Below are 72,089 nucleotides of genomic sequence, written 5' to 3'. Positions count from 1 at the left end.
AGGAGTAATTTATCCAGCTGCATGATTGTACTTACAAACAGAACATACTTAATACATACCTCCTTGAGGAATAAAAAGTGTACATACTTAAATGAGAGTATGATTGAATATATGTTATCTGACCTGAGGGTAATCCATTGAATAAACTTCCAGGGCTTGAGTTCAGAGGCAGGAGAATATTTACTGTAAATAAGGACCAGGTAGGAACTGATGATTGGAAAAGACATTTAGGAGAAAAAAGAAAGGCAGTGGGACAGGGGAATGTTTGACTGAGGAGATTTGAACTGACAACAGATTAAGGGCTAGGCTTTGACTGACTGATGATTTATTGATAGTTCTTAGAAGAAGAATGGCCTTACCTCAGAGAGGAATTAAATATCACCTTCTTTGTTGGAAATAAAGTATACATGGCAAGAACAGAAATAGCAGCGCTAGTTGCAATGCCTTACAACAAGTCAAATATGATGGTGTTGTGTGGTTTGATGGAAGCTATGGTGGCAAACAGAAGTGGGAATATAAATGTATCTTGTAGTGAATCCTGGAGGATTTCAGGTAGATTCTGTATGGCATACTGGAGGAAGAAAATAAGTGTATTTCAAATTCCTGTTTTATTTTGAGCTATGAGATATCCTGTATTTACATCAACTATGTCGAGGAACACATTGTTCAAGTCATTGTTGATCTTGTTTAGTTGATATTTCCATTACTATCTGTATATTCACATTTGATTTAATGATTTAGTATGACAGATTGGCCATATGTATTTGAGTATATTAAAATTATGAATTCCATGTATCTGAGAATAGATCAGGCAGAGAAAAATCAAATCTTAAATCTAAGTTAATTCATCATTTAGTCAGTAAAAATAATAAGGTAAAGTCAAATATGGTGACATTTCTGGAAATCCAGGAAAAGGAATCAAAGAGAGAATAATGATCAAAGTAGGCAAGTATTTATGACAGCTATAGGAAGTTGGGATAAAATTTTGTCTTTGTTTTGTATCAAGGTTTAGAAATATAGTTAGTGAATAAGCTTTATTACAATAAGATGTAAAGTGTTTTGCGAGTTTATCTTACCTGATGTCAATATGGTTGTTTAATTTGTATTAGTTTTATTGTTATATAAATCAACTAGATAATGTTGAATTAGTTCAACTATTGAAATTTAAGAATGACATAGTCAAAATTATATTAAAGGAATATGATTATGTAGGCAAAAGTATGTCTGAAATATCTATTCAATCTCTTATTCCTCTGTGAGACACTGCTTCTCAGAATATTCATCATTCCCCATATCAAACAGGGTTCATCTGTTCACCTGTTATACTCAGCATAAATTATTTGATAATATACAGCATACATTTCATTGCTCAGCCTGAGATTTTTATGAATTTTCACTTTAGCATTATTTATTTTTTTAAAAAAAGAAAAGAGGAAATAAAAGAAAGACAAGTGTAATCTATAAATCCAATTTAGAATTGTGAAATTTTGAGAATCTATAGTGTAACAAAAATTTTATTTTTTCAAAGTATACAATGACAACTTTAGAAAAGAAAAAAAGTGAATTTCATTATTTCTGATTTTGCCAATTTTATAGCAACATGAAGAAGACAAATGCATAGCAAAGTGAGAGTCCTGGAATGGTAGTAACATCTTGAGTCAGATTGATATTATTTTATGATATCAGATATTTATTTTTACTATGGCAGATTTTATCAACTTATAAATGTTGAAGCCTATATAAAAAGTGCAATTTGTATGAAGGATCTCAAGCTACAATTGCCGCAAGATACAAACATGCTTAAGGGATCTTGACAAATCAATTAATTGGAAAATTATATGCAATGGTCTTCTTATAAAAAGCAGTTAGTATGCATGTTTTGCAATTAAGCAATCAGCGCAACTTACATCAAAATGACTATGAGATACCATCTTACTCCAGCCAGAATGGCTAAGATCAAAAATACCAATGATAGCTTATGCTGGAGAGGATGCAGAGATAGGGGAACACTACTACATTGCTGGTGGGAATGCAAACTTGCAAAATTACTTTGGAAATTAATATGGTGTTTTCTCGGAAACTGGGAATCAACTTACATCAAAACCCAGCAAAACCACTCATGGGCATCACCCAAAGGCTGCTCAATCATGCTACTAGGGCATTTGTTCAACTATGTTCATTATTTGTAAATAGCCTTGCTCCTTCCTCCCTCCACCCCATGATTCCAATTTTTTTCAAGAGTTCTTGTCTATTTCCCCTTCTAAGGTCTATTTATATGTTACTCTTAGGATTCACCTTTTTACTTAGCTTCCCTAGGGTCATAGACAATAGGCTCTTTATTCTTTGTTTGACAACAAGTATCTACTTATGAGTGAGTACATACCATGCTTTCTGTGTCTGTGTTACCTCAGTCAGGATGCTTTTTTCTAGTTCCATCCATTTGCGTGAAAATTTCAAGATATCATTTTTTTTAATCACTGAATTGTACTACATTGTGTAGATGTACTACATTTTCTTTATGTATTCTTTGGCTGATTGGGCATCTAGGTTGTTTCTAGGTTCTGGCTATTACAAATAATGCTACTATGAACATACTTGAACAAATGCCCTTGTAGTATGATTGAGTACCCTTTGCATATATGGTCAAGAATAATATTGCCAGGTCCTGAGATAGATTGATTTCAAATTTTCTGAGAAAATGGCATACTAATTTCCAGAGTGGTTGTACAAGTTTGCATTCCCACCAGCAATGAAGAAGTGTTCCCCTTGCTCTGCATCCTCTCCAGCATAAGCTATCATTGGTGGTTTTGATCTTAGTAATTCTTTCTGGTAAAAGATGGTATCTCAGAGTCATTTTGATTTGTATTTCCCTTATGGCTATGGATGTTGATCATTTCCTTAAAAGTGTTTTGACCTCTTGAGATTCTTCTGTTGAGAATTCTCTGTTTAGACCTGTACCCCATTTTTAATTGGATTATTTGGAATTTTGATGTTTGATATCTTGATTTCTTTATATATTATGGAGATCAGTCCTCTGTCTAATGTCGGGTTGGTGAAGATCTTTTCCCATTGAATAGGCTGTCGTTTTGTCTTATTGACTGTGTCCTTTGCTCCACAGAAGCTTCTCATTTCAGAAGTTCACATTTATTTGTTGTTGCTCTCACTGTCTTTGCTATTGATATTACAATAGCAAGTGGTCTTCTGTGCCCATGGATTAAAGGCTACTTCTCACTTTCACTTCTATCAGGTTCCATGTGGTCAGTTTTATATTAAGGTCTTTAATCCATATGGACTTGAGTTTTGTTCATGGGGATAGATTGGGACCTATTTGAATTCTTCTACATGTTGACATCCAGTTATGCCAGTACCATTTTTGAAGATGTTCTCTGTTTTTCATTGTATAATTTTAGCTTCTTTGTCAAAAATCAAGTGTTCATAGGTGTGCGTGCAGAATTCTACAAAAACTTCAAAGAAGCGCTATCAGCTATACTCCTCGAAGTATTCCACATCATATAATAGATACAGAAATAACATTGCCAGACTCTTTTTATGAGGCTACAGTTACCCCGATATTTAAAACCACACAAAGATTCAACCAAGAAAAATAATTAAAGACCAATCTCCTTCATGAACATTGGTGCAAAAATACTCAATAATATACTGGGAAACCGAATCCAAGAACACATTACAATAATCATCCACCATGGTCAAGTTGGCTTTATTTGAGAGATGCAGAGATTTTTTTCAACATAAGAAAATTTATCAATGTATTCCAACATATAAATAAACTGAAATAAAAAAAGTCTGATCATCTCAATAGAGCTCAAAAAGCATTCGGTAAAATCCAACAACCCGTCATGATAAAGGTCTTGGAGAGATCCGGGATATAAGGAATATATCTGAACACAATAAAAGCAACATACAACAAGCCAAGAGCCAACATCTAATTAAATGAGGGAAATTCAAAATGATTCCACCAAAATCAGGAACAAGACAAGACTGTCCACTCTCTCCATATCTATTTGGCTTAGTTCTTGACATTCTGAGTAGAGCAATAAGGCAACAAAAGGAGGTCAAGGTGATATAAATGGAAAGAAAAGAAATCATTTTTGCAGGTAATATGACAGTACACATAAATGACCCCAAAAACTCTACCATGAAACTCCTATAACTGATAAATTCCTTCAGTAATGTGACTGTACACAAGATCAACTCAACAACAACAACCAAAAAAATTAGTAGACCTCGTAAATACAAATGAGAAAGAAACTGAGAAAGAAATCAGAGGAACATCACTATTCACCATAGCCACAAATAACATCAAATATTTTAAGGTAATACTAACCAAAGAATTAAAAGACCTGTTTGGCAAGAACTTTAAGTCTTTGAAGAAAGAAATTGAAAATGATACCAGAAAATGCAAAGAGTTCCATGCTCTTAGATATGTAGGATCTACATTATAAAAATGGCAACCCTATCAAAAGCAATCTATAGATTCAATGCAATACCCATCAAAATCCCAACACAATTCTTTGCTGAGCTTGAAAGAACAATACTCAACTTCATATGGAAAAGCAAAAAACTCAGGAAAACCAAAACAATCATGTACAATAAAGTAACTTCTGGAGGCTTCACCATCCTTGACATCAAGCTCTGTTAGGGAGCTAGAGTAATGAAGACAGTTTGGAATTGTCATAAAAACAGAGAGCTAAACCAATGCTAAACCAATGGAATCAAAGCAAAGCTATATAAAAAAATAAAGAAGAAAAAATAAAATATACCTGATTTCCTCCCCCAAAAGGGTTATTTCTAATTCATTATCCAGTAAACTAAAACTCAAGAATCATAATATGTTTATTATAAGTACTTAGCACAGCAGCTTTGAAATACCAGGTCACTGGAACAACAATTCCAATATGTGTAGGCAAGTGGTTAAATTTACAATGATTCTTAATGCACTTGTGTGGAGGATATCTAGTGTTAATCAAGTCCTGCATGTTGGTCAGCGTGAGTGAACAAGCACCAGCACCTATAGAGTCATAAAATCTGTGGATTGAAATGAGGTAAATAGGAAAGCTATACATTAGGTCTTCAGAAAGTTTCGTATGAACTTGGACCTTACAAAGGTGACTCTTTAAAATCCAACTATTAAAAAAACAGGGTGTACATGAAGACCAAAAATTCTCTTCAAAACAGTTTGTGAATCCCAACCAAGCTAGAATATGATTTCTGGTGGGGAAAAAATAAAGCAGAATTCTATATCTTTACCCTTAAACACCAGTACAAATGGTACAATAAAAGTTAATTGAAACATAAAGCAAAAGTTATGATATATTCCAAAGTTCACCCATGGATTACAGAATCCACAACTAATGAAAGCAAGTGTGGACAGGAGGGAACCATCTTTAAAATCTTCTTATTATGCTCAATGTCACATAGCTTGACTGAATCAAGATCTCAAAAAAGTACTGTCCGGTCTAAAGTGAGGACAGGATGCAAAGAAAAAGAGCCAACGAAACATCAATGAGCTAGAAAAAAAAACTATTATTTATAAAACAATATTCAATAAGAAAGGGAGAAGATTGAATATGATCAATGTCACTTTTGCAGGCAAACTAGCTGAGGTCAGATAGCAATGAGATGCAAATGAAATTGTATTTCTCCTTGCAGAAATGAGTATTCAGACAAGACTCTGAACGGCGAACTTGTGTGAAAAGAAAGTTAACATCAAAGCTTTCTCTTACTAATTTGAATTTTGAAGATATTGAATAAAATAGGAGTGCTGTTAGGTTGAAAAGTATTGAATAAGATTAAAGAGACAAGATAATGAAGAAATTCAGTTTTCTCATTAGACATAGCTTCACATTCAAGACTGAACATAAGTATGTATTTATCTTTGAAAAATGTCCTCATGTTAAAAAATTTGGATGCATTTGAATACAAAAAAAATCAAGAGTGAGAAGACTACCTCAAATCACATATGACAAATATGCTTTAATATTAATAACAAGATGTAGTTTGTAGGAATTCAGATGATAGACCTTTTATATTAGTTTTTGAGTAGGCACTTAAAAGGACACAAAACTCTAGCCATTCTTCATGAGTGGAAGATAAAATTGCTGTCATCCTTAGAGATCAGAACACTAAAATGTGTTAACTGTGAAATAAAAATGCATTTAACCCACCATATTAGAAAATAATTTCCATTATATAATTGCACCCAATAACATGGTTTAATCTTATCCTTGTTTTAGATTAGTCCTTGATCCAGAGTTATTGATTTTTCTTTCTATTTATTCTTTGATAATTTTTTCTATCTATCTATCTATCTATCTATCTATCTATCTATCTATCTATCTCTATCTATTTATCTATCTACCTATCTTTCTTTCTATTTATCTATATATCACATTTTATATAATGTGTTCTGAAAGTATCACCCTCTGACATCCCACTTCCAACTCCTGTTCTCCCAACCCATCCTTTTTCCAACTCATGTCTTCCCCCAACAAATCTACTGACTCCAATTATTGCTACTCATCTGAATTGGGATTAGAGTCTATACTCTTCCACTGGAACACAAACATCCTAATAGAAGCCATCCTCTGACAGAAAACTGATTCTCCCCAGATGTCAACAGTCCTCAGTAACTCCTCTGCTAGAAACTGGGCATCATCTGATCCCCTCCTATCCAAAAAATCTTGACTGGCTTTGGCCTTTTGCATGACTCTTATGTGAATCATCAAAGTTACTATAATATTTAATTCCATAGCTAAGATTAAAAACTTTTCCATATTTCTTAACATTCTTGTAAAAATCTCACTTGTACAAGACATTTCATACACCTAAGGATTATATCTGCAGTCATTCGTCCATTTTATGGACCCATCATCATTCGGAAGGATAATAAAAGTCTCATGTCCATTTACTTGCAGAGAGAGCCAGATAGGTCAAACAGGGATACTGTTACTAACTTAAGACTTGCAAGGTGAGTGAGGCTGAAAGCTCTCTTTAGGTAGAAGTCACTTACTTTGTAAAAAGGAATGAAGTCCCAGTTCTTTGATGTTTGTGGAGTTATGAAAAAAAACATAATCAAAACTATGAAATAAACAAACAAACAAAAGGAAAACAAAGAGGAGTCAAATCATCTAACTACTGGAAAGATTTATTACACAGCTCTATGGATATATGACTTGTAGTCTGGGGAGACCTTTATTTATTTATTTAAATATCTGAGACATCTAGACTTGTAGTGGTCTTAGAATATAGGATGAACAAGTCAAGGATATCAAGCCAGTAAACTGCACTTCTCCATGAACTCTGCATCACCTCCTGCATCCAGGTTCTTGTTTGAGTTTCTATCCTGAATTCCCTGATGATGCACAACAAGCAGTAACATGAAATACACTCTTTCTGCCTCACCTTGATTTGGGGCTTGGTATTTTATCATTAAAACACAATGTTATCCCCGGTAGATTTTTTTTTCCTTTGCCTTCAGCATACATGCTGTAGCAGCAACACACCACTACTCATACATACTCATATGTTGGCACCCACACACGACTCACACATGCAAGTACAACACACAAGTCATTCTGTCTTTCTTTTACACACTTAAAGATACAAATTATATTAACAAAACTTTAAAAATAATTCAGAGAAAAATGGATAAGCTAAATAATTCACAATTTGGTACTATGTCTAAAGTTGAAAAAGTCAGTAAATTTTACTAATTTTATTTTACATATTCAATAAAGATCGACAGAAGACCTTTTAGTGATGAAGAGATACTCATAAAACACACTTCACCTTGCCCTTGATAGTGGAGAGAATCAAGATTTGATTTCATGTTTTGTTGCTGTAAACTAACATGCCTTTTATCAGAGTAATATAAACATAGTATCTTAACTGATCGAATTAACACAACATATTAACAACTTTAATGTGTCTGATTGGAGCTATACATACATATCTGAAAATGTATATATATGGTAAAAATATTAATAATCTTTTTTCTTGTTTTTAAGTAACAAACTTGGCATGCCTACAAGTTTCCTCCAATATTGAGTAGGAAAATCTGGCTGTGTTAAAAATGTATTTGGAAATAAATGTTTATGTCAGTAATTATGCCCAATGAATGTAAAGAAATTGAAAATATTTATTCTGTCAAATTTATTTTTTCAATCAAAAATCTACTGAGAAAAATACAACTATCTCCCCCCAAAGGAATGGTTAATAAATAAATTCTAGGCTAGTGGCATGGCTCATTTAGTAAAGACTTTGAAGGCCAAAGATTTTAGTCAATTTCTAGCCTCACAAGACTATCTAAAGAATCAACTTTCCAAAGCTGTCCTCTCACAGCCAAACATGTATTTTAACTCATTCATAGGCATATACATGCAATATATACATTACAAAGCAAATATAGCACCAAAGGCCCAGGGAGCATAATGAAAGAGTAGGTGGGAAAATTATAAATTCAGAGGTCCAGGAAGTCTGCTGGGATAGCATGTTCCTTATAAATGTGAGCAAAGCTACACCCATAAAACCTTGTAAACCTGGCTACCTAAATGAGATCTGGAAAATATTTACATCAATGGAGAAAATCTCATGGGTCTTCAACCCTAGACAAAAAAGCACAGGCAAGTAAGCAAAGTTAAGAGTGGGAGAAATGGCAATCACCACGGAAAACTACCCCATGTGATTATTCAACACTAAGTAGTGAACTCTAAAATTTTGTCATATACATGCAAAATAACACTGACTGAGCAGATTGTATATAAACTTTAGGTATATGTGTGCACATGTTACAATAACAACAAAAGAAAAATATGCATGATTTTGAGAGGTATATGGGAAGGGTTAATGTAATGGGATGAAAACATAAAATGATATAATTATATCTTAATTAAACATAACATGTTGCATAAATTACACCATGAACTAAATATTAATAAAGCAATCACTTGATCTGTACTTCATTAAAGTTTTAGGAAGATATGTCACACTTGGAAAATCTTGAAAATCTTCAGTACTCACTAAATTTTATTAAACGTTAATCTGACAATGGAACTGGACATTTGTCCACAGTAATGATATCCTATTGATTTAAAGGAGAAAAATAGAAAGCCCCACAAAAGAGTCAAAAGGGATGCAGGGAAAGAATAAAAGAGGGAATAGTCTCTATTTTATTTTCTCAGTTTGTTAGAGGCTCAACCTACTAGATGCTCCACAGTCAATATGAATACAACATAATAAGCATATTTATAATTTCCATACTGGGTAATTTTAGTCAAAAGGCAAATAACAAAATTTAAAAGATCGAAACAACCAAGATGACTGTTCAGGATGATGTATTCTAAATGTGAGAGGAAGGTGCTCGCATGAAATCTCAACAACGTGGTCACCTGAAGAAGAGTTGCATAATGACAACACCAATTGATAGGCCAAGTGGATGGAGGAAACCTCACAAGCCCTGCCCCTAGACAAACAGTTATGGTCAATTAATTGCTGTGGTGAGAGGGAAATGAGTCTTCATTGTAGATGATACCTTAATACGTTATCCAATCTCAAATTGTCAGCCTGAAACACATGCACACATGAATGGACTTATATTTAATTTGTGTGTGTGTGTGTCTGTGTGTGTGTGTGTGTGTGCGTGTAAAATGATAGTAATTAAATAGGTCATGAATTTGAAATAGAGAGGGAGTAAGCTGTAAAGTGTATGGGGGGGAGTAAAATATAGAAACACAATACTCATGCATGAAAGTTTTATAAAGAAATAAATGCAAAAATATTTTTTCTGCAGCATCGCTTATCAACATACATACTGAACTTGTAGACATTGCTAATGGTTCAGAGAAGCAATAGTAAAATATTGTTATAGAGCTGCTAACCAAAATCTTGGTAGTAAACTAAAAATAGTCTCACAGGATTATTCAATAAGGACAAAGCAACACCATAGACCCCTGAATTTATTGGTTATTTCCCTTTGTTCCACTTTTAAAAGTGAAACTGCCATTACTAAAAGTTAAAAAGGTGGCTAGGTGCAATTCAGTGGTATGAACACTTATTGCCCTTAAATAGGACCCAAGTTAGTTAGACAGTACCCATTAACTTCTGTAACTCCAACTCCATGTGTTCCAATACCCTCTTCTGGCCTTCACAGAACCCTGTACTTACAGGTGCAAACCTACTCAGAGACACACACTTATACACAGAAATCTTTAATATTAAAAAAAGGAGCTACATTCCATCTTAATCTTAAATACCAAAGTGATTGGAAATGGTCTCAATCTTCCTTCATATACATTTTTACAAAAGAGAGGAATCATAGGCAACTACTCTGAGACATAAAGCCCCTACCATGCATAAGAAGGTGTGTGAAGGAGGTTTTCCCAAGACAATACTCATCTAGAAGTGTGTGATCCGCACATCATCTACCAAATAAAGCTTTTAGACCTGTCAGTCAAATAAAATTGAGCATGCAATTCATACTAATTGTCGATTTTTCATAAAATGATTCATTAATTGCATTTGTAATTAACTATAGTTCATTAACATGATGAAGCTGATCACACAAATTTTACTTAATCCACCACATATGCATATAAGGATCTTTCATTTTAGAGCTGTTCTCTATGATAAAGCAGTTTGATACAGTCACTATACTACCCATACACTGCTTGCACTGATATTTTTCAGACATAAATATCTAATAATTTTATAGTAAATATGTGTATATGAAAACCAGAAGAAAAGCCTATTATTTTGTACTCAGAAAATATAACCTCTTGAAACTTCTGTTTCTTTAGTGTCTAATGTAGTCACTTGCTAGGGCTTTCAACAAAAATCCATAAGCTAAATGTCACAATTAACAGTCTCTATGGATAAAAATATGCTATTCTACCTTTTCATAAATACATGAAACACTAGATGAATAAATCTTAGTTATGAAAACAAAACTTTTATAGTCCTTAATTTAGATGATGTTACTTTCTGAAGTACTGATAACTAGAATTACATGTGGGAATTTGGTGAATGAGATAATTTCTAACATAATATTTATCAAAGTACATTATAACAAAGTTAGACAAATGCTTATTTTAAATTTTTATGGTTTGTATGTTGGACATGTCTCTTTTTAAAAAAAAAGCCACATTCTCTCTGTGGCATGCATATAATGGATTTCTCTCGCTTCATTACATTTTATATTAGCAACCTGTAATTGCAAGTCAAATTTGTAATCTCTAACTTTAAGCTGTCTTCAGAACCAAATCATGTCAATTGAGCAACATCAGGAGTTTTCAGGAACTGCTTTAAAATAATATATTTGATCTAATCAAATAAAATAAATTTTAAAAGAGTTTTGGTGAATAATTTACCATTAATATTTGAGGCAGCACTGATACAATTAAATTCAAGAGTAGCATATGCTTTACACATGTTAAGTCCAAACACATTCATAATTTCCCCAGATATAATTTGCTTAAGCCACCATTATATATAGAGATATGAGTTAATAGCTACTCGAAGGAGCTACCTATCTACTCTGTGCAAGCATCTTCATAGCAGAGTTCTATCATCCACGGAGAGTTACTTGTATTTTTCTGCTCAGCCTTTTGCTTAGTAGATAATATGTGGCTGCCCTATAGAGGTCATCTGCTTCATTCAAACTTTTCTAATAGAGAGTGCATAAGTTTATAATTGATATGTGGTATACTGAAAATATAAAGGTCATTGTATCACTACGTACAATTACTATTTGCTGATAATGTTTTGAATGTATGATTGTTACATACACAAATGTATATACACATGCATACATTTGAAGCCGCAAAAGCACCTGGTAGTGATAACTGACCACTGAAACATGTATCACTTTATACTTTTAAGACATTAGTTCTGAATTCAGATTTTTATTCTTCCCCAGTTGTTCTTACCCATTGAGCAATCACTCAAGACTTCCAGCCCTCCCAATAATTACTTTAAATGAGAACATCATGCAAGCATTACATTCCCTAAAACTTGCTCACTGGGCTGTGTGCACTAATTTGAAATAAAATATGAACCTCACTTTCATAATACTTTGGTATCACGTTTATTTTCATCTAATGGAACTCATTAGTGCAATTAGGAGTTTCTTGGTTTTTTTTTCTTTTATAATTCAGGCCTTTTATAATTCATTTTCTCAAAAAGAATTTTCAAGAAATTAAGTTGCATACTTACTTAAAGTTTAATTAAGAATTCAATTTACTTGATAAACTTATAAATTGTGACAGAGAACATATGTTTCACAGTCTAAGATACAACAGTTTTTCATTTTTTTGTTGTACTTATTTTAAAATTAATATCTGTAAAGCTCCAAGCTAAGAAATACTGGTCTAAGAGTAAAATTTCATATCATACTCAGTACCCAATATTGCCTTAGTATTAACCCTTATGTAATTTAACGATGCTTTTCAGTGAATGCACATCTGAAATTATCATCATGCACCCCAATGTGAACATACAAATAATGTATAATTCAACTTATATATAAGCTCATGCTTCTTTATAATATATACAATGCTTACTTTCTACAAATATAGACTATATATATATATATATATATATATATATATATATATATATATATGGAGAATTGTGGAAAAGCTAAATAAAGAAAAAAATGCACTACAAGTTTTAGCATATACAGAGTATATATTAGGTAAATAATATATTATCAATTTCCATAAATTGTCAGTGTATATATACATTCTTTTCTTTAAATGCATATCAGGTTTCAGTACAACAAGGAATACTTCACTAAGAAATAGTGGATCAAACAATGACAAAAGAGATTATGTAATCCAAACTGTTAGTATTAAAGTCTTTTCTCACTCAAGGCATATTCATCTATATGTTTAAAATAACATTTCTTCACCACAATGTAATAAATAAATTTATCTTAAACTGAACTTTTTATTCAGTGGTCAATGGACATTTCTCATATGCATACAGCCCAATGTATTTTTCTACTATTTGGCAAAATCCTATTAGCTATTTTTAAAGAAATAATTAATTTATGAATGATAAAACTGAACACTAATATATTACTGTACAAATTAAGCTTGTTGGAGCATGTGTCTTTTCTTTTTGGCTTTAAGGTTCTATATTTATAAAAAGGTGATTGTATTATCCTCTGCAGATATAAGGCTTAGGTTTCTCTTTAAATACATAACACTAGACCATGCCAACCAAAGGTCCTGTGTGATTCAGATACATGCCACACCACTCAGATCAGATGAGGTGAAGCTGGCCCTTAACTACACCAATTGTGCAGAACATTGACAATTAGCAAATGGGATATCATGAATCTTAAAGCCTTCGTAAAGCAAAGGACACTGCCAATAGGACAAAACGGTCATCCACAAAACGTAAAAGATTTGCACAACCCCACATCCAACAGAGGTTTAATATCCAAAATATATTTTAAAACCTCAATAAATTAGATATCAAAAACAAAAAAAAATAACACACAAACAGAAGCCAAGTAACTCCAGTTAAAATGGAGTACAGATATAAGGAGTACAGAAATAAACAGAGAATTCTCAACAGAAGAATCTCAAATAACAGAGAATCACTTAAAGAAAGTTCAACATCTCTAGCCATCAGAGAAATGTAAATCAAAAAGGGACTGAGATTCCATCTTTCATTTTTTATTGAGAAAAGGAAAAAAAAGTTTCCCCCCCTCCCAGCCTCCCATTTCCCTGCCCCTCCTCCCAGCCTTCTCCCCCTCCCCCCACTCCTCTTCCCCTCCCTCTCCAGTCCAACAAGCAGTCAGGGTTCCCTGCCCTGTGGAATGTCCAAGGTCCTCCCCCCTCCGTCCATGTCTAGAAAGGTGAACATCCAAACTGGCTAGGCTCCCACAAAGCCAGAACATGAAGTAGGATCAAAACCCCGTGCCACTGTCCTTGGCTTCTCATCAGCCCTCATTGTTCGCCATGTTCAGAGAGTCTGGTTTTATCCTATGCTTTTTCAGTCATAGTCTAGCTGGCCTTGGTGAGCTCCCAGTAGATCAGCCCCACTGTCTCAGTGGGTGGGTGCACCCCTCGTGGTCCCGACTTCCTTGCTCATGTTCTGCCTCCTTCTGCTCCTCATTGGGACCTTGGGAGCTCAGTCCAGTGCTCCAGTGTGGGTCTCTGTCTCTATCTCCATCCATCACCAGATGAAGGTTTTATTTTGATATGCAAGATATTCGTCAGTATTGCTATAGGATAGGGTCGTTTCAGGTTCCCTATCCTCAGCTGCCCAAGGAACTAACTGGGGACATTGCCTTGGGCTCCTGGGAGCCACTCTAGGTTCAAGTCTCTTGCCAGCCTTAAGGTGGCTCCCTTAACTAAGAATTGTGCTTCCATGCTCCCCTATCCAGCCTTCCTTTATCCCAATCATGCTGTTTCCCCAAGTTACCCCCATCCTCCCCTTATCACTTTTCTCTCTCCATCTCCCCTTTCCCCCAACCCACCCCACCCCCAAAATCCCACTTTCCTCCCTGGCAATTTTGTCTACTTCTTTACTTCCCATAGGCAAGAGGATAACTATATGTTTTTCCTTGGGTTCACCTTATTTAGCTTCTTTAGGTTAACCAATTGTAGACTCCGTGACCCTTATTTATGGCTAGAAACCAATTATGAGTGTGTACATCCCATGTTCATCTTTTTTGGGTCTGGGTTACCTCACTCAGGATAGTGTTTTCTATTTCCATCCATTTTCATGCAAAATTCGAGAAGTCATTGTTTTTTACCGCAGCGTAGTACTCTAATGTGTAGATATTCCACACTTTCTTCATCCATTCTTCCATTGAAGGACATCTAGGTTGTTTCCAGGTTCTGGCTATTACAAATAATACTGCTATGAACATAGTTGAACAAATGCTTTCGTCATATGATCGGGCATCTCTTGGGTATTTTCCCAAGAGTGGTATGGCTGGGTCCAGGGGTAGGTTGATCCCGAATTTCCTGGAAAACTGAAACACTGATTTCCAAAGTGGTTGCACAAGATTGCATTCCCACCAGCAATGGATGAGTGTACCCCTTCCTCCACAGCCTCTCCAGCAAAGGTTATCATTGATGCAAAAATCCTCAACAAAATACTGGAAAACCGTATCCAAGAACACATTAGGAAAATTATCCATTATGATCAAGTAGGCTTCATCCTAGAGATGCAGGGCTGGTTCAACATACAAAAATCTATCAATGTAATCCATCATATAAATAAACTGAAAGAAAAAAAAACCATATGATCATTTTATTAGATGCTGAAAAAGCATTTGACAAAATCCAACATCCCTTTATGATAAAAGTCTTGGAGAGATTAGGGATACAAGGGTCCTACCTAAATATAATAAAAGCAATATACAGCAAGCCGACAGCTCACATCAAATTAAATGGAGAGAAACTCAAACCATCCCACTAAACTCAGGAACACGACAAGGCTGTCCACTCTCGCCATACTTCTTCAATATAGTGCTTGAAGTTCTAGCAATAGCAATAAGACAACATAAGGGGATCAAGGGGATTCGAATTGGAAAGGAAGAAGTTAAACTTTCGTTATTTGCAGATGATATGATAGTCTACATAAGCGACCCCCAAAACTCCACCAAAGAGATTCCATCTTATACGTGTAAGAAAACACGAAATCAAAACACATGTAACAGCTCATACTGTTCTCCAGCATGGAAAGAATGATCACTTCTCCTTTGTTTATAGCAGTATAAACTTGTACAACTACTTTGGAAATCAATATGGAGGTTCATAAGGAAATTAGCAATTGATCTTTGTCAAGACCCAACTATAAAACTCTTGGGCATATAACCAAAGGGTGTTCCGCCATACCACAAGGACACTTGCTCATTTATGTTTTCAGCAGCAAACAACCTAGCTGTCCTCTACCAGAAGAATGAATAAAGAAAATGCGGTATATTTACATAATGAAGTGTTAATTAGCTGACACAAGCAATGATATCTGGATATTTAAAGGCAAATAGATAGAACTAGAAAAGATGACCCTGAATGTGGTATTCTAGATCCAAAAGATAAACATTGCATATACTCATAAGTGAATATTGATGGTGATGTAAAGGAGAACCATGCTAACACCAACAGATTCAGAAACTAGTGCAAACAGATACAGATACCTACAGCCAAATACTAATAAGAGCTCTAAGGGTCCTGTGGAAGAAAGGAAGTAATGATTGTTGTTTTCAGTGGGGTCAAGGACACCACAAGAAAACCCATAGAACCAACTAACGAGGGACCAAAGGGTCTCACAGAGAATGTACTAACAACTAGGGAGCCTGCAGAGAAACAACTTAAGACCTCTGTATATATGCTACAATTCTATAACTTGGTCTTTTTGTGAGACTCCTAACACTAGAGGCAGTACAGTCTCTGATTTTATTAGCAGTTTTTGGGACCCACTCCTTCTACTATATTACCTCATCTAGCCTTAGTAAAAGGGGAGGTGCCTAGCTGTGTAACAACTAGATATATCATGGCTGGTTGATATCCTCGGGAGGCTAACCTGTATCTGAAAAAAAATAAATAAACGGGAGGAAGAGTGGGCATTTGGGTCTGAGAGGAGTGGAGGGCTGAGAAACTTTGGTTAGAAAAACGTAAAATAAAAACAAACAAAACCAAGAAATAAAGAAAAAAGAAGAGATCATAAATGACTTAGACTACTTGGTTGCAATCATGAAATTATGGAAATTGTTTTGTTTTAACTTACAACAAACAACAAAAAACTGTTGACTGTTATTTGTCTTACCTCCTTTTCAATGTGTGCATTAAAATAAAAGGAAGCTTTGTAGTTTTCAAAAACTTTTGAAATACAAATTTTCTCATAAAATGGGAATTTAAATAATCCAAGCAAAGATAACTTAGGAAAATAATATAATTCAGCTAGGTTTAATATGAATAAATACCAATTTAAATATTGATTAAAGAGTAGGAGAAAAGCTGCCTATGACTGAGGAGCCTACAGTATCAGCTGCTTAGGAAGTTGAGGCAGGAGTATTATATGAGCACTGAAGTTCAAGACTTTTCTGGAAAATATAACTCACCAACCAATATTAACAGAAAATATATAATTTTAGGAGATTCATAGGATTTATAACTTTGTTGTTAGTTCAGGAAGTGATGGAGGACTAAAATTGAAATTTCAGTCTAGACGTGGAAAATATGCTTTAGCTAGTTATTATTTATAGCACTTTATTTTTAAATAAATGTCTATTTATAAACTGACATCTCACAAGTTCTCCTACTTTAGGTTTTAAAATTACAAAAATTATTTTCACATCTGGATAAAATTCATGCATTTTTTTAACCCAGGAAATATAAGCACTGTGTAGTCTGGTATTTACATAACTGTGATTGCCAATATATATAATACATGTTAACATAGCAGTAATATAAAGTTATACAAAATGAGACAATGAGAAGAATTTAAAAGCTGTCTGATTTAATACAAATAGACTTTTCTATTTTTATCATACAATAGTGTCTTAGTTTAATTCTGTTGCAGTAATAAAATACCATGAGCAACAACAACAAAAACACCTTAGGAGACAAAGGTTCATTTGGTTATGATTCCAGCTTACAGTAAATCATAGAGGGGAATTCAAGGCAGAAACTCAGAGCATCAAGTACAGAGCGAAGACCAAAAATATACTAAACGGCACATGCTGAATGCTGTCTGTCTTGAGCACTTTCCCTTGGGTTCTTGGTTGTTCAGTGCGAAGGCAATCTCTAGCACAGTATGTTTGCATAAAAATAATGCTTTTTGAATTAGTAAATTATCTAATACCTTATCACTTCCCTCTTCACTTTAAAACTTAAAGTTAAGACACATCAAAGCCAAGCATATTAGGCAACTTCAATAACTTCTTTTTTTTTCCTGTTTTTTTTTCCATTTTTTTATTGAGAAAAGGAGAAAAAAAAAAACAAGTTTCCACCTCCTCCCAGCCTCCCATTTCCCTCCCCCTCCTCCCACCCTTCTCCCCCTCCTCCCACCCTTCTCCCCCTCCCCCCACTCCTCTCCCTCTCCCTCTCCAGTCCAAAGAGCAGTCAGGGTTCCCTGCCCTGTGGTAAGTCCTAGGTCCTCCCCTCTCCGTCCATTTCTAGGAAGGTGAACATCCAAACTGTCTAGGCTCCCACAAAGACAGCACATTACGTAGGTTCAAAACCCCGTGCCATTGTCCTTGGCTTCTCATCAGCCCTCATTGTTCGCCATGTTCAGAGAGTCCAGTTTTATCCCATGCTTTTTCAGTCACAGTTCAGCTGGCCTTGGTGAGCTCCCAATAGATCAGCTCCACTGTCTCAGTGGGTGGGTGCACCCCTCGTGGTCCCGACTTCTTTGCTCATGTTCTCCCTCCTTCTGCTCCAATGAGCTAGGTTTCATTACTACAAATGTATCAGTAGAGCAAATTACGGAAGGCTAAAATAAATTTCAATATCAAATTCCTATGAAATAGCAGAGACAGAATATTAAATCACATCGCCCAACTCCAGAAAGCATTTGTCCATCACTACTACATGTCAGAGCTCCCAGCTCACTAAGGTATCATGTATACAGAGAATGTATGAAGATAATCTAAAACTTATCATTCAAATTTCATCTCTAGAAAAACAAAACATTCTAAGTCCATTTACAGATACCCAAACTGAGGTTATGAAGGCTATTAAGGAGCAATGTCATCTCCTTAAATATTATGAGGATTATTACAAAAGTGCATGCTCAGAACGTTTTTAAATTAGGAAATGTAATTTCCACAAACTCTATGATGCTCTTTTTTAGGAGTTTTCACCCATGGTACATGGGAGTTTTCAGGGATACTGTATGTTTCAGTTTATCCGTGCTCCTGATCAGAAAAGCATTTTCTTTCCTTGATACCAACAACTTAAAACTCAAGTGAGAAGTAGGGCTATGGGGGGAGAGACAGAGAGAGAGAGAGAGAGAGAGAGAGAGAGAGAGAGAGAGAGAGAGAGAGGCAGACTGACAGAAATAACAAAGTATTTTTTCTTGCTTACTTGCTTAATCCCTGCTCAACTAGGTTACTATTTTAGTATAAAGTCCAAGTTTATAAAATGGTGCCACCTAATTTCAGGGTGGATTTTTCTACATCAACTACCACTGAATATCGTCACGCAACCAATGTCCATAGGTCAACCAGATCAATAAAATTATATTTGAATACTTTTTCCTGGGTGATACTATGTTGTGTCAACTTGAGCATTGAGATGAACTGACACAAGTTGTAAGGTGATAATAGCAAATACCAATGTGTTACTGATAAAGATAAATTTTCCTTGATATTTCAAGAAGGTGAAAATCCAGATGTCATTTGAATGTCATATTTTTCCTGGCAAAATTTTCACAGATTATCTAATTGTTTTAAGGACCAATTTAAGGAATTAAGTAAAAAAAATGGGTTTTATTCAAGCAGAATATGTAATTCTAAGTGCAATCAATTGTATTTAGTTTAATGTTATGTACATTTTCGTGAAATTTAACAAGAAATGTTATCGTTTGCTAACAATTTGGTGATGAAGTCAAGGGTAACGTCAGTAGTAGAAAGTTTACTCCAGCTTATTTTCATATAAACACACATTTCTCTGGTGAAAGCAAATATTTAAGAGGTGACTTTCATTTTGTTTTGTGTTGATGCTACATAATGGTATCTACCATCATTTAAGAATGATTATCAATGTGAAGAACAGAAAAGCAGACTGAAACAAAAGTGTCATTCTTAGAGCTTAAAGAACAATCCAGGCATGTGACCAGAATCAGCAGATGAGCATACTTGCCGCCCAGCCAGAAGCCCTGGATTTAAAGCTACATCATACATCCTGCACCTCTGGGACAGTCAAAAGTTTCCTCCCGAGTGTGGTTTTTGGATGCACACATGGACAAGTAGGAGAAAAAAGAAAGCAAGGTGATAAGGAGGAAAGGAAGGATGGAGGGAGGACAAAGAAAGAAGAAAGGAGCAGACATATAATTATAGAAGGAAGAAAAGAAAGCAAAATAAATCAAGTCTGTCGTTTTAAAGAGGATGCAAATGACAGCCACTTGGTTCTGCATATTATTTAAGACTAATACAAAATGATATTCTGCATGATGATGGCCAGTTTCATATTCTGGGGATATGACACCCACTTTCTTTAGACCTCATAAACCACAAAAATTGACAGATTATTTGCAGAACTTTTTCCCAAATCAAGTCAGTATGGACATTGGAAAATTATAGAAAATAAAACTGATGGATGTACGAGCAAAGGAAATCTTCTGGAAAGAGGTATAATTATGATACTTCATAATTATAAAAAGCATGTTTCATATCCTTATACACTTATTAATCATTAAAGTAAGTGCTAATCACATAGGGTAAATACACATTTTTGCAGAGACTTTAGTGCTTGTGATTATGTTATAGGTTATCTTGAATATTGAGAACACCTATGACAAGTTCATAGTACAATGCAGTTGATGGGAATCTTACAGACTAAGACTATCTAACCATTATGACTTCTAGAGGGAAAGAATACAGCTAGAAATATACAAACAAAACTTTTAAATCTACTATGTTGAATATCATACATGAAGCAACAGCCACTAAAACCAGGTATGACACACACTCAACAGCATAGGAAATTCTTAAATATACAAGTACCCTTAAACACATTTTAATTTTATTTGTATCGTTGTTGCTTATCCAGTAAATACATTTTAAACCTTCTCCAGAGAAAACATTGGTGGCATGTTTCACACATGCACTATGCTCATGGTTGCAAATTTGGTTGCATTTATTAAACTATAAAGTTGTGACATAAAACTCCTAACAGTATATTTCATAAAGACGAAGTGATGGATAACCATCCCTGCTTTTGACAGCACTGAGGACAAACACTGAAATTACCCCCTAGGATGCAACATGGCAGGCATATATCAGTAATGCTCAAACTTTGGGTTTTCAGGTTTTTTCTCCTGGAAAGGTAAAAGGCTAATGATATCTTAGGTCATATTCAGTAGAAATGATTATTCCATATGGAATATCAGAAAATGTCAATAGTAGTATATATTCATGCATAAATTTTCAGGAAATATCCCAATAAAAATATTAGGTACATCAATACAATCTCTCCAGAGATGGCCAGGATAGAAAGCTCTTTTGAATCTTTTTGAAGGTGATATATTTTGACTTCAGATAACCAAAGTCTAAACAAATATCAGCATTCATTAAGGTCTGATTTCTCTGATCTAGGCTGGAAAGACACTCAAAGTTGTAAAGCTGTGTCTATAAAATACAGCAGAATAATCACACTTGAAAGTTTGTCTAAGGAATATTTAGGACACTACATTCACTACATACATTTTAAATTAAGTTTCCATCCAGATAGTTTGACCCTGGGCTATGAGCCTGATTTATCAGATTGCATCATTGCATCATAACATCTATGATTTTTATTTATATCTTTATTAGGGTGGGTTCCATGATGGATTCTGTGCTGTCAAGAACAGATATATTTGCAGAGTGTCCCACATTATATCTCTGTATTTTAAGGAAGAAGATTTCAATCTTGTTGTGACACATACATTTTACTTGTTAAAATTGGCATTATATCAAAACTCATTATGACTAACAATTTGCCAATCATCAATAATAAGTAGGGGGAGAAAACAGAATAGATATCTGAGTCTCTAAATGTGTTTGTAACCGCAGCAAGATAGACCCTTTAGTAACTTCATTATCTACCGCACTTTCCAAGGAATTCTTCATATGTGAGTTAAAAATGTTCAAAAATTTCCATATTTCACAACAAAGAAATTGCCCACTGACGAGAAGTTGAAATAACGAATAAACTAATAGAATTCTTTCTCAATGTGACAGTAACTCACTATGGGTCAGCAACATAGAAAACAATCTCACTACCAAAGTTATGATAACTACAAAGGAAAGCAAAACAGATACCTGGGCATGTTTACAGGCATTATAGAAACTGAATCAGGTTGCAGAGTTCACAGGTATAAATACTTGCCTGCTCACTGGAGTGGGGATGTTTCATATATGTTTTGTTACAGTTTTGACTATGGTTTCTTCCAAGGCACTAGATATTAGGACTCGAACTGTTTAAGTGTGCTATTTTAATGACATCAATCATGGAAGATTTTAATATCAAAATTGCTCATCAATATACTCCTATTTGTTTTCATTAAGAAGGAACAGGAAATTGCATCCAGCAAAAATCCTTCCAGGTCATAAGTCAAATGCTTAGTTCAAGTCCTGTGGAGAGTTCTTATTCTTTTCCAGATTTATCAGCAAGTAGTTGAAGATGCAGTGCATAATTCTTGAACAATTTGGAAAAAGGTACTTGGAGTATTGCTGTCCCCTTGGCAGAGGGTATGGAGTAATGATAAATACAATCCTAAACTGCTACCATGAAACAAGACAACAGAACCCTTCTTTAAGTAAGTAATCAGCAGTCATCGTGGATAGCCTGAACATTTGATTGTTTTATGGATTCCTCACATTTGGTTATTATCAAGCTACTGTTAGACGTTTAGATGGAGTAAGAGTTTCACTATTTTAAAGATTCAACAAAGATCAACCTAAAAAGAGTAACATCATTAAATACTGTGTACCAATGAAGTTGGGTAAAGAGTTTTGTGAAGACGTTATTTGTCTTATAAAGAGGAATGCAATGCACCTCTAGAAGATCAGCAAGTTCTTTCCTTGAGATGGATGAAGAATTGAACATCCAGGAAGGACAGAAGTCCTGAGTAGAGGAAAAAGTTAAAAGATTTATCCTTTCACGTGGAAGAGGCCCTTTATCTATGATTCCAGGAATTCTAAAGGGAAAGGATCACCTTCAGGAACAGAGAGAAGATGCAGTCATAAGGGAAGCAATGTTATGGAGAAATGTGCTTTGGGTGGTGGTGCATTGGTCCAGATAGCACATCTCCTCCACTGAATGGAGTGAGCACTGAAGTGCTGTGTGGAAACCTAGGTCAGTGTTTGTTAGTATTGGTTTAAAGTATGTTACTTTGGTTGATGTTGTGTTTGTTTAACTCTGTGCCTGTCCAAAACACCTAATGATCTAATAAAAAGCTGATCGGACAATGGTGAGACAGGAGAGAGAAATAGGTGGGGCTGGTAGGCGGAAAGGATAAGTAGGAGAGAGATCTGGGAAAAGAAGGATCTGAAAGTGATAGAGAAAAGAATAGGGCTTCAGGGGCCAGACACCTGTCCAGTCACCCAGCTACACATCCAGACATGGAGTAAAAAGGAAAGAAAATATATACAGTACATATACAGGAATAGAGAAAGATAAAAGCCTCAAAGCCAAAGATTGATGGGATAATATAAAAAAAAAAAAAAAAAAAAAAACCTGGCAAGAAACAAGCCAAGCTAAGGTCAGGCATTCCTAACTAAGAATAAGAATCCTTGTGTGATTTATTTGGGAGGTGTGTGGTGGACTCCCCTGAATGTCAAAAGACTCAAAAGTCAAAAGAGTCAAACATCAAACAAGTGTAGCAGTAGCCTGTGTTGAAAATCAGAGTCCTTTGTGGATACAGAGGGTTAGGGAGATACCACTGGGTAGAAATCATTTCTGTAAGATTTTCTACTTTCTTTGATATTCTATTTCTGAATGTTTTTAGGGAAGATGCAATCTCTATGAAGTAATAATGCATTAGAATTATAAAATGCTGCATTTGTGGGCTCTAGGTTTTAATAATTTATTTACTACCCTGTACTAAGATATCTAACACTTAAACCCTCAATATGTTTAAATTATAAGGTATTTATAACATATGCAACTCTACCAAAACTTCAACAGGAAATAATTGCATGAGTTTTAAATTTATGCAACATAGTTATTGTATTAATAGTACATTATTGATGTGTTTCAAATCTTAATTTTATTAAATACCAAATGTTTAAATTTTTTTAAATGTAAATTAAAAATTCCAAAACCAGCTTGTCTCTAATATAAACTTATAATTAGACATTCAATTATCCATACATTAAAATATTTTATGATTCCATAAATGAGAAACTGATTACTTTTTTAATTGTACTCTATGAAGTCTGTGAAAATTGCAATATCTGCATTAAAATTAATATTAGTTCCAAACCATTTAACAAATTATTAATTAAAGAATCTGTGCTTAGCAAGCTACATACCTTATGAGAGTATTAATTAATATCTATGTGTTTATTTTCTGAAACAATGAAAACCCAAATTGAACATGCCTAGGAATACGCTGTCCTTTAATTCAACACAACTTCAGAGGTATCTTGATGTTGGATTCCCTCTGTATGCTATGAATAACATTGGTGAATAAAGAAACTGCCTTGGCCTGTTCATAGGGCAGAACTTTCTTAGGTGGGGAAAACTAAACTGAATTCTAGGAGAAAGGAGGTGGAGTCAGGGAGAGGTCATCGAGCCTACGCCGGAGACAGACAAACTTAAACTTTGCTGATAAGCCATGACCTCGTGGTGATGTACATATTTATGGAGATGGGTTAAATTTAGATATGAGTTAGCAAATAAGAAGCTAGAACTAATGGACCAAACAGTGATTTAAATAATATTGTTCCTGTGTGATTAATTTAGGAGTCTGGGCAGCTGTGTAACAAACAAACAGCCCCCTACTATAGTATCTGAATATTTATTAAATAAAATATAAATTTGAAATTCACTTTTGATTTGGAATTAGTTTATGGGCATGTTGTTGCAAATGTTTTGTGAACAGTGAGATATTAAGACATCAGAAATACTTTAAACATGTTTTGATCTAGGTTAATATCCAGTTTATATTAATACTATAAATATTTGAGTAGTAAATATAAGTGTTACTTGAAGAGGGACCAGTAGGTAATGTAAATATGAAAGCAAAATCCATAAGAAATACTTGAGTGGAAAAATGATAAGCATTCATTGTCACAGTGAAAAGTAGACAGAATCTGGGTTGATTTAGGTTGAATAAAATATAATGTCTTTTCAGCCCTTGCCTTTTGAGGGGCACTGCATGGGACGTTTCATGCACCAAGTTCTCTGTGCTATGTTGATGGTGCTTCATAGCTACTTGTGAATGTACCTGCCAGACAAAGTGATGCTTATTATTGCTAGGAACCGTTAAAGTAATTTTCCAAAGAGTTATTATGACATTTTAGCTAATTATTTTACATTTGCTCTTCATTTTTAGTTTCTAACTAATTTTCTCTTCTAGTACCGGTTCCTGTAATAATTACCATGGCCATTTTGCAAGAAACTTTAATGTTTTTTATCTAATACAAGACTAATGGGAACAGCAGGCTCTCCCGTGGATTGCCCTTTTTGTTATGTTCTCCTTTTAATTACTCTTAATAAATTCTATCTTTTGGGAGATAATAAATTAGCAGCTTTCCTACACAAATCACTTTTCAAGAAATGAATATACTGAATTTTCTTTGTGCTGTTTAATGATAAAACATATACTTTGTAGTAGCTAAATTCAGCCTTTTGAACCATTGGTTTATATTTTTTTAAAAAAATGCTATAAGAAACATAAAGCATACTCAAGTAAATGTGTAACAATCATTCACCCCCTCCCCCTCTGTCTTTCTCTCTCCCTCTCTCATTTCTCTATTACATATATATATACATATGTATACATACCTTATACATCTATACTTCATTTATATTTTCTTTATGATTTGTATTGCATTACTCCTTTTTATATTATTACATTAACATGAGTATTATTCATAAAGTACCATCCCAAACTCATCCAACTGTTTATTTCCAAATATATAAATTTGAGAATAATTTGATCATTTTGTACAAGTAAAGAAAAAGTTTCACTGTATGTTATTTATGGTTATCTCTCCCTTTAAATGCAATATCCTGGCATTTTCATTCTAACAAAAATATTTTCTCAATAACAAAAATTCTCCATTTTAATGTAGGCCAATTAATATCACTTTTCTATACATGTATATTTATAACCTTACTTTTTTAAAAAGATAATTTACTCATGTCCTGAAAATATCTTCATATAATATCTTTCAGTATTTATATTTTATTTATATTATGGTCTAGTCTTCACATAATCATGGAGTTGGTCTTGTCTAGCTGCCTTGAGGGCATGTGCCATAGTGTTTTTAAGGTTTTAAGGCTTCTGAGGCAATTTGCATGTAATTTTAGTTCCTAGGAATCCCCTTCACTCCCTTAGTCAGCGAAGCTTATAGGTTTCGAGTGTGATTCTGTGTTCCATAGAGCTTGAAGCATGAAAGCCTTGACTAAACATTTAGCATTATACATTAATTTTCTATGCCCTGCCAATCTTGCAAACTACTAGTATATCCTATTATGGTAAGCATATAAACAGTCTGATTGCTTGAAATAGACTTGTTTCAGTCTTGCTGAGATCCCTCAATTTTGATGTGATTAATTCCCAATGAACATTATCAGTGAGGTTCAATAGATAAGTTCCTGACATTTACAATGGGCAACATGATTTAGCCATCATCTATTGTATCATACATGACAGGTTGTATTCATTTACCTTTATTTTTTTGGAATCTAATTCAGACCCTTTCTTTGGAAAGATCTTTTCTTTACTTCTATATAATGAGTTCCTTTAGCTCAAAATTGATGTCCTTAAAAGAATTATTTTATTTACTTGTTGTCAATTTAGACTTTTTATAACATTTTAATAGAAATAATTTAATATGTAATTTGATATCTAAGAGCAGGAGCAGACCAGTGATATGTGTAACATGATTTTCTTTATTGTCTTTGATCATTTATCTAAGTTTTATTACAGAAACACTGTGGAAGGCTTTAGATTATATCAAGAGACACAATAGTTTTTACCATCTTTCCTTCTGAGGGCTGGCAGCCCTCACCCTGAAGATTAAGCTGTGGCATTGAGCAGACACCAGCAGCCCAAAGTCAAAGGCCAATGGGAATGATTCTCAGTTTCTTAATGCAAAATATGGGACTCTATTCCATTCCAAAAGGATCCTTGGTAGATAAACTGGAGTGCTTGCTACAGAACTAAACACACAAAAAAAGGATAGTTGGAAGAGATTCAAAGAAGAGAGCCATTGTCTAAATGGTGTCCCATGGGCCAACACTGGCACATCTCTTGTAGAGATGATGTACAAGAGGAATCCGAAACAGTGGAAGGATCAGTAGCAGCAGGCTCTCAGGAGTGCCTTAAAAGCCAAAACGTTAAGTAGGCATCAAAGAAGGCAGCAATGGCTGCTCTCAATGCCTCAGCAAAGGCAACGTCTAAGTAAAAGATTGCAAAGCTTGTGAAGGTCTCTGCCTCCTGATTCGATAGAAAACTCTAACTTTGTAGACCAGAGTTTTAAATAAAGACCCATCTCTAACTCTAAAGTATAAATAAATTGAAAAGTGAGAAATACTTTTGATTTTACAATAATGATAACTAGAGTGATATTCTCATATCTATATTTTTATGACTAATTAAATCAAAACAATTAGTACATTCCTACATTCCAGTAACAAACTGAAGCATAAAAATATATCATGGTAGCATCATAAAACATGCATGTACCAAAATGTTTTAAATTATTCAATTTAATAGTGTCCTTATATAATTTTTCACATCAGTTATTTATTATGTTTTTTTCATGTAAAACATTATTAATTTACTAATTTTGGTACATGCATGTTTGGTACATGCTGTCTTTCAAATTCAAAATATTTTTCTTTACTAGTTGTTGTTACATACATCCCAAAACGGACTACTAACAACTAAAAATTCTGAAAGTAGAAGTAATCCTAGCCAGGCAAGAGCAAACAAGTTTGCTATTCGATATCAAATATTCAGTCCTGAAAACATATATAAAAATAATATTATGCTACTCAAACAATTTTGAATTTATGGGTTTTCTTCTCTATTTTATTAAATTTAGACAATCACATAGTGGCCTGGGACCTTTTAGTAATACTCATCTACTGATAGAACACTCTAAAATACTGTTACATCACTGTTGAAAGGAATTCATTTCAAACTTCATATCAGTATTCTACTTGAAACAGTTTGTTCAGATTTATTTTCCTTATGTCAGTTTAAATAATGAATGATGTGACTTGAAAACTGAAAGAAAAAAATTGTTGTTTTACATGCTGATAATTGTGATAAATTAATAGTAAAGGAAAATACATAATAGTATCATAATAATATAACATGAAAAAACACCCATGCACACAATGTACAATAGAGACTATATATATATGTATATGTATATATTTATATATATGTACATATACTATTTATGTATATTTGTGTAAGGCATTTTATAAGTAAAATGAAGAAACCAAACATGTTAATATATACCACAAATATTTAATCCTTAACAGCTTATTTGTGTTATATATGTTTGGTATAATTTTAGTATTCATATTCATAAAAGTAATTATGAAGTTAAGGCAAATACTCCCTTAATTTTTTAAATTTTCTTAAATTTCAATAAATGTTAAAAATATATATCTTGTGGGACTGTCACAGAAAGAAATGTAACTACTGATTTAATATGAAAGATAAGAAAATGAGAGTATAGTTATCAAATATAACTCATCAAATTGCTCTTTATGGCCTCGTGTCCTCTGAATTTGTTTTTTAAATGTATCACTGTAGATGTGTTCAATGGATATAGCCCCAAATTTTCCTTTATAATCTTTTTTTCTTTATGAGACAGTGTTTTTCTGTAGCTTTGGAGGTTGTCCATGAACTAGTTCCTGTAGACCAGGCTGGCCAAAACTCACAGAGATCGGCCTACTTCTGCCTCCTGAGAGCTGTGATAATAGGCATGTGTTACCACTGCCTGGCTATTTTTAAAAAATTAAGCATTCTATTTTTACAGAAAACTAATTCCAGATATTTCTGAAGTCTTCTGCAGGAGCAAAAGCATAATTAGATATATGCAGGCTTGGCCTCAAAGCAGATGGGCTTGCAAAATTCGGAATTCTGCAATCTCAAGGGCATGTGTATTTTAATTAGTTTCTGCTTATTCAATCTTCTGAATATACTGCCTCTTCTCTTCCATACTATTCTTGCTCTCCCTTCATTTTAAAGTCAGGATTATAATTCTTACTGAATAAAAATATCCAAAAAACATAATTGATAGTTTGAAATAAAAAAATATTAATTAGAATGCCCCCCCAAAAAATATGATGACTGAAAACTCAGACTAATTGTTCAGTGACAATAAGTCACAGAGAAATCACCTCAGAGTTATAATGTATAAAAGAAAAACATAAATGAATCAAAATCCAAGAAAAATAAAAAGTTATCTATTTGGGGAAATATGTTTTTAAAATAAGTCTTCTTTATTGCAGACTCTATAAAAAGAAGTTTTAAATTAGAACAAATTTAAATAAAATATATACCATTTAAAACATCCCAACATTATCTTTTCTTCCATTTTGTCAATCCACATAAAATTATAACCATTCATCTTCCTAAACATTTTTATTGCCCACTTAAAATAATAGTTTTATACTTTTATATGGCCTGTCTTACACTGTGTAACCACTTGCCTAAAGCTTTTTACCATTTAGAGTAGCTTGTAAATGTGGGGTGACAATTTCAGTGTCTTAAGTTTGTGACCAATAGTTGCAGAAGACAACCCATTTCTTTTCAGTTAATTTTATGTCAGTCATCATGATGGATCATTCCATCGAGAAAAGCCATAGCTCACAACTTTTCTTAAAATGTATGACTGAACAATGTGACTACATTTCTGCTAATAATATATATTTAAAGTCCTATTTGGGAGGGTGTATAGATCTCTCTGACTTAATCTCATGGAATGGATGAGTACTTGAAGACAGAGAGAGTTTAGGATGAACTTAATATTTGGAAATGGAACTACCGCACCTGCGTATGAGGACACTAGTTTTCAATACTGTCCTTCGGTTCCAAATTCACTACTATTTATTTCATAGTTTTAATGGAACATAAAGTTGTTATCTGAATAAGCATTGTTCTAAAAGTGACTATACTGTAATTATTTCATTTTATTATATTTAAAAATATTTTGAAAAGTCTTTGATCTTAAGATACTTCTGAAATGTTAGTAGGAAAATTTATCAACCCTTTCAAAGTTTACAAATGTTTTATTCATGGAATTAACAGACACATATGATATGGGATTCCACTCTGTATCCTGTGAATACCATTGGTTAATAAAGAGCTGTCTTAGGCCTGTACAGGGCAGAATAGAGGTAGGTGGGGAAAACTAAACTGAGTGCTGGGAGAAAGAAGGTGGAGCCAGGAGAAGCATGGAGCCGCAGTTGGAGACAGACACAAGCTGTTAACTGAAACCTTGCTGGTAGGCCATGAACCTCATGGTAAAATATAAAATAATAGAAATGGGTTAATTTAATATGTAAGAGCTTGCTAAGAATGGGATTTGTGGGCCCGGGTTCTGGTATGCTTGCTTGGGGCTAAGAGAAAAGGGCTAAGAACATGGCTGGGGCTCAGCATTCCCCCTGCCTGGGAAGGCAATGGGGTCAGGTCTGCTAGGTTGCACAGGCAAGAGAGCAGGGTTGGATTCCTGCCACCATACACAGAGATATTTCCAGGTTGTGCCATTCTCTGCATGGGTTATTTAGCTATTATTCAGATAAACTAAAATAAATGCTGGGAGAAAGAAGATGGAGTCAGGAAAAGCCATGGAGCCGCTGCTATAGACAGTCATAAGCCACCAGTTAGAACCTTGCCAGCAGGTGAGGAGCCTCATGGTAAAATACAAAATAATAGAAATTGGTTAATTTAATGTTGAAGAGATTGCTAAGAATACACTAGAGTCATTCATCAAGCAGTGTTTGAATTAATACAGATTCTGTGTGGTTATTTTGGGGCTGAGCAGCCAGGAACAAGTGGCCTCATACAACAAATATATTCATATACATTTAGTGTAGAATTAAAAAGACAAGTTTCATAACAATCTTTCTTCTACTACAACTTTAAGAAATTATCAGTTATTCAGCTTGCAGTTACTGTATCAATATCCATAATCAATTTCTTCAAAAATACAATCATTTTGACTTACATGTTTAGAGTCATGCATGCTGAGTCAGTTCTGCTGCCTTGTAGCCTGTTGCAGGATATCACACAGCAAGTGGATATTTAAACAAAATCAGTCACTTATTGCCTACAAAGGAAAACACAAAATAAAAACCTAAGAGAATTTTTCACTATACTACCCAGTTGTATCACTGTTACCACTGTAGCATCCAGTATCAAGAGACTATCTGGCAGGCCACAGATCTTAGAGATCCAACTCCCAATATAGCTGGCCTTGGAAAAGAACTATGAACCCATAGACAGTTGGGTGATATTCAAGATCCAAATGATTACAACTATAATAAGAGACAACTACCCTTAGTACTAGATTGCAAAATTTGAAATAAAGCATGTAGTATATATTGTCACATTGTATTTGTTACTTATCTTCTTGTGGTTACACAATTTTCACAAGACAAATCTCTGAGGTGGAAATGTATTTTGGCCCACAGTTCCAAGGTTTACTCCATCCTGTTAGGAAGTCATAGCTGCAAGAGCCTCACATAATTAGTCAAATTGACATATCAGAAAGCAAGAGATTCAGCTCTGCATCTTTCTCCTATTCGTCAGCTTAGGGAATGACACCGCCAATTTTAGATTGAAACTTGTAATGTAATATGGGTCATTTCTCACAGCCATGCCCCTTAGGGTTTATTTCCTGTGTTATTCTAGATCCTACAAAGATGAAAATCAGTATGCACTACCACATATACCATGACATAAGAGCTGTTAATTGAATTGTTGTCACTAAAAGTTGTTATTTGAAGAAAATTCTTAGATAGGAAAACCAATGCTGTGTGCCTGCTTTGAGGATCCATAACTGGAAGGTTTGGGCAATCTTTGTTTTTTTTTTTTTTTTGTTTTTTGTTTTTTGTTTTTTGAGACAGGGTTTCTCTGTGGCTTTGGAGCCTGTCCTGGAACTAGCTCTGTAGACCAGGCTGGTCTCGAACTCACAGAGATCCGCCTGTCTCTGCCTCCCGAGTGCTGGGACTAAAGGCGTGCGCCACCACCGCCCGGCTGGGTTTGGGCAATCTTAGATGCCTATCTTGTTATCATAATCATTAGACACCTGGGATTTCATTTTCCTTTCCTTCTGGTATGCAAAGCTTATTTTTAATTTTATTTATTTGTTTGCTTGTTTCGAGATAGTGTTTCTCTGTAGCTTTGGAGCCTGTCCTGAAATCAGCTCTTGTAGACCAGGCTGGTCTCAAACTCATAGAGATCCACCTGCCTCTGCCTCCCAAGTGCTGGGATTAAAGGGGGTATACCACCATCACCTGGCCAAAGTTGGATTTTAAATCTTCTTTCCATTATTTCATTCTTCAAAAGAAAGGATTTTGTGCCAAAAATCCTAGCATGATTTAGCACTTGGTGAATACTATGTAAATAATAAATACAAAATCTAAATGTCCCAAATCAAAACTATACAATAAAATGTCATTATTATATGGTATCACTTGAAAAATCTATGAATAACTTTTTGAAGGGGTTTGCTGAGACATAATTTTTTTTTTTTTTTTTTTTTTTTTGGTTTTTGAGACAGGGTTTCTCTGTGGCTTTGGAGCCTGTCCTGGAACTAGCTCTGTAGACCAGGCTGGTCTCGAACTCACAGAGATCCGCCTGCCTCTGCCTCCCGAGTGCTGGGATGAAAGACGTGCGCCACCATCGCCCAGCTGACATAATGTTTTTAAATGATTCTTTTTGATATATTTTTCAAAATCATTCTCCAGTGGATACCCTTTTTAAAGATGTATTGATACTCATTACTTTAGTGAATCCAAAGAAGACAAGAACATACATTGTTATTTTTCAAACACTTTGAAAGTAAAAATTTATAAATTATTTAATATAGAATTTATCAAGGCTTGAGCAAATCATAAATTCATCATTACATGTTACCATATTTTATTGAATGCATCAACTGTTTCTTGGTCCTGTCAAAAATTTTAAATTAATAAATTACAATTTATATCTTTGTTCTCATTGACAGTATTTTCTTCTCTAAACTCTACTAATTAACTCCAGGTAATAAAGGGACTGTCCAACTATGATTTAATTTAAAAATGTAACTTTCATTGATGATATTGAATAAATGGTTTGGCTCCTTTGTTTCTTTGATCTTTTAGCATTTTCCCTTATATCTGACTGTGGGGAGTTATTATTAAAACCTAATAGAACTACATTTTGGCGCCCAACGTAAAGGTGAGAATTCAAGGAAAATTACATGATTGTGACTTTATTGCCACTAGCACAGATTGGAGCTGCCTTCAGAGATCCTGCTGAGCCTGGCTAGGCTTTCTTTTGTTTTTCACCCAAGCTTCTGAGGTAGTTTGGGATTTTCCTGTTGTAGCCTCTCTGAAACAGTCTCCAGCTGCCACCCAACTCCAGAAGCACCTGAGTTCCAAAAGCCACAAGACTTACCCACCCTAGACCAACTGGCTCTGCATTCACACATCCCCCCACCATACATGCTATTCCACACAATACCCTGTGTGCTTTTCAGACAGCTCTCTCTCTCTCTCTCTCTCCCTCTCCCTCTCTCTCTCTCTCTCTCTCTCTCTCTCTCTCTCCCTTAGATTGTGGGGCTTTCCATTCATCCCCTCTTCTTGGGCTGGCACCTACAGCTCACAGCTGCAAGTTACTAGCAATTGCATGCTAACAGCTTCAGCGATCCTCAGCCAGGCTGTTCTCTACCTGTGTTCTCCATTCATCCATGCTAGGCCTCACAGTTCACTGATGTTGTCAGCACATTTGGTAAGAAAACTGCAGTCTTAAAGGGAGCAATTAGTTAAAAGAGGTAGTTTTTCCCTCACATTCAAAATTGGGAAACATTATTACTATGGAGGATTTGGGTCTCTGTATGTTAATATGCTGGACAGTTTGAAAATGGAACAACCAAAAGAGAAGATAACTAATCTAGATTGTACTTCTATAATGTCAATGCTAAACATCAGTTTTATTATTTTTGTTTTTCATAAAAAGTTGATAAATATACCTGGGTGGTGGTGGCTCATGCCTTTAATCCCAGTACTCGGGAGGCAGAGGCAGGCAGATCTCTGTGGGTTCGAGGCCAGCCTGATCTACAAGAGCTAGTTCCAGGACAGGAACCAAAAGCTACGGAGAAACCCTGTTTCAAAAAATCAAAAAAAAAAAGTTGATTAATATGAGTAATCTAATACATGTTTTAGAAAAACGTAAGTAAAACGGATCATAGAGATTTTTAGATCCAGACAGAGGAATTTAATGTATAACCAATTTTAACATTGCATTATAAGGTTGGAGAGAAACAGCCTTATGTTTTCAAATAACTAATTTTAATTTATCTAGTCACCATACTGGAATTGCCGAATGATAGATTTGTCCAAGGGGTAAATGGATTCCCGTGGAAATGTTTGAATTAAGGAGATTCAAGGAAACAATAGTCTCGTACAAACTGACCATTTGTGAAGCAGATATTAAACTTGTGGTCAATTTGTATTAGAATTATTCCTAGAGACTGGAGAGACTTGGTTTAAAGAGTCTTGGAGTCTGGTACTCAATTACAATGGAAGGCCAGGTTGAAAGAGTCAGCTAAGTCGTTGAATAGCCCAGTAGGGCTAGAGGAATGGAAACCTCTCAAGACTAACTTCTGAGAGAGAGAGAGAGAGAGAGAGAGAGAGAGAGAGAGAGAGAGAGAGAGAGAGAGATTGTGCTAATGTGAAAAGGCAATCTCTAAATAATGACTGTGTCTTAGATTTATGACACATGGCAGCTTTGATTGCTTGTGACAAAATTGGAGAAGAATGAAAATTGAGTCATTTGCTAAGGTTATACAGGGCCCAAGGCAAACCTTTACTGATTTCTTACAAGACTGACTTCAGCAGTAACCGAATGAAACCCGATTCAGAAGCTAAACAAATAATTGAATGTCTTGCTTTAGAAAACACAATTCTCTATGCTAAAGAGAAATTAGACCTTTAAAAGTAAGAAAAAAAGAGCTTGGAGAGAAAATAAAAAGGATAGAGTAAGTCCTTTAAAATGGAAATATAGTCAAGTTTGGTAGCACATACCTTATATCCCAGCATTTGGAAGGCAAAGGCAGGCAGATCTCTGAGTTTGAGGCACAGGCATATAGGCTCAGGCCTTTAATCCTAGAAGTTGGGAAGCAGAAGCAGGTGGACCACTGTGACTTTCAGGCCAGCCTAGTCTACAGAGTGAGATTTAGGATGGCTAAGGAAAACAGAGAAACCTTGTCTCAAAAAAACTAACATTAAAAATAAAATAAAACAAAATATAACAACAACAAAATAGTAAGAATTGCTCCCAGGACTGATATTCAGAATTAATTCCTGATTTACAAGTTCATTTGCAGCAGACATCTAAATATTCATATGTGAACACACACACATGTATACACACACACACACACACACAGAGAGAGAGAGAGAGAGAGAGAGAGAGAGAGAGAGAGAGAGAGAGAGAATCATAAGAATGAGTCATTCCTGAAAGGGAAAGATGAATTCCAGCAATCATGGATTTCTGTACTGAGGTTATCTTGACCTGGGTCTCTTGCATTGTGCCTTACTCCTCTTCCGTCAAGATAAGGCCAGTTTTCTCTCTGCTTCTGTATCATGTTATATCGTAGCCAGGAAGCCCACACTAAGTTGGCAATATCTTCCTAACTGTCTGTTTTCCTGTTTCTGTGCTAACAGGTTTTCTATGAAATTTCCTTCCTGTAACATGGAGGGTCCTGTTTGTTGTTGGGGTTTTTGTCCCGCCCAGTACCCCCACAACTGTTTAGCCCCAAAGAAAATCACACATAGGTCTCCATAAATTATAAGCTGATGGACCCATTAGCTCTAGCCTCTCACTGGCTAACCCCCACATCTCTATTAACCCATTTTTCTGATCTATGTTAGTCATGTGGCTCAGTACCTTTTTCAGTGGGGCAGATCACATCATGCTGCTTTCTTGCTCTGGGCAGGAGTGGGAGGAATCAACTTCCTCCTTCCCAAAATCTCTTGTTCTCATTACATCATTTCTATTTCCTGTCTGGTTTTCCCACCTATACTTCCTGCCTGGCCAATCAGCGTTTATTTAAAACATGATAGACAGAATATAGACAATTCTCCTGCACCACCTTCCCACAGAAGATCATACAAACCAATGTTTCATTCTTTTCATGTTAATAGGATCAAAAGAGAAAAAGGTAAATCTGTAGAAGAAACCTTAAGAAGATACATGTAATTCATGAAGCAGGACATGGATATGAATTCCTTATTGGTACTAAATCTGTTTTGTAGGACTTTTGTAGGAAATAACAATTGTAGTATGAATTGGATGGCTGTCAAATTTATAACTATATTGAAAATAATATTTGCTTTCATATTACATTAAGTAACAATATTTATTTTATTTTTCTGAAGAGAAAGTCATAAGAATATGCAATATGAAAGAGTGGGTAAATATACTTACTTTTATATTAGGGGTTCCATGTAGTGTGGACCATTTTTTGCTTAAAATGAATTATATTGCTAGAGGATTATTTCCAAGTATCCAATTTGAGGTCCTGCAAGTAGAAAATTGATCACTTTATTTCTAAAGAGAGTTTGAGAGAAAATTCTTACTATCCAAACTCACAAGGATTATTGTGCAATTTTTTTTTATATCATTGGGAAAATAATGGCTTATGCAAATTTCGAACAAAAGAAACATTTCACTTCAAGAGAGGACAAATTTTAATCTAGCAGTATGTTAACATAGTTCCCACATGTGCATGCCTTTTTAAAAAAAAATTCTCACTTGATTTTCCTGACTTTCTACCTTTTGTTGTGGAGTTGAAAGTATCACTTAACGTGTCCCAACTAGCCAAAGAGAAGACAAATTGGTCGATAGCAAGGAAATGTTTCAAAATGGTGGCTAAAATCTGACAATTTTGCTTGATTGTTCACAGACTGCTTCCATCAGGATAATCATTAGCTTAATCATTGTAACTGGTACCTTTATTTAAAATGATAAAGATCAAACCTGGTTTCTGCCACATGATAGGCAACAGCTGTGTCTCTGAGCATCAGTCTCTACCTTTTTCTTTGTGATTGGGAAACAGAATGTGCCCTGAGATTCTCAGACTGGCCTTGAACTTGTAAAGTTGCTCAGGTGGGTCTTAAGCTTTTGATACCACTGCCGCAGCCTGAGACTCCCTGAGTTGGGATGATGAATCATGCCCAGTTAGGAAGACTCATCCTAATCTATAATTTCTCTGTTCTTATTATAGCCATCAACAATTTTTTTTAAATTTATTTATTTATTAAAGATTTCTGTCTCTTCCCCGGCACCGCCTCCCTAGATTATAATATATCATAAAAGTTAAAATTTTTGAATTGAAACTTCCAAATGTAAACTCATCACTTTCATACATTTCATCTCACAGGCTCATAGAGATGCATCTATATGATACATATGATATGTATATCTAATACAAATTATACATGATTTGTATCTAATTGTGTTTACTTAGTCACATTTTTGAAGTTGATTTTCAAAAGTGACATTCAATTGTACCAACCCCAGTGTACAAAGTTATAGGGTTTTATTAAATTCCAATGTAAATTGTTAATAAATTTATTTTCTATTATTCCAACCTTGAATGCTATCACAGGGGAAATGAGAAAATGTGTTTTAAGGGCGTACTATCAAATATAACTGCAGCTTCTATTGAAGAGCCAAAATAGAAACCCATTTTTTCTTTACAGTGCGCACGGTAAAAGAGAGGCACTGACAGAAAGGAGACTGAATTCAGTGACCTAATCAAGAAGGGCTTTTAATTCCTTGTAGCAGCCGCTGAATCCGCATCATTATGATGATCCCTGTGAGATAATCATATCTGATTATGTCTTATACTTACAAACACACTCACCAGCACACACACATACACACATGTATACACAGTGAGTTTAGTAAGGATAAGAATTAGCTATTGTGTTTCTCTTGAGTGCTTTTCATTTTATTCTTTACAAATCAGCATTTTTAGCTAAATTTTTTTTCATTGATGATATGAGAAAGAAATGCAGCCTCTAAATAGAATGGCTATTGATGACATACAAGCAAATGTTTTTGAAATTTGATAATTTAAAAACAAATATGCAGTCAGAGAGTAATACAGAATGAAAGCTGAAGGAAGGTGAGAATAGAATTTAAAACTTTTTTATGTTTAAAACATTGTTATAAATCACAAGGGGACAGGCAATTATGTCACAAACTTCCCATAGTGTGACCACCGTGGCCATTCTGCTGTGATTGATTGAAGATGTCAGATCTCTATCAATTGTCTATTAACTGAATTAATGAAAATGTCTTTATTTTATTTTAATCATAGCCATGAATGATGATGGATATAATTTCTTTCATTTCTATGTACCAGGAAAATTTGATAAAATAGTCAAAATGCATCTCCATATCTCAAAGATTTTTCTGTTATTTTATAAAGTGAACCCAAGAAACTAATATTATTTTCTTATATAAATATATATATATGTATATACACATGTAATTTCTCATGTATACATACATATAGACACATAATGAAAATATTTTATTATCACATATTATTTTAACAATAATAATATTATCCATATCAATATATCAATACTATATAAATTCTCAAATTGTCATACAGCTTATGAGAAATTATCTCGAAGAGAAAATTTAATTTATCTCAAATAGTAAGTTCTAGTCTGTTTTCCGGAAGATCCAATCTTTAGTTCCAAATACCCCATCCCACAATCTCCTTGAAGATCTGTTCTTCATACGCCAAGCATGCACGCATACTCCACTGGTCCCCAGAGAACATAGATATCCTACAAGTCTCCAAATACTCAAAGCACCTGAATTTTCAAATATCATCAAGACCGGGATCAGATTCTGAGGTCATATTCTAGATCCAAATTATAGTAGTTCATTTTAGTCAAGATAATTATTCTGTTTTATAGAAATATAGAATATAGAAAAAAAACTAGATAAAAACAACATGGAAGCATTTCAAATAGCTAGAGCTAATAGTAAATGTAGCGTGTGTGTGTGTGTGTGTGTGTGTGTGTGTGTGTGCAGGTGACAAAGTCAAAATCCCTATAAAATGAAAGGATTTAAATTTTGAACAGTTTATCTCATGTATTGAATTACTACAGCAAAGATTTAGGTAAGAATTTAATACATATAAAATGGAATTTTCAGTTTTACGATAGACTTTTTTTCTAAATTCAAAAGGAAAACATAAGCCTTCAAAATTGTGTGATGAATAAAATTCATATCTAATACATAGAAGATGAGCATCAAAATTTCTTTAGCCATAAAAATTATGAGTTTCTCTAATCTCCTAGATACAATTCCCCAGGTTCTTCACTAAGCACTATGGATCTCACAGACCATTTTCTCCTGGTCCTCTTTCGCTAAGTCATGGCTATGTCCCAGCCCCTATTTCAGGTCAACATCCCCTTCTCAACCACAGGCCAGGCCTGCCAAAACCAGATAGGCTGCCCGTAGACATTCTCTACTTTTTCTGTTCCCTCAGACCCAATTCCTCAGGCCTGTCCTTAGTGCTGCAACATAATACCAAATCCAAACTTCCTTCCCAACTGCCACATCTTCTGTGGACCCCAAAGGCCACCATCCTCCTAAACTCTCTCCTCTAGTCCCTACATCCAAACCGAAACCTGAGAATAAACCTCGTCCAATACAGGACATGCCAGACAAAAAATCTGACCTTTTCATTCTCACTGTTTCCTAAAAATCAATCCTGTTAGAAAGACACAAATCCGAACAAATATGGAAACAGAATCCAAACTTCTGCTGTGTCTGTGAAATACTACTCAAATATTAAAGATAGCAATTGTCTCAGTGTAAATGTTTGGAAAAAGATATTCCAAGAAAATGGATCTATAGTGAGAGCTAGTGTGGTCATTTAAATATCTTACAAAAGAAAGCTAATAAAAAGTGATGGATAAAGACACTGCATACCTGTCAAATAAAAATCCTTTTATTTTGGGAAAGAGGACATTTCAATTCTTAACATCTATGCCCCCCCCCACAGAAAGGTACACTCTTTGAGTGGGTGCACCCCTCTTGGTCCTGACTTCCTTGTTCATGTTCTCCCTCCTTCTGTTCTTCATTGGGACCTTCGGAGCTCAGTCTGATGCTCCAGTGTGGGTCTCTGTCTCTATCTCCATCCATCGCCAGATGAAATTTCTATGGTGATATGCAAGATATTCATCAGTATGGCTATAGGATAGGGTCATTTCAGGTTCCCTATCCTCATCTGCCCAAGGAGCTAACTGGGGACATTGGCCTGGGCACCTGGGAGCCCCTCTAGGTTCAAGTCTCTTGCCAACCCTAAGATGGCTCCCTTAATTAAGTTATGTGATTCCCTACTCCTCTATCCAACCTTCCTTTCTCCCAATCATCCCGTTTCCCCAAGTTCCCCCCATTCTCCCCTTCTTACTTTTTTTTCCCATCTCCCCATACCCCCATCTCACCCCACCCCCCAGTTCACAAATTTTGCCCGGCAATCTTGTTTACTTCCCATACCCAGCTGGGGCTGATCTATTGGGAGCTCACCAAGGCCAGCTGGACTGTGACTGAAAAAGCATGGGATAAAACTGGACTCTGAACATGGTGGACAATGAGGGCTGATGAGAAGCCAAAGACAATGGCACTGGGTTTTGATCCTACTTCATGTTCTGGCTTTGTGGGAGCCTAGCCAGTATGGATGTTCACCTTCCTAGACCTGGATGGAGGGGGAAAGACCTTGGACTTTCCACAGGGCAGGGAACCCTGACTGCTCTTCAGACTGGAGAGGGAGGGGGAGAGGAGTGGGGGGAGGAGGTGAAGAGTGGGAGGAGGGGGAGGGAAATGGGAGGCTGGGAGGAGGCGGGAATTTCTTTTTTTCTTTCAATAAAAAAAAAGAAAGGTACACTCTTTTGTAAAAGAAGCACTAAAAAGCTTAAATCAATTATTGACCTTCATACATTGCTCATGGAAGACTTCAGTACCTCACTTTCACCAATGGAAAGGTCATCTACACAAAAAAACTAAGCAGAAAAATTCTGGAGTTAACAGATGGTATAATACAAATTCACTTCACAGGTATTTTCAGAATATTTCATTCAGTCATAAAAGAATATACCTTGTCCTCTGCACTTATAGAACTTGTCCAAATTGACCACATATCGTGACACAAAGCAAGTCTCAACAGAAAATTGAAGAATCTCCCTCCATACCATTAGAACACCATGAATTAAAGCTGGATGTCACCAACAACAGAAGCAGAAGAAAGCTTAAAAACTCAAGGAAAATGAACAACTCTTTACTGCATGAAAAATTGACCAAGACAGACATAAAGATTATTAAAGACTTTCTAGAATTAAATTATAATTAATACACAGCATAATCCAATTTGTGGGACACAGTGAGTGTGGAGAGAGGAGTGTGGGATACAGTGAGCTAAAAGGAAAGGAAATCATTAAGAATAAAAAACTGGAGTGATCTTATACTAGCAACTAAACAGCACACCTGAAATCTCTAGAACAACAAGAAGTAAGTGCACCCCAGATGAGTAGAAAGCAAGAAACAATCAAAATGAGTGCAGAAAACAAAAGGGAAAAAAAGAGAGCAATACCAAGCATCAATGAAACAAAGAATTGGTTCTTTGAGGGTTTCAGCAAAATAGACAAGTCCTTATCCAAACTAACTGAAAGAAAGAGAAAAAATTCAAATTAGTTTAATACGAACTGAAATTTAGTTGGACTTTCCTGTCAGACTGTCAGCTCTCTGATGACACGGATACTTGGTCTCTGTCTCGCTTTCATCTCTCTCATATACCAAGATCCATCTTGAGTTCCTCTCCCTGCCTGGAACTTCCATCTAACTTCTCCTGCATACCTAGTGGCCATTCACCTCTTTATTAAACCAACTTGGCGCCTCAGTCAGGCAAGGTAGAAGAGCAATACATCTTTGAACCGTTCGCTCAACTATCCCACCACAACAAAATGTGAGGCAGCAAGATACACTGATGAAATCATTAAGAAACCATTAGGACAAACTTTTAAACCATTTATTCTCTAGGGAGTTAAGGCTACTATACCAAAAGGAGCCAAGATGGAGTTGGCCAGCATCTTTTAGAAGTCCTCATTGTACCTAGCCAATAAGAAGCTACCAAGCAGTGTTTCTTGAGCTCCTGGTAACAGGCGCTGTCAGAGGACCTGATCTTGCTTAGCCAATGAGAGACAAGCATGAAAAGTCCACTGTCAAAGGATGAGAATGCCTGGGTGCTGGGAGGACATTATGTAAGTTTTTACCCTCCGTTGCTAAATAAATGAGTCTGCTGAAACCTTCTACCTGATTCCTGGCGTTTGTGTTCATTGACACCATGTATTTTCATGTCTTCCCCCAAGGAAGACATTAGGACCCAGCAACAGTTCTCAGGACTGTTCTACATGCAGTGTACTAACTGAGGCATCTCTACAGCTTTGAGAATATATTTAGATGGTCTAATAGTGTAATGAGATAAGTTGTACACTGTTACATAAAAACAAGTGTTATTATGTAACAGCAGAAGTTTTGAAAGAAGGAGAGCCTTGGGAATCAGATAAATTCTCTCTCTCCCTGGAGTGCTTTATAAGAAGGCATAAAGAGCATTCAATGGAAAAATCTGTGTCTCTTTACTAGAACAACAGATTTTATACAATGACTTTGAGTTATCCATTCACATATGAAGAAAACACACTGATGTATTTTGGGGAAACCATTGTATAAATTGGAGACAAAAATGAATCAATTGTATTTGTAGTGATAGCTCTTGTATGTAGTCAAACTGATATATGAGAATTTTAAATTCACAAATATGCAATATACACTAATGCATTTCAAGTTACATAATTCTAAGTGTGAAGGCATTTCATAATCATAGGTCCTCGCACTTTAAACTTAGCAAGAATGGTGTATTATACAAACCTGTAACATGATAATTATCCAACATTAGTTACTTTTTGATAAATTAAGCAATAATTATATGCATTAAAATTACTGTCAAGTATGCCTGTCAAAATGGAGCAAACTTGTGTTAATTTATTTTCTATGTATCTTTAATAGTCCACTGGTAATATGTAAAGTGCACTGAAATAGAATCCTCCCACAGACTGCAATGTGTTCCTTAAAACACATGATTTAACAGTAGTTGGCTGCTTATGTAAATCCTTATGAACTTTAATTAAGATGTTGATAAGGGAAAAATAAATGATGAATTTAACATCTAGTAGCTTATGAAGTGAGCAGAAAGACACAAATGGATGGCTTAGTTTAATTCATAATATAATAAAGGCATCTCTGCACCTACCTAATATAGTTTGAAAAAAAGTGTCTCCCAAAGACTGAAAATGTTGACCATAACCTCCTCAAATACTGGAAAGTTCTGTAGCCTTTGAGAGGTCAACCTAGTATGAATAAGCTATGGAAGGATTTTAGAAGGGTTTTGGGTCTCTATTCTCTTGGTCAAGCTCTCTCCACCACGCGCTCCCACGAGGAAAGGCAACCTCAGCACAGGCCTGTTGTGTAATAGAACATGTGTTTAACTATGTAAAAAATGTGTTGTTCTTTCACCTTGCCTGCTTAAGGCACCTGATTAGTCTGAAAAAAAGAAAGAAAGAAAGAAAGAAAGAAAGAAAGAAAAGAACGAATGCCCAATAGCAAGGCAGGCAGAGAGAAAGGGGGATCCAGCCAGCGAGGGCCAGGGGCCAGACAGACAGACATAAAGGATGCAGGAAAGCAGAATAGACAATGGATAGATGAAGTCAAGGAGCCTTAGGGCAGCACGTAGATTAATAGAAATGGGTTAATTTAAGTTAAAAATTACAAAACAAAGCTACAAACTAACCTTAGTTAAGGTCAAGCATTCAAAATTAGTAATAAGTCTCCCTGTCATGATTCTGGGACCTGTCAGTCCAAGAAATCCTGCTACACAGGTCCCAAATACAGAAAACAAACTTGCATTGACAGAATTATCAGGAGACATTACCAGAATAAATCACCACTGTTTCTCTGTGGACAATCAGTGTGATTTTGTTACAGTTATGGAAGGCAGACAACACATACATACGCTTACCACCACGGGAGCTGAATTATAAGGTAAATTTTAATCCATGTTGATCCACAGTTTTCTGTGGTTAGATCTCTCCTTTAATACACAACAAGAACAACTTAGGTATTGGATCTGAAATACCAGGAATCAGTTCAAGGTGATGGCCATTGGCCAAGAAAACATTACATGTTGATGCAGGGTACTACATTATTAGGTTTGGATTATTTCCTTAGGTTGTTTTCTCCTGTGTTTGCGGCATACCATAGCAATCTCTGTGTATGGTTTTGGGAATGTAGTAAAACTTCAAAGACTAGTAAACTGAAACGAGGCTCGTGTGAGAGGAATGGGCAATGTGGACAACAAGCACATCGTTTCATTGCAAGTCACTGAAATGTTTGTGTTTATTAACACCACCTAAGAACTTTAGAGATAAAACTTGCCTCAAGACTTTCGGAAATGAAGGTTGGCTTTTGCATAGGACTGCCATTTTTCAAGTAGAAAACTGTGGGTTTTCCCTTTCCCAGTTACTTTTGGTTTCAGAGGAGTGAATACAATATATACAAGAGTGAGGCCAGGTGATTTGAGAATTTTATGACTAAATATCAAGAATACAAATTAGAGTTCAAATAAAAGTTTCAAATTCATGTCCTAATTATTTGAATAGATAACAACATAAGTTTATAGGCTGAGATGATGCAGAAGGTGACATTAATAATAAAAAAAAGAAATAAGGGATGAGCACAAGACTATTGGGAAATAATTGCTCTCACAATTACATGATTCTTGCAAAATTGTTGAGAAAGAAATGGGAAACAGTTTCCAGAGGATAAAGGAGATACATTGCATGTGTTGTAGTATTTAACCTTCACAATAATCCTGAGATTCTATTAATCCAAGTATTATTTTATACATGATAAAATGAGATGAATGGAATCACATCGGCTTTTACGGGTTTATAGTAACAGCAACAGCAGATTTTATGGACCAATCATAAGTGCTATTTAAAACCTGACACAGAGATAGCAATATTGTCTCTTTTTCTAATGTCTCTGGCAATGCCTTCTGCATAGTATAGTAGGCTTAATTCTCAAACATCTAATTTTGTAAATTATAACACAAAATAGCAAAGTATAATTATTAAAATATATGTTGCAATTATATTGCCAATAATTTCATGTTATACCTTATAACATTAGACTGTGTGAATATGTTATCATGTATATTACTAAAGCTATTATATAGTCAGTGGTCATTGGTCTGATGTTTCAAGGTTGATGGTTCATTTTCTCTTCTACCTCTCATATAGTTATTTTTCGTTCAAAATATTTTTGCTCTTAAAAGGGATGCAATAGCTGTCACTCACAGCTGTACTGCAATAATTTTAATTATTTTGAGCTCAGAAAGGATAAGACCACTACAGTTGAAGGACTATTCAAAATTTGTACACAATTCTATGCTTTTATTAAACAGGGCACTAGCTTGAAATGCTTGTGGTTCTGTGCTTCTTCATCCTCCACCCGCAATAGTCTTCTAAAGTAAAAAAAAAGAATCCAGTGATTAAATTTATATTTTCTTTGTGAATAATGGCCACATCCTTTGCAGCACACCATAGCATTTTTCAAAGTCCTATATTCTAATGTGAGGCTTGAGTATCCAGTGTCACACATGTGTCTGTCATGAGTCAGGAAACAAGCTTATTTAAAGTGAGTCCTTTGGGTCTCTCAATGTCAGGATGACCTTTTGTGGGAAGAGACCATTACAATATGGACCATTATTGACTAAGAAACTTCTGAAATCCAGTTTATTTAACTGATGATGGTACTTGTAGTAAGAAATGAAATTCAACTAATTTATGACATTTTGAGCCTTTTTATCTCCAGCAATGACAGGGATCAATAACAATTATTATTTCTGCTTACATGGTTATTGCATAGTTCAAATCATATTATAGGTGAAGACATCTTGAATGAATTAGGTAGTGACATTCAAATGCAGAAGTCATGGAGGCTGATCAGAGATACTTCTCTCTCCCTGAGATGCTGAGGTAGGAGTTAAGCATTGTTAAATACTATTCGTTAATCCTGTTAAGTTCTATTATCATAGATAGTTCTTTGTTAAAGTTTGATTGTAGGTAATTCCTCAATGTTTTATGAAAATAGCTAAACAGCCATGACAGGGGACATTTGGTGTGACCTCATTTCTTGTGCCACTTGTGGTCTCCTGAGTGAGGTTTTGTCAGAAAAGCAGCCTCTTTCTTGGAAACCAGTGAGCAATCCCCTCTGAAACCTGTCTCTTGAAAACTGTGCAAGCACTCTGTGGTGCATTCTAACAGTTGCGGATATCACTGTGACTAGAGCTGGAAACCTTTTCTAGTCAGCAACACCCCAGAGACCTTTTGCTGCACCTCGAAAGCACCGTTGCCAATGCAGTGGCTTCAGAGAACATTAGAGGACACTGCAGACTCTGTTGATTCCAGTCAGAGGGGAACTGCTTCCTCTGGTGGGGATGAAAAACGTCCATTCCCATAAAATGCTCAGTTGTGATCAGTGTTTATGTGAGCCCTATGATTGTTTTCTCTGTAATTCTGGCGATGGTAAGCCTAAAAATTGCCCCACTTGCATGCCATTCGGTGCCATAGCCCCTTCTGCCTATAAAACCAGTCTATTTTACAGATTGTGGAGCCTTGTCTGGAGCTCACCTTCCTCTCTCCAGAGTAGAATACTAACTTCTACTTCCATCCTCAGTAGTCTTCAGCTTTCATTCTATCACATTATGAAGTCGTAACAGGCAGAAGTGGTCGCTGAAGAGCCCAGGGCATGGGTAGGAATGTCACAGTCAGCTGAAGAAGCCAAAAGGAAACAGATTGAGGGGGAGAGGAGTGGGGGGAGGGGGAGAAGGGTGGGAGGAGGGGGAGAAAGGTGGGAGGAGGGGGAGAATTGTGGGAGGAGGGGAAGGGAAATGGGAGGCTGGGAGGAGGTGGAAACTTGTTTTTTGTTTATGTTTTTTTTTCTTCTTTTCGCAATAAAAAAAAATTTAAAAAAAAAAAGGAAACAGATTGAGAGAGAGATAGCTGGTTATATGGGAATACAAAGGCAGGTTGAACTATTCAGGATGAAGAGTGAAAAGCTTTGATTGAGAAGTGCTAAGCTTCCTTAACCTTATTCCCGAGGGAAAGGTGAGTGCACTATCTGCCCAGAGAATCAGATGCATTAGGGAGTCAAGTCAAAGCAGTAACTCAGTTTATTACTGTGAGTGTCAGCTTATATAGGTTAAGTGATATCAGGTGATGTGAGGGTACCTCCAGCCAATGAGAGACAGCCAAGCCCTCCCTCTGGCTAGAGGAGAGTCTATCTAGAGTTTGCTGTCTTATTTCCACTTGGTAGCTTTGGAACTATCCTTCAAGCTCACATCAGGCCTTTCTGTGTCCTACAGGCCTTGAGGTACAAGCCCTGAGATAATTTTGGCCCAACAGAGAAGTAAATGCGAGGAAAAGCTTTTGGACTTATGGACTCTGGCTCCTAGTCTCTGAAGATCCCTAAAGAACAGTACTACTTACTCAACATTTCTTTCGGTACTACCTACGGTGAGGAAACAAGTACCCAACACTCAGATGCAGTAAAGATAATCGGCTGGAAATTGCAGATGCTGGTGTAAACTGAATACTGGAAGCCAAAGATCAGAGACAAGGCTTGCTGAACAACTATAGCTGTTCCTGGTGTCTTGATCCTGGAGCCATACACCTCTAGCCTTCAATGTTAGGAGCTATGAAGTTATGCCTATTTTCCCAGCCAATAAATAATCATTGTGCTCAAATGATTTCAAGATGATGATGGCATTGAAAATAAGGCTTTTTCTAAGAACAGAAAGTTGATGATTAAAGCCATACAATCTATTAATAGGTCAATCCCATGTGGAATGGTTGAATGAGTGCCATTTCACTTATGATAATGTCTGAAAATATAAACTGATCAATATCACTTGAAAATACAAAGATAAACACCAGGATTAAAAACATCAGGCTGAATCCACTAATTGTGCTAAGTGGACTTTCCCCAATGACCACAAACATTTTACAAAGCATAAATTTTACATGAAATGTGTAGTTTATAATAAGGGTTTGCTTTGTGGATCAGGAATATCTTGATTATGTTAACATGAACTGTTGCCAGTTGAAAATCAATATTTGCATTTGCAGAAGTTGAATAATTTGGTAATATTTTACAAATTTGTAAGTCTGTGAGCCTATATTGAAATACAAATTCTTAGTGGAAGTGTAAATATTTGCAAGCTTTCTGTGTTCTGTCCCACATAGGAAAATAACAGGAAATGTATCAACTGATGAAAATAAGTCAAGACAAATAAAGAGGAGGTCCAAGAGTTTGATATTTATCAGGTTATCCCGATATCCCAGCATTGTTAAAATAACTTGAAAGCTTGAGAGCAAGCAAGATTTGAATGATAAACTTTGAGATTTTTTTCCCCCCACCAGTAGACATGTGAATTTTGTGGATTTTTCGCCCAGTTGATCATTTATCCTGCAGCTAGGGCAGAAAATTGCTAATGCAGCAGAGACTGATCCTTTCGCTAGTCCCTCCTGAGGTTTACTTCTGCCTAAGTAGGGATAATCCAACGAAAACAGAAAGTGGAAAATTGTGTTTTCTGAGTCTGTCCTAGCAGATTTCTTCATATCTAAAGAAAACAGGATTTACTTTACACGTGGAGATGGCTGTGTGTCACAAGAGGGGATACTTGAGAAATGTTTTATTCAGAAGGGACACTGAAGACAATAAAGTGGCATAAAGTAGTAGTACACAAATTTAGTTTTGCTTTCCTATTGGTTGTCCATTTTCAGACTTTGATGTGTCACTTAACAGAAGGGCGTATTTTCCAAAGAGTAGATCTTCCTTCTCAGCAAATGCTGCCAAATTTAGCAATTGTATTTTGGCACATCAATACCTCTATTGCATCACTTAAATATACTTCAAGAAATCTTATTGTTTTACGATTTAGTGCAAATACTTTTTTAGGAGTGCTGTTTAAGTTTTGAGTACTGATGCCTACTTGCTACCAGGAATTCTGTGGCCATTACAAAAGGCAAGGACGCTGGTAGCCCTACCTTTCTGTCTCCCCCATTCAGGACCTCCTATTTCCCAATTGTCTGCCAGTGCTAATTTCCACCCCTTGCCCACCCTTGCATTGGGACACATAGCTACACCTCAGGCCCACTTGCTATTAGCAACCATTTTCAGAGAGAAACATTAGTCTTCTGATCCAAGGACTGTTCCTCTCCAGAGAATGGCAGTAGTCTACACTTATAATTCCACCCCTACCCTGCAGACCTGCCAAGAGACATGTGACTCTACTTTTCAGCTGTCCATTTACCATGGGTTTTCAGGTATGAATCCTAGACTGGCAGGAACAAATCTCCCTCTAGAAGTATTGTTTCCTTGAATAAGAGTCCTGGACATCTCCCCAGATTTGTACAGATCAGGTGAGAATCTCTAAATTTACAGGTCTACTCAAGGGCTTAGAAACCTCACATAGCAGGAGCTGAGCCAGCACTACTTTCTCATACCCATTTCAGTATCAACACTGAATTGGTCACAGCTGGATCCCTGAATTCAGTGCATCTGGGTAACCACCTGACATGTTTGGGTAACAGGGAACAAGAAACAGCCAGTCAAAAAAGCAGAGACAAGATTTCCTTTCTAATAAAATGCACTGATTATCCATATACCCACATCAATACCCTTTGAAAAAGATAATGTATAAGACACTGGATATAAAATAGAAATAACAATAAAATCAGAGAGGGGATTCATAAAGGGCGCAATGAGACATAAAAATTTAGCTGACTGAAACAATGAAAACAGTTAAAAACTGGAAATAGGAGCCAGGTACATACCTTTAATCCCAGCACTTGGGAGACAGAGGCAGGCAGGTCTCTGTGAGTTCGAGGCCAGTCTGGCCAACAGAAGCTTGTTTAAGGACATACTTCAAAGCTACAGAGAAACCTTCTCGAAAAACAAACAAAAGAAAATGGAAATGGGTTTATAAATTTAAAGAGTTGGGGGTTTACAGGTATACATGAACAACAACAGAGGCCTGGAGGGTTTAAGTAGACAACATAAGCTTCACATTCTTTGAAAGTGGCATAACGATATCTGATACCTTATATGCTAAGCCCAAAACAAAAAAATATACTAAAAGATAAACTTAAATAACATAAGACATTAAAATAGCCGGGCGGTGGTGGCGCACGCCTTTAATCCCAGCACTCGGGAGGCAGAGGCAGGCGGATCTCTGTGAGTTTGAGACCAGCCTGGTCTACAAGAGCTAGTTCCAGGACAGGCTCCAAAACCACAGAGAAACCCTGTCTCGAAAAACAAAACAAACAAAAACAAACAAACAAACAAAAAAAAGATATTAAAATATACCAACAAATACCAACCTAAGGAACCTAAGTTATTTTTATACTATATATTTGCTAATTGACCATATTTGTTTTCCATAGCAAAACTATTAAAATGAATTAATATTTTCTTTAAAAGAATGAGACTTTCAATATAAAAAGGGGTATGGGAGCAATTTGAGTGGAGCATTGGAAGGACTAGAGGAGGGAAAGAAAAAAAGTGATGTAATTACTTTTTGATAAAAATGTGAAATAAATAAAATGATAAAATCCTGTAAACAAAAAAGTTCAACTGACTGCAGGAAGACATAGCTTTTCGTGTGTGTTTGTGTGTGAGAGAGAAAAAAATAATAAATTTAACAAATTACCCATCTCTACATTTTCATAATTTAAAGACTCCAAGATATATTCTATTACATCTCTAAAACATAATTACTCATTTCAGTGTTTTTTGTTACTTTTTTGTTGAAGATTTGTGACCTGCTAAAACTAAATTGGAGCACATATTTTGTATTAATAAAATGTTGAATGTGTATTTTATTTTGTATTTCCAATTCACTTATTGTACATCTGTGGAACATATTAAAGACTAAAATAGCTATTCTCCACAATCAGTTCCTTTGTGTGCATTCTTGGTAAGGCATCTTATACATGTTGAAACTCCTACAAGCAGGAAACAAACCACACAGTAGTTGCTAATGATAATCCCAAAGAAATAGATAAAATGGCACACTTAACCATCTATATTCCGGATTTTGGCAAGAAAAAAAAGGGGGGGTCTTTCAATGAGATATCAAAAACTGATTGGGACATTAGCAGAAGGACCAGCATGTTGATTCCTGGAGCTATGGAAATGCTGGGTGGGCATTGAAGCTTATGTGTAGTTCCAGGTTCACCATGTAAGACAGAAACATCAGTCCTTTAAGTAAGCTGACTATTGAGAATGGGTACATAAGCAAACTCTGATTTTCTGTGGTTGAATAGGAGACAATGCCTCAAAGTATAAAGTCAATTGAGTTATTTTATTTTTTATTTGTTTGTTTTTTTATTCATTGAAGACTGTTACAAAATATCACATAGCAAGGACAATAATTGTGCCTTGTTTGTAGTGTGTTCATAGCCCTAGTCCAAATGTTTGATACCAGAAAAGAGGTGATTAACTATTGAAACACATTTTAAGTCACTGAAATATTGCACAAATGAAATTATCACAAGATATAATTTAAACTTTTATTATTGAAATTATCTGAGAATTAAAGTGTATTTTTTTTCTTTTTTTTATTGCGAAAAGAAGAAAAAAAAACATAAACAAAAAACAAGCTTCTACCTCCTCCCAGCCCCCCATTTCCCTTCCCCTCCTCCCACCCTTCTCCCCCTCCTCTCACCATTCTCCCCCTCCTCCCACCCTTCTCCCCCTCCCCCCACTCCTCTCTCCCTCCCTCTCCAGTCCACAGAGCAGTCCGGGTTCCCTGCCCTGTGTTAAGTCCTAGGTCCTCCCCCCTCCGTCCATATCTAGGAAGGTGAACATCCAAACTGGCTAGGCTCCCACAAAGCCAGCACATTAAGTAGGATCAAAACCCCCTGCCATTGTCCTTGGTGTCTCATCAGCCCTCATTGTTCGCCATGTTCAGAGAGTCCGGTTTTATCCCATGCTTTTTCGGTCACAGTACAGCTGGCCTTGGTGAGCTCCCCGTAGATCAGCTCCACTGTCTCAGTGGGTGGATGCACGCCTCGGGGTCCCGAATTCTTTGCTCATGTTCTCCCTCCTTCTGTTCCTCCTTGGGACCTTGGGAGCTCAGTCCAGTGCTCCTGTGTGGGTCTCTGTCTCTATCTCTATCCATCACCAGATGAAGATTCTATGATGATATGCAAGATATTCGTCAGTATTGCTATAGGATAGGGTCATTTCAGGTTCCCAATCCTCAGCTGCCCAAGGAACTAACTGGGAACCTCATCTTGGGCACTAGGGAGCCCCTCTAGGGTCAAGTCTCTTGCCCACCCTAAAGTGGCTCCCTTAACTAAGAATTGTGGTTCCGTGCTCTCCTATCCACCTTTCCTTTATCCCAATTCTCCTGTTTCCCCTGGTCCCCCCTCCTTCCCTTCTAACTTTTCTCTCCCCATCTCCCCTTACCCCCATCCCACCCCACCCCCAAGATCCCATTTTCTTCCCGGAAATTTGGTCTACTTCCCTTAGCCAAGAGGACAACTATATGTTTTTCCTTGGGTTCACCTTCTTACTTAGCTTCTTTAGGTTCACCTATTGTAGCCTCCGTGGTCCTTATTTATGGCTAGAAACCAATTATGAGTGAGTACATCCCATATTCATCTTTTTGGGTCTAGGACACCTCACTCAGGATAGTGTTTTCTATTTCCATCCATTTGCATGCAAAATTCGAGAAGTCATTGTTTTTTACCGCAGCGTAGTACTCTAGCGTGTATATATTCCATACTTTCTTCATCCATTCTTCCATTGAAGGGCATCTAGGTTGTTTCCAGGTTCTGGCTATTACAAATAATACTGCTATGAACATAGTTGAACAAATGCTTTTGTCATTTGATAGAGCATCTCTTGGGTATATTCCCAAGAGTGGTATTGCTGGGTCCAGGGGTAAGTTGATCCCGAATTTCCTGAGAAACCGAAACACTGACTTCCACAGTGGTTGCACAAGATTGCATTCCCACCAGCAATGGATGAGGGTACCCGTTCCTCCACAGCCTCTCCAGCAAAGGTTATCCTTGGTGTTTTTGACTTTAGCCATTCTGACAGGTGTAAGATGATATCTCAAAGTTGTTTTGATTTGCATTTCCCTGATTGCTAAGGAAGTTGAACACGACCTTAATTGTCTTTTGGCCATTTGAACTTCTTCTGTTGAGAATTCTCTGTTCAGTTCAGTGCCCCATTTTTTAATTGGGTTAATTAGCATTTTAAAGTCCAGTTTCTTGAGTTCTCTATATATTTTGGAGATCAGACCTTTGTCTGTTGCGGGGTTGGTGAAGATCTTCTCCCAGTCAGTAGGTTGCCTTTGTGTCTTAGTGACCATGTCCTTTGCTTTACAGAAGCTTCTCAGTTTAAGTAGGTCCCATTTATTCAATGTTGCCCTTAATGTCTGTGCTTCTGGGGTTATACATAGGAAGCGATCTCCTGTGCCCATCTGTTGTAGGGTATTTCCCACTTTCTCTTCTATCAGGTTCAGAGTGTTCGGGCTGATATTGAAGTCTTTAATCTATTTGGACTTGAGTTTTGTGCACGGTGAGAGATATGGGTCTATTTTCATTCTTCTACAAGTTGACATCCAGTTGTGCCAGCACCATTTGTTGAAGATGCTTTCTTTCTTCCATTGTATACTTTTAGCTCCTTTATCGAAAATGAGGTGTTCATAGGTTTGTGGGATAAAATCCGGGTCTTCTATACGATTCCATTGGTCGACTTCTCTGTTTTTATGCCAGTACCACACTGTTTTCATTACTGTAGCTCTGTAATAGAGTTTGAAGTCAGGGATGGTAATGCCTCCAGACAATCCTTTATTGTATAGGATTGTTTTGGGTATCCTGGGTTTTTTGTTTTTCCATATAAAGTTGATTATTGTCTTCTCCAGATCTGTGAAGAATTTTGATGGGATCTTGATGGGGATTGCATTGAATCTATAAATTGCCTTTGGTAGAATTGCCATTTTTACTATGTTGATCCTCCCAATCCAAGAGCAAGTGAGGTCCATCCATTTTTTGGTATCCTCTTCAATTTATTTCTTCAATGCCTTAAAGTTCTTGTCAAATAGATCTTTCACTTCCTTGGTTAGATTTACCCCAAGATATTTTATGCTGTTTGTGGCTATCGTGAATGGTGAAGCTTCTCTGATTTTCTTATCTGCTTCCATATCCTTTGTGTATAAGAGGGCATGACACAAAACTGGAAAATGTAAAAGAAATGGACGCTTTTTTAGATAAATACCATTTACCAAACTAAACCAGGACCAGGTGAACAATCTAAACAGACCTGTAAGTCGCGAAGAATTAGAAGCTGTTATCAAAAACCTCCCTACCAAAAAAGCCCAGGACCAGATGGTTTCAATGCAGAATTCTACCAGAACTTCCAAGAAGACCTAATACCTATACTCCTTAATGTATTCCACAATATAGAAACAGAAGGGTCATTACCAAATTCCTTTTATGAAGCTACAATTACTCTGATAACAAAGCCACTCAAAGACTCAACCAGGAAAGAGAACTACAGGCCAATCTCACTCATGAATATCGACGCAAAAATCCTCAACAAAATACTGGCAAATCGAATCCAAGAACACATCCGAAAAATTATCCATTATGATCAAGTAGGCTTCATTCCTCAGATGCAGGGCTGGTTCAACATACGAAAATCTATCAATGTAATCCAGCATATAAATAAACTGAAAGAAAAAAACCATATGATCATTTCATTAGATGCTGAAAAAGCATTTGACAAAATTCAACATCCATTTATGTTAAAAGTCTTGGAGAGATTAGGGATACAAGGGTCATACCTAAATATAATAAAAGCTATATACAGCAAGCCGACAGCTAACATCAAATTATACGGAGAGAAACTCAAAGCCATCCCACTTAACTCAGGAACACGGCAAGGCTGTCCACTCTCGCCATACCTCTTCAATATAGTGCTTGAAGTTCTAGCAATAGCAATAAGACAACATAATGGGATCAAGGGGATTCGAATTGGAAAGGAAGAAGTTAAACTTTCGTTATTTGCAGATGATATGATAGTGTACATAAGCGACCCCCAAAACTCCACCAAAGAACTTATACAGCTGATAAACAGCTTTAGTAATGTGGCAGGATACAAGATCAACTCCAAAAAATTAAAGTGTATTTTAAGTGCATTTTTGGTAGTGGATTTTGATGCTGGAGACATAACCCAAAACATGACTGCCTTATACAGTTGCATTTACTTCTCTCACTTGTAAAAGTGTGCCTAATCTAAGCTGCTCCCCTGTCCAGTATGTCCACTAAACTGCTTTCATTCTGTATTTCCCTTCCTTGTCATACTCCTGAAGCTTTCTCAGCAAGGGTCAGACAGCTCTTTTCCCAGTATAAGTGAGAAGAGGAGTCTGAGCACAGTCCTCTTCTCTCTTTAATGGCATTCTACCATTTGTCCTCAGATCCCAATGGCCATTACTGTGCCAACTGATGAAACATAGCTCTATGTTGACTTGAATTAAAACACTAGTTTCGCATTACTGAACGATCCTTAAAAGCCACGCAGCTCATATACCTAAAATAAGTAAGCAAATTTCAGAGTTCAAGTGACACAGTTTAATAAGATAAATTCATTAATACTTAGCCATCATTAACTACAGAGAACAACAAACATAGGAAGGTATCTATATATTAGACTTTTGAACAAGCAGGTTTCTTTAATATCTGAGGAGAAAAAGAAAACAAATAAGATAAGAACCTAGGAAAAATTTCTAAACTCTGGGAGCATTGATGAGAGATCTTCCCAGGAGACCTGTTAGACTTAGGAACCTGCACTATGGAGATCACACTGTGATTGTTGAAGCAGATCGAAAGTGGTTAAGCACTGAGAGGTGAGAGGCTCCCTGTAGAACCATGCATAAGGAAGAATGAGGGTTTGCAATAGAAAAGCTAGAGATACCGGTTTCCCTGTCTTTTGAGTAAGAAAATTCTTAACAAGCATCGTCAGAGTGCAGCAAATACTCGAACCCAGATAGTTCCGATGATTAATCCCTAAAAGACAAAGAGTCCCTTAATGTTTTAATTAAAATTAGAAAAAAAAGACCACTTCAATCCATTTCATAGTCATTAGTAATTTATCAAGATTATTTGCAATCCTCTCCACTTATTTCATGAGCTGGGAAATGACTACTGAAGTTAGCCGTCATTGGTAGTTTGGGATGATAGAAAAATAAAGTATAATTAAGCGTGGGAGGAATTGACAGAAGTAAAGACATGGATAGATCAATAGAGGAAGATGGACAAACTGCAATTTGAGATAAAAATTCTAAAGCTCTATTAGTGAGGTTGGTTTGTATTGGCCATCTACTCCTGGGCCTGGTATTTATCCAAAAATGTGGTAAATATACACAGTGAGACTCCATTGGAGAGAACTAATTTTTCCTTTGCAAGCAGACATCAACTACATATGCTCCTCTTTGTTAGGATAGGTACCTGTGCTCATTTCTCCCTCTATGTACTTGGACTCTATCTGGCTTGAACCTGTGTAAGCCCTGTGCAAGCTTCCACGGAATCTGTGCGCTCCTATGCATGTAAATATTGTTGTGTCTAGAAGGCACAATTTCCTTGAATGTGTTTTTCTTTTGCTTTGCTTAATTGTCCGATGATTTTGTTAAAAAAAAAAACGTTTATTTTCTAAAAAAAAAGTTTGTCTTGGCTTGTTCAACTTCAATATGATGATTTTCACTTTATCATATCATATTTTGTTAGGTTTTGTAGTTGTCTCCAAGAAACCTGTTCTTTTCAAATAGACAGAAACATAGTAGATCCAAAAGGGGGAAAAGATGGGAAGGAACAGGGAAGAGTAGAGGGAAGGAAAATGTAATTAAATCATATTGTATGAGAAGAGAATCTATGTTTTTAGATTTTTTTTAGAAAAAGATAGGATAAAAACAGATGTAGGTGGGTGAAGGATTAGGGAATATCTAGAAACATTTGGGGCACCAGAAAAGCAATAATCAGAATATATTGTATAAAAAATTCAATCTAAATTAGATAAAAATAAGAGAATAAATAAGAGAAGGGGTGGCTTGTGGGAAAAATGGCTCAATGGATAAAAGCTCTAACCATTCAAGCCTGATTTGAGTTTAATCATTGAAATACAAATAAATAAACTTATGCATAGTTTATATCTAACACCACAACACCTTCAAGAAGATAAGAGTCAGGCACAGCATGATTATCTGCAACTTAGTAATTGAACTAATCTGGAATACATCTGCCCAACTAAAAGGAAGAGACCAGCTAATCTAGGTAGAAACAAAAAAGGATTCTTGAAAGTTGTCTTCTCACCTTCCTACTCACAGCCAACACAAAAACTTAGAAGAAACACACACCACACACACACACACACACACAAATATATACAGTATAATAAAAAGTCAGAAATATCTGTAAACTGATGGGAATTCTTGCCATTGACCCTGTTAATCTGAATTTAATACTCAGAATCCACAAGGTAAAATTGAATAACACATATTGTCCTCAATTATGGCATTTCCACATACATACATACATACATACATAGCTGGGCCTACATGGAGGGGACTCACACAAAAACAAACAAATAAGTAAATACATAAATTAGTAGAGGGATAGAAAGATGGCTCTTTAGTTAAAAATACTTTTTTACATCAGTGAGATTTGCATTTGCTCCTCAGAATAAAAGACAGAAAAATCTTCATTACCACAATATATCAGAATTCTACCTACTTATCTACACAGACCATAATATATAAATTAATGAATAAAATAGGAAATATAGTCTTCGAGAAAAAAGAGAAGAAAATAATATTACATTGAGGTTTTACCTATCATAGCAAAAGTTATAGCTGCAGATCTAATGTTTACATATTTTTTCCTATCATGTGCTTGTACATCTGTGTGTTTGTATACCACAGAAACTATGGTGCATGCTAAGGCTAGAAGTTGTTACAGGAATACAAGTAGGTTCAGCTACCTGACTTGAGTCCTCAGGAAGAGCAGCAAGTCTTCCTAACACCCATGTCATCTCTCTAGCCTCAGTTGATTTATTTTTAACAGTTAATTGAAAGAGAAGATTCAATTGTCAGAACTTTTTTTTTTGCACTCACTGAGAACTAAATATTTAATGACAGATTTATTAGATGGGAGAGATGCCTAAATTAAATATCACACAGTGTTCTACTGTTCAAAAGATTCAACATATCTTTGGTACAGTTTAGATTGTGTGGGTTTGAGATACAGAAATATATGAGAAGTGTTTGTTTGGTTAGTTCAACTTAAGATATATGTTCTGAAATGTGACATGACAGAGGACCCTGAAAGTTAATTGGCAATGTACCATCTGGTAATTCTATGGCTTTATTCTCCAGCTTACCACACACATAACTTATTGATGCTTCCTCAAATTTGTTATTATCATATATCCAGTAGCATTATGGCCCCAATTCCATGAGTGATAAGGTTTTATGAGTTGCTGTCAAGCATATATAATTACAAGGATGAAGAAAACAGGCAAATCCCTTGGCCAGGAAAGCAAAGCTACACTTTTTCTATGCTAGTAAAATCAAATGGATTCTTAGGAGCATTTGCAAATCATCCAAATAAGTATGGAGTATTGACACCTATCATTATTACAATGTACTTACCTCTCATTATTGCAATGCAATCAATATCTGTAATTCAGTACAATAAAAGGGAGAGACCATTACATGTTGAGAGGTACATGTAGTGAACACTAACTATTAAAAACTAATGTGCTATAACAATATTTTTCTTATATGGAGGATTTTACCATAATTTATTTATGAATGGATGGGACTTTGCTATTTCTTAGTATGATATTGTACTTTTACTTCACCAGTGATACTGAAAGTGACTTGTAGATTGTTATTACCATAAAGATTTCCTTACAGAAATAAAAAACTAAAATTAATAATGTTTCATAAAAGCCACAGAATAATGAAATTAATTCGAGAAAATGGAACAATGCTAGAGTCATCATCATCATTGATTATGTATTATATGCTACAAATAAAGAGTAACAAAACAAGTGTTAATCAGTACAGCATAGACATCTAAACTAAAGGATTAAAGGAGAACGCCACAAATAAACAAATACGATTATACTGCCTGATTTTTTAATAATTTTGAAAAGTTTGGCAAATGATAGCCTCTTAAAGTAGTGAGAAAAGGAGGTTATGGACATTGCTTAGTCACTGAGAGCACGAACTGCTGTTTCAGAGGACCCAGTTTGTTTCCCAACACCCACATGACACCTATTGATGGTCTGTAACTCCAGAAACTAACACCCTCACACAGACATGCATGCAGGCAGAAGACCAGTACACATAAAACAGAAATAAAAAATGATAATAGATAAACTAAATATTCATATTCAGAAAAATGAAGCTACATCCCTTTCAATCACCCCTGTGCAAAAGAAAAAAAAATCAAATGGTGTAGGAGGTCCTTTTGTCTATGTGTTTCTTTCATTGGTTAATAAAGGAACTGCTTTAAGCCTATAGCAGAGCTATAGGGGAACAGAGCTAGTCAGGGAAAACTAGACGGAATGCTGGGAAGAATAGGCAGAGAGAGATGCTGTGCAACTGCCAGAGTAAGACATGCTGAATCTTTGCCGGTAAGCCACTACTACGTGGCAATATACAGATTAAGATGTAAGAGTTAGTCAATAAGAAGTTAGAGCTAATGGGCCAAGCAGTGATTTAATGAATAAAGTTTCTGTGTGGTTATTTTAGTTCTGGGTGGCTGGGACAAATAAGCAGCCTTTCTCTTACAATCAATTCAGAATGGATCTAAGAACTTTAAATAAGACCTAAAGTTTAAGACTGCTTAGGGAAGAAAACAAAGAAAACACTTCAAGATAAAAACTCAGAAAGACCTCCTCACTCAAAAAATTAGTTTGAGTTGGTAAATGAAACTTTATGCAGTTAAGTGGTTTTTACACAGTACACAGTGAAGACAGCCCACAGAATTTGACAGTTTTGACAGTTACACTCCTGGAAGATGCTTAATAGCCATTATCAATAAAGAAACCAAAAATGACAACACCAAACAATAATCTAATCAACAAATACACAGAGAGTTGACAGATAATTATTAAAAGGTGAGTTACAAATGGCCATTGGAGACTTATAAACTTTTCAGAAACATTAGCTGCCTAGAAAATTCAAATCTTTACCAAAATTTATCTCACCCTGTTAAAATGGGTAGTGTTATCAGTAAGATGGTACCTGAGTTCCATAGTGATTGTTCCAAGTCACACACTCAAAATATATATATATATATATATATATATATATATATATATATATATATATAGAGAGAGAGAGAGAGAGAGAGGGAGGGAAAGAGAGAGAGACAGAGAGACACACAGAGAGAAAAGACAGAGTCAAGGAGAAGCCTTGTAGTCCCGCCAGAGACAGATGTTGTTTGGCAGATGGAACTTTATCCTGTAAGCTATAGCCATGTAGCAATGCACAGATTAGTAGAAATGGGTCAAAAAAAGATATCAGAGCTAGCTAGCATTACGCTTACGTGATTGGCCAGGTATTTATTTAAATAATATAGTTTCTTTGTGATTATTTCGAAGCTGAGCAGCCGAGAACAAACTAGCAGCCTCCAGCAACACAGGTGGTGATACTTATCTATCTACAAGAAGCAAAATTTCCCTTTTCATAAAGATTAAAATTTAGAAATCTCTGGAGATGATTCGTAGCTCACTGACAGCTGTTTACCTTCAAACACACCTTAGATCATTTTCCCTTCTCTCTGGCCACCATTGAATTATATGAAAACCAGTTCAGTAAATCTCCTGCTAACAAAGTAAAGGTTAGATTGTCTTCTGATAGTGAATTTGCCACCAGGTGGAAATGAGATAGACAGGAACAACCAAGAAAAAACCAAAGGTGGGTATTTTGGCTGGCTTCAAGGTGTGACAATTATTGACTAAATTCAAATCAAGTGGCATAACATACATTTTATTTTAATGTAATTATTCAATTTTGCTTTTACACACTTAATGTATGCATAATTTTAGATATTATTCTTGACCTATTAAAATTATCATTGTAATACAAAGCTTAGCTAACAATCTAGTTCACATTTTCAATGTAGGTTAAATATAAAATGTTTTGATTGCTTTTCCAAAAGTTCAAATAATGACTGCTGTCTAGTCATAATAGAAAAGATTTGTGAAAGACAGGTGAATTTGACTTTTGAATATAACTCACATAATTTAGAAAATATATTGAACTTAACAAATACCCTGTTGATACTCTGTTGATGACTGATGATTTCTGTGTAATTGTGTGATACTGCATAGGTGTGGAGTTCAGATACTATTTTAGAGTGACTTCTTTCTATCTTCCTTTACATATATTACGGAATTGAACACTGTTCACCAAGCAGGTGAGAAAAGATTCTTAACCTAACTAGCTCATTAACTTCATTCTTAACCCTGAAAGAATCAACTCCTAGACTCTGCCCAAGCTGATTGATAGTGTCTAACACTCTTTCTGAAGATTCTAATAAGCAACCCAGGTTGATGAAAAATGGCAGCACATGATGGTTTGGGGGATTATGACAACTTAAGTTCACTTATTTAACACAAGAGTAACACATGCCATTTAACTTTGATTTTGTATGAGTATCAGACTGCTTTCCTATAAAATTAGATATTCAGATTTATTTGTAAGAATCATGTAATAATCAAATTAGTTATCATCAATCTCCAATTTTGCACATATCTGCAAACTAATTTTCTCTCTTCCTACTTAATATACAAGGAAATGTCGAGAAATTTGAAATGATTTGATTGAAGGAAATTTGATAGTGTAGTTTGAATGGGGTAAGTTTGGAAGAGGTGAAATAGAGATCTCTATATTTAAAAACAGAATAGTTCTTTTTTATTTTACTTTACCTTTTTAATTTCATTTTCCTCGATAGATGTCTCAGCAGTTAAGAGCACTACCTGCTCTACCAGAGGTCTGGAGTTCAATTCCTAGTAACCACATAGTGGCTCACAATCATTCATAATGAGATCTAATGCCCTCTTTTGGCCTGCAAGCGCCCAAGTGGACAGAATACTGTAAAACTGATAAATAAATAAATCTTTTTAAGAAATCACACCAGAACATTCCTTAAAATTTATTCTACCTATTCTTATATCTAAAATCAACATTCTCTGACAGTTTTATCACAATCCCTCCATCCCTGCTGAACATTCTCCTGAGGTTTGCTCTCGCTCCCTACAAATTTGTGTCAATAGTTTAGGCTTTCTTTCTTCTTTTACATCTTTCATAATTCTCAACAGAAAAGGTAAAAATTCTGTAGCAGAATTTGAAAAAACACATCCTGGAAATACAAAGTTTCCAACACTACCATAATTCGATGTGGTAACAGATTGATTAATTTTTCTTAATTCCAAAGCAAAAGAAGACATAAAGCTAGACACCTTTCAAATATATGGTTGGGAACATTACGGAGGGGTTTACGTGAAAGGACAGAGACTCTGCTAATTTTCTCAGTCCTATCTCCTGATAATCTTGGCTGATAGAAGTCAGTTGTCTATAGAAACATTCAAAAGTGTTTATCTAGCAATTAAGTGTATAGCACGTAAAACACAGAGGTTGGCAATGAGTGATTTTAGTGTGGGCTAAAGGTAGCATAAAACAATTTGCTTCTTGATGTAAAACATCCCAACTCTCAACATTCATGGTGGTGCTGGGACAATGGCACAAAAGATAGACAACTTGATGGAGAGAATATTTCCTGCACCTCACAATTTCAAAGGGTTAAGCCATGTAAAGAAGTCATGGTGGCTTTTCCCTGTTCCTGTCTTGCATCACTTACTTCTTTCTACAATTAAAACAATTCAAAACCTTAAATATCAAATGACCAAGCTTGAAATAATGTTCAAATCCAAACCTCAGTTAACTCCACAGATTGAATTTCTAATATACAACAGTAACAGTTTTTATTATGCAATCAACTTATATTGCATCTTTGATTCCTTAAATCTAGAGTGAGAAAGATTCACTTGCTATACAAATATGGCAGATAGATTTTCCCTGAAGTCTATGGTGGAAGATGAAGATTGACATCTAAAAGTTGTCCTGTGACTCCAGCATTGCTGCTATTATATGTGCAGGTGTGTGCACACTACAGCCACAAATAAAACATACACAGCACACACATATGCACACGGGGAGAGGCATATAATACTAGTACTAATAAATAGTCCTATAATTTTAAAAAGGAAAATTAACACTCCACCTTTAATTGATTTAATTAAATTTCTTTGATGACGCATGTAATTCATCAGTAACTTTCCAGCATTTTAATATTATTGTCATCAATAATAGGCATGATGGACAATCAAGAATCTAGCCCATTATTCCTCTGTCTTTTGTTATTTCAGAAAGAGCTATCATCATTAATTAGTTCGCCTCTAACATGTTTTTAGATAATATGTTTTAAAATTATGCTAGCTTTCAGTTGTTCTACTCTATGCCGAGTTATGTTTATGTTTCTTATAATTTTTATATACTAAAATTGATTTGATGTATGATTTCATAATTTCAGTTTCTACAAACCTCTATATCTATCTTAATAAAGCAATTCTTTAAGTGACCTATTAATAGCTCACAGGTATCACACAAGGAGTTTCTCCAAAAATCTACCTCTATATTTTTTCTATTTCCAAACATGACTGTAACCGTTAAAAACAACTTAAGGAATAGCTTAATTTACATAAAATTACATTATCTAGGCAGATGATGTATAAGCGTTTCTATCCACTGAGAAATATATGAGTACATACATTAGTGAGGTAAAAGCAAACAGGAAAACATGCTTAGCTATTTAAAGTTTATGATATCTTTCCGTATTTGCTGTGATTTGTTATGGAATATATTTTAAGATGTGTGTGTTACATTTGTTTATGCTATGGAACGTTTGTATTAATGATGCAATGATAAGTTTCATTCTTTTATGTTGCAATTATTTTATTCTGAGAAGCTGTGTTACTTTGTCTATCTAAAACACCCGATTGGTCTAATAAAGAGCTGAATGACCATTAGCAAGGCAGGTGAAAGAATAGGTGGGTTTGGTAGGGAGAGAAAAATAAATAGAGGAGAAAAAGTGAGAAAAGGCAAATGGAAGAAGAAAAGAAGGAGGACATCAGATACACCACAAGCCACAAAGTAAGAAATAATGAAAGACATACAGAAATAGAGAAAGAAAAAGCCCAGAGACAAAAGATAGATGGAATAACGTAAGTTAATAAAAGCTGGCTAGAAATAAGCCAAACTAAGGCCAAGCACTCATAAGAAAAAAATAAGCCTCCATGTGTATTCATTGGGAGTTCGGTGGTGGGCCACGAAAACATCAAAAGAATTGAAAACAACCAAAAACAAGAGATTTTTATTTTCATTTTAACCTCCTGTATAATAAATAATAGAATAATAGATGGCTATTTATTTAGGGGTAGACTCAAAAATCAATATCCTCTGCTGGAATGGAGAACAGCAAAGGAATCCAGCACCCAGAAAAGTGGCTGGGCTCAGGCTTACATCTGCATAAATAGTATAAGAGGCCACACCCCAGTGGGCGGGTAACTTAAAGGTTACTGGCTGTATGATTTCCTACAGCAAACAAGACTCTGAGTAGCTATTTGGGAGCCAGGTCCCAACAAAAATCGCCACCTACAAGGAATAAATAAGATCTGAGGGAAAATATAGCGTACTAATAATAACCCGTATATTTAAAAAGTTTATAATGATTATAATGGGTAAGTAAGAATAGTGTAAAATCTGAAACAGAGATCCTGACTGAAGGTGACAAGTTTATTTTACGAGCCACTAAATAATCAAATTTAAGGGTTAATTTCTCAGCAAAGGAAAGACTGAGAAACCAAACTGAGTATCATTGTGGAATTTTCTTTCTTTTATTCAACATTAGATTTCCATAATACATACCAATTTCCCGCAAAACTGTGTCTTTTAAAAATAGCTATTTCCTAACTAGTCTTTTATGAAGTACACTATATTGAGTTGATAGATTTATATCGTGTAATGATTGAACATTTACAATTCTTTTAAAAGAAATTTGCTGATTCCTAAATTAGAAGTGCACAGGTGAGAGGTGAAAATTTCAGATCTAAATAATTATCTGGAAGAGTAAAATGCTAAGTGGAAATTCTGGCTTTGAAAATTATGGTATATGCAAAATTGGGCCGTCAGCAATTTACAAAGGGAAGAGATGAAGTAAATAATTCCCATAGAGAGTACGTTTGTAGAAAGGTCAACCTGCAGGCCAAAGGGAATAGAATCAGATATTCTCTCGCAGTGTTGAAAACAGGGTATGAATAATTATAATACCTGAGGGGGTCAAGGGAATCTGCATCCTTGAATAAGTTCTTACTCTTTCAGAAGAATATTCACTTTTTTTCTGAGAAAACTAGTATTGCTGTTATCAGATATTGTGCGACAATTATTCAACAAATACTCATAAAACTCAAGTTATACCAACAGCAAAATCTTGCTAAAACTTGCAAAAATATTTCTAAAATTTGAATTATCATTTCTTCTTTAAAAATAGCTTCTATTAATAAAATCAATATGCTCTAGAATTATACAATAAAAAAGTCTTGCAAATAACCCTGTTGATGTCCTGATATGATTCACTGAGAATAACTACCACTGTAGTATTCGTGCAAGAGCAAAAAACAAAACAAAAAAAAAAAACAAACAAAAAACAACAACCAGTAAAAGAATCAGTCCATATATGATGAGAAAACATCTCAAGGACTATCTTCCATATTGATTTTGTTATTAAAGTACCAGAAAAAAAGTCATGTTTTGTTATTAGCATTGCAGAATGCTACTTTTGGTGATGGCTAGTATGATTATAAACTTTCAAGGTTCTAGAGTCATCCAGAAGAAAAATTTGTGAACATCTCTGTGATGGGATTCTTTTAGATTGAGTTACTGAAAAAAAAAAATAGTGTAAATGTGTGCAAACCATGGTATGGGCTTGGTTCCTGCACTATTTTAAAGAGGAAAGAGAGGTGAATGCTTTCCTGCCTGCGGATGCAGACAATTGGTCTCACCCTGCCGCTACCATGCTTTCCCTACAATGATCTGCAGTTCCTCAAGTTGGGAGCCAAGAAACTTTTCTTTTCTTAAGACAGTTCCTGTAAGTTATTTTCAAAATGAAAGGGGAAAAGGGGGATAATGAAAAAACTGAAGCCAGTCGGGTTTACAAAGAAAGAATTTCTTATAAATTTCCAGGCATGGAAGCAGGCAAACATACACATGTGAATATAATGAGGAAAATGAAATACAGTAGGGAATTTGAACAGTCATATCTGATGCGTTCTTGAAGTTCACATGTTCTTACTCTTCTCAGAAAGAGTGATATCTCTTGTCCCTATTAAAATTAGAAGAAGCAAAGTTATTCTAAGAATTTCAAATCCCTGCACTATCAATATGCACTTGCACATATGTGCACATTGCACACACACGCACACACACACACATACATGCTTGCATGCACATATACACACTTTATTCAAATTAGGAAATTGTTAATCTGCCATGGATTAATAATTTAAAGTTTATCTTGATTTTGATTCACTAATTCTTTTGAGGGTGTGAGAAGAATCTAAGTTTTAGCTTAGCATCTTACTGTACATGGTCAGATTTTTATCAGTGGCCACACACTCTTTCAGAGTTTAGCTTCACAATATTAATTTAATAAGGACACTGAACTCATGATTATGACACCAAGTCTGTTAAACTTTTAAAATCAATTTTCGAATAGAATCTTATCAGATTTAGAATATAGTTTGTAGTGAAAATTATTTTTTAATTTATTGGTAAAAAGGACAATTATGTCAGCATAATCTAATTATAAACTTCAGTAGTGCGATGAATTTATTCATCAGATTGATAGTACACTGGTATAAGAGAAAATTAAAATCTGAATTTTAAAGAAATGAACAACTCTCTACAGTAGGATTTCATATTCAGAAAGATATTTCCTGTGACGGTGTGGTAAATTGTGCTTCACAGAATGCCCCAAACACCATAAATACCTGACACGTCACTTGCTATAGACAATATTATGCAATTAACTCATCTCTTGGTTAAGGTAGGTTTTAAGTTTTCTGGTCAAAAGCTACACATATTATTTCCCCATTAATTTCCCTCATTGTTTTCTACTAGTCCTTCTGACTCCTGCATGGACAGACTTATCTAAAACAAAATATTAATTTTAATGTTTATAACTCATGCCGGGCAGTAGTGACACATGACCTTAATCACAGCACTATGAAGGCAGAGGCATGCAGATCTTTCTAAGTCTAGCCTGGTCTATATGAATTGTAGGTTTAGGACAGCTAGGGCTCTTACACAGAGCAACACTGTCTCAAAAAAAAATAAAAAGTATTGTGCATATCAGAATATTTGATAATTAATTACAAGTTGTTCTGTGTTGACTGGATATTCTTACCATTTGCATCCATTTCTATTCTGTTACTATGATAAATTGTCATAACAACAACAAAAAAGCCAACTTGGGGTGTGGGAGTTTTCTTCTTTTGACTTACTGAAAATGCTGAAAGTACAAAGTTTATCATGGTGTGAAAGGCATGGGAACAGACATGGAAAGTGTGACATGCAGCAGGAAGCTGTTGGCGACATTGCCTGGAGAGACAGGAATTGATATTAGTCAATAAAACCCCTACTTCTCCAGTCCCATCCCTTTTGAAGTACTTTCTCCAGCAAGGTGGTGCATTTTATTGCTTTCATAACATTTGAGAACAGCACCACCAGACTGGAACCAAATAGTCAAGCATATGAGCCTAAGATGCATTTTCCATTCAAACCACAGTGTCGTCACAGGCTCCAAATATTTTCATTCATAAACAGAAGCAGCTGATCCATTTCTTTTAGATCTCCTCCATGATTTTCATGATTCAAGATTTTATTGCTCTCTAAATGTTTCTATTTTTACTTACATTAAAAAATATCCCTTTGCCTGAAGGAACATGAAGATGCTTTTCTCTTTGGTTATAATTTCCTGATATCAGCACATGTAATTTTACATTAGAAGAAATGAAGGGTACATGACAGTCATTCACTTGTCCTTGAAATCTTTATGTCAAAGACTTAATTTTTTGGTCCACAAGTGACTCTTTCCTATTTATTGACTTGAATCTGAGCAATTAATTCAACCCAAATTAACTGTTGGATTTTTATCATGATGCCAACAAAGGTCTGGTGTCTGGAAAGATTATTTACTAAGCTTTTTGTTCTGTACTTTTATAAATTTTTCTCTGGCAGAAACTATTTCTTTTGAGGAGACTGACATTCAATCTGAACCCTGAAGGATGAGTAAATATCAACTAAGTGAAGGAGAGGACCAGAGAGATACCATTGGCTGCACCTTGGGAAGCAGGTGTGAGACAGAACCAGTTATGGTATAACAGAGAAAATGCAAGGTGGATTTCCCTACAGAATCAACCATAAGGGAAAGGGGAAAAGGGCCAATGGGAGATAAACAAGAAAAGAGGTCAGAAGAACTCTCTTGGTCCTGTCAATGAAGTTTACTTCTGTAAGTCTCCTTTACAGTGTATCTGCTGTCAGAAATGTCCACCTTTGTTTCTACATAAGTCTTTAACTTAAATTTTACCACAAAAATATACATAGTTATTGTCACTATTTGTGGTCAGAAACCAGGTGATATTAGGGTTTTTAAGGCATGTCTTATAAGTATTGGAACTGGAATTCGACATATGAAGAGTGAAATTAGATCAAGTGATTTATCCAGAGGCATACCTCCATTGTGGGGCATGATGGAAAATGATCAACCATGTTAATTAGAGAGACTGGATTTATTTCTACTATCCAACTAGCCTCTATCAGTTTGCTACTATATTCATGGCTAACAGTTCTTCCTCTGGTTAGTATCACGTCCAATTTACCAATATCAATAAATAGAAATAAAGAAAAAAAAGGAAGGAAAGACAGAAGTAAGGCAGGCAGGAAGGATTGAAAGAAAGAAAGAAAGAAAGAAAGAAAGAAAGAAAGAGAAAGAAAGAAGAAAGGAGGGAGGGAAAAAAGGAAGGAAGGAAGGAAGGAAGGAAGGAAGGAAGGAAGGAAGGAAAAATAGTTTCCTTCATTTGTCTGCTTGCATGGAAATGGGTTAGCTTTTTATCTAATCTAAAAGTCTTCATCTCCATTCATAATCTCAGTCTTATTTTTTATCTTTGAACATTTCTGCCTCCAGCCAGAATGAACATTTCAATAAACAGTGCTGATGGAATCCTACATTGCACAAATACTGTAATCTACTTACGATTGTAGTTAAAGTGTATATTTAGCACTCCTCCCATTAATTCTGATGAAAACCTCAATTATTTCCAGAGTCAATTCTATGTTTTAAGATTCAGACTTACAGATACCAGGGCCTTCCAGATGTCCCAAATTTCTCTGAAGTGCTAGGCTCTGCCACCCCGTTGTTTTCTGCATTCCTAGCTTGCACACCTACTCAGTTGGTCTCAACATAGTAAATTCCCCCAAGAAAATGGTGCTGTTTCACAGATGTTTAAGGTCCTTGGTCACTTTCTTTAGGTCCAAATCAGGAGCAGAAGGAGAGAGAGCACGAGCAAAAAACTCAGGACCGCGAGGGGTGCACCCACACACTAAGACAAAGGGGATGTTCTATTGGGAACTCACCAAGGCCAGCTGGCCTGGGCTGAAGAAGCCTGGGATAAAACCTTGGTCACTTTCTATCACAAATAAAGGTTTTGTTCTTTTTTTATTCTAACAACATAGATACTAAGTTTAAACAAGATGTTTCCTAAGCAACCAATGTGTGATTGACTGGGTAGTGATTGCTTTTTTTTTTCTTTCTTGGTATGTCTTTAGAGAAGAGGCATTGCATATCACTTTCTGTCAATACTACCTATTACCAAATTAAAGTGCAATTTGTTCTTCTATCCTAAAGGTTATGCACAGTTATTGTGTCAACCCTGTATTTAAGAATAGTAGACGAATATGTTTCAAAATAGCATTTTGTTAATTCCTTATAACATTTGTTTCATTGAGGTAATGGGCTGGCAGTTACTACATGGAGTGAAAATAATTTAACTGACAAAAAACACCACCATTTTTTTTCAAAAATTAATTTCTGGTGCATTCCCAGGTTTCCAAGTAAATGCATGCTACAAACTGCAAAACCATGTTAGGATAGCTGGAAAGAGGTGAAAATGATGAAGTGCTTATGCTAGCTATTGCAAAGGTGATTCTAAAAGATTTTGAAAATACAGCAAGAAAATTAAAGGTAACTAAAGTCATTATATAAAAGAGTTTTGATGACACAATAGACGATAAATTTTACTTTAGAAATTACAGCTACATTTAAATTGTAGTTTTCAATAAAAAAAATAAAAAAAAAGATTTCCTCTACCTAAAAAAACATTTTGATGAACAAGTGGAGGGTGTCTTCTGAAAGTTGTCTCCCTCTCCCACTACATACCACTTTTATTGCCTGTAGCTAACAATGACATCAGGTCAAGCTATGAAGTCCTCTGCAGATAGTACACATAGATTTATTGGCAGAATGATGACATCAAAGAGGCTGCTCAATTAGTGTTAGAGTCATTAACGAGGCAGGGGATGAATGGAGAGTGGCACTTTATTCAATTATACTTATAAAGATGCATCGCTGCGGGTAAGGAGTAATAGAAACACTTGTATATACCAGCACTTAAGTGAAATAATGATAGAAACTGCTCTCTTTCCTTTTCACACACTGTAGCTCATAGAATATTGTTGCTAACTCAACATCAAATCCTAAGCATCAGTTTCTTGCCTTGAGCCTTTCTTGTTTTTTGCAAGAATTGCAAGACATAGTTCTTCAGGATTTTAGAATATCATTTGAGGGGGTGAAGACCCTGGCTGCTTTTCAGGGGGTTCATGTTCAATTCCCAATACGACATGGCAACTCACAACCATCTGTAATTCCAGTTCCAGAGAATTTATCTGATGACCTCTTCTGGCTTCCATGTGCATCAGGCAGGCATATGATACATAGACATACATGCAGACAAAATACTCATGCACATAAAATAATTAAGGAAATAAAAGAGAAGATTACATGGAACTCCCCATGTCAGCTTTGCACAGATCATTACTGGATGACATAAAGTGACAACTCAAATATGGGATCATACAAGCTTTCTCTTACACTTCATCAAAACTGCCCCCAACATCAGTTGAGCGATTGTGTGATGATTCAGTGGTTTGCACTCTGCTGGGAGAATGCATCCAGGTTTGAAGAATTCAAACTAATTACTAACACTTTTTGCATAGTGAGGCACAGGTTTCACACAGTTCAAAGAACTTGCTTTATCACTGTATTATCAGTATGAATGCTAAACGTTTATTCATACTTCCTGTTATGAGTGGCTAATGACAAGAGATGCTTCAACAAACTAACAATTTATTTTATGTAGATAGAACATTATTATATATATTTTTGTAGACCTAGCTTATTCTAGCAATGATAATAAAGTGGTAAAAATAGGCACTGTGTAAAGGTAAGCATTTCTAGAGTTGGGCATTAGGAAGTGAACTACATGCAAATAATCGAGACACACAACAGCTGGGATAATTAGTTATGAAATAGTTT

The sequence above is a fragment of the Microtus oregoni genome, unplaced genomic scaffold (genome assembly GCF_018167655.1).
Source record: "Microtus oregoni isolate MIOR12 unplaced genomic scaffold, Mior012 000010F_ref0000083, whole genome shotgun sequence".
In the NCBI taxonomy this organism is placed as follows: Eukaryota; Metazoa; Chordata; class Mammalia; order Rodentia; family Cricetidae; genus Microtus; species Microtus oregoni.
Note: the sequence above shows the minus strand (reverse complement) of the source record.